Source organism: Nicotiana sylvestris, chromosome 6 (genome assembly GCF_000393655.2).
Source record: "Nicotiana sylvestris chromosome 6, ASM39365v2, whole genome shotgun sequence".
Taxonomy (NCBI): domain Eukaryota; kingdom Viridiplantae; phylum Streptophyta; class Magnoliopsida; order Solanales; family Solanaceae; genus Nicotiana; species Nicotiana sylvestris.
In genome coordinates, this window is record NC_091062.1 from 123,876,179 (window position 1) to 123,948,267 (window position 72,089).

A 72,089-nucleotide genomic window follows, 5' to 3' on the forward strand; every position below is an offset into this window, starting at 1 on the left:
CGTGGTTTTAAATCCCAGACCAAATGTATCCAAGTTTTTAGGAAGAGACACCGGCTATACGATGCCCTATAGAGATGCACCCAAACCCTTACCAGGTACAAAATTATTTTTCAACATCTCAAAAGCCACCATGACTGACACGACAGTTACCTTCGGAATTGGAACGCACTTCCCTTCTGGAATTTTCTCAGCTGACATTGTTTCGAAGACCTGATAGACCCAGGGTGCCTTATCATCCTCAACCACAATGAATGGTATAATGGCATCACTATGGGCACACAGATTGTCCTCGCCGTGCACAACGATTTCCTGTCTATCCCATTCAAATTTAACCATCTGGTGCAGGGTGGATGGGACTGCTTTGGCCGCATGAATCCAAGGTCGACCCAGCAACAGATTGTAGGAAATAGCTACATCCAACACCTGGAACTCCATAGTGAATTCAACTGGGCCTATTGTCAGCTCAAGTACTATGCCACCGACTGAAACTTTACCTCCGCCATCAAATCCCCGACCGTAGATATTGTTCTTGTGAATCATCTCATCCTCCACTTTCAACTTGTTTAGAGTGGAGAGAGGGCAAATGTTTGCGTTGTAACCATTATAGACCAATACCTGGGTAACCACGAAATTTTCACATTTCACTGTAAGGTAGAGGGCTCTATTGTGCTCAGTACCCTCCACGGGCAACTCATCATCAAAAAAAGTGACCCTGTTTACCTCAAATATCTTGTTAGCTATCTTTTCCAAATGGTTTACTAAGATTTTGTCAGGAACGTGGGCCTCATTCAGGATTTTCATCAAGGCCCGACGGTGGTCGTCTGAATGGATTAATAATGACAACAGTGAAATCTAAGTAGGAATCTTCCTCAACTGCTCCATAATGGAGTAGTCTTGCACTTTCATCTTTCTCAAGAACTCTTCTGCCTCTTCTTCGGTCACAGCTTTCTTCACCAGCACTGGGTTATCTTTGGAGGTTTTAGCTTTTCTCAACTCTTTGGGGGCAAAGCACCTCCCCGATCGAGTCAAACCATGGGTCTCACAGACTTCTTCTCTAACCTCTTTCCCCTTGTAAGTCACTATCACTCATTCATAATTCCAAGGGACAGCCTTGTTATCGACTATCGGTAACTGGGTGACCGGCTTGATAATGATGGGATCTGTGCGGGCACCCTCCACAATTACGACAGGTTTGTTCGCCACCCCTGGCACCATCACTTTTATTTTTTCTTGTTTCACTGCAACATCACTTAAGGACCCCTTTTTGACTACCGCAGATGGTTCATTGTTTGCTCCGTTCAACCTGATCACTGATTTCTCACTTATTGACTTTTAAACCGGCCTGACTTCACTGGACCGAATCATCATGACGATCTTTGAAGGCTTCTTAGGCTTCCCTCCCTTATGCACTATCTCGGTCATATTTGTCTCATGATGGGCCGGCAATGGGTTCTGGTTGATATTGGGCGCCTCCGGAGCTTGGACTTCAATCCGATTGGTATCAATGAGCTCTTGAATAGCTATTTTCAACTACTAGCATTTCTCTGTGTCATTCCCCGGAGCACCAAAACAATATTCGTAACTTACAGAATGATCCAGATTCCTCGGGGGATGATTTGGCAGTTTTGGCTCGATCGGACTCAGCATACCCAGTTGTCTCAGCCTGTGGAATAAACTAGTGTAGGACTCTCCCAATGGAGTGAAGGTTTTCTTCCTCTACAACCTCTCGTTCTTAAATGCTTGATTGGGCCAGAAACCTATTCCAGGAGAGTTTCGGTAGGCTCGTGGAGGTGGATAAGCATTTTGTGGAGCTGGGTAGGTATTCTATGGGGTTGGCGCACGCCATTGTGCGTGGGCAGGAGGTTGAGTGTATGTTTAGGCGTGGTGGATAGAAAAATGGGGATCTGGTGATAAGTAGTAATGTTGTCGTGGGTTATATGGCGTGTGGGGGTAGGTTTGGTGGTGGGGTCGAGGCTGGTTATAGTAATGTGATGGGCCCCTGGGTCCGAACCAAGCTCCTGAATCAATCGTTGTGACATCCTCTTTCTTCTTCTTTCCAATTACTTCCCTGGTACCGTTTTGGATGGCCTGGGTGGTTGCCTTAATAGCTGCGTAACTTATGATTTTGTTTGACTTGAGCCCTTCCTCTACCATGCCCCTCATTTTCACCACTTCATTGAAGGACTTGCCTATAGCCGATACCAGATGGCCGAAATAAGTGGGCTCTAAGGCTTGTAGGAAATAATCCACCATTTTACTTTCTTTCATCGGAGGGTCAACCCTCGCTGCTTGCTCTCTCCAACGGAAACTGTACTCTCTAAAACTTTCTCTAGGCTTTATCTCAATCTTCGTCAAAGACAGACGATCCAGAACAATTTCGAGGTTATACTAAAAATGGCAAGCGAATGCTTGGGCTAGATAATCCCATGTGTACCATCTGTCGTGATCTTGCCGGGTGTACCACTCCAGCGCTAAACCACTCAGACTTTGACTGAAATATGCCATTAGTAACTCGTCTCTTCCGCCATCTCCCCTCATTTTGCTACAGAAACCTCTCAAATGCTCCACTGGATCACCGTGCCCATCATACAAATCAAACTTGGGCATCTTAAACCCTGCCGGCAATTGAACGTCCGGGAACAAATATAGATCTTTGTAAGCCTTACTTACCTGACCACCCAACCCCTGCATATTCCTGAATGACTGTTCCAAGCTCTTAACTTTCCTAAACATCTCCTCCTGCTCGGGATTTTTAGGTGGCTTCTCAGTTTCCACAGGGAGGTCAAAATGAGGAGCGTAAGAATAGGGTTCTGGAGCTTTGAAAGTGGGCTCCGGGGGGTAATATTGGTTGTAGTGAGTATGGAATAGAGGCTCACTGGAGGATCAGTGTAGTGCAGCAGATGGGGGCGTCACAAAAATGGGAGTAACTGGTGGAGGAGGGTACGGGACTTGTTTGGGTGGTGGAGCTTGTGATGTATAGGAAGTGGTACCATGGCATTGTTGGTAGATGGGAAAGGCCAGAGATGAGTTCACAGTGGGAGGTTCCTGGGGCTGAGCCAATGGCGGGATATAAGCAGGGTTGGCGGGGTAAGCTGGTGGTGGGTGCCCTTTTGCCCATGCCTGGTACATTTTGGCCATCTACTATTTCAGCTTATACACCTCTTCTTTCAGATTAGCCTCCGATTCTTCTACTTCTTTTGACAGGTCGACAATACTTGCCTCAAGTTCTTGGTTGGCCATGATCAACTTGTTTTTGGACCGGGTGTTGTAGGAGTGAGTTGCCAGAATGTCAACCAAACTAACCACCAGCCTGTACTGGTTATCATCAACAACAAACTTATTAGCGATTAGGGCTTTAACAGATAGGCAACCGCACATTTGGGGAATGTAATGCACCTAAGCAGTTAACCATTTCTATTATGCATTTGATCGGTTGCTTGCATCATTCCGGCTTTTCCTCTTTTCAATCTTGCCTTTCTCTTTTTTTTCTTTTTCGATTTCTCGTTGTTCTTTATTCCCTCATTGTTTTGCCATTATTTTCCTTCCCACAGTTTCTTGTTTTCTCTCTTTTCCTTTTCTTCTCTCTCTTGTTTTTTCCTCATTTTTCTTTTCTCTTTTTTTTCTTTTGGTTTTGATCGAATCCTATGGAGATTGCCTACGTATCACGACCCTGCATGAAGCAGACCAAGCGTAGTTCTGGGAGATAAGTGTAAAAATAAATAATAAAACATTTTGGGATTTTCAAATTTTTCCATAAAATAAAACAATTTTATTACAACGATTCATCCTACCAAATTATAAAACTAACAGACTCGAAAAGGGAAATTAACAGACTCTGACGGACTCAAAACAGACTAACAGACCCTAGCAGAAAGACAGACTCGAAAACAGACTAATAGACTCCAACTGAAAGAAAATACAGACTCAAGTAAAATTCATGAATACACCAATGCCTCAAATGCTCCTAGGGCCCGCGAGACATCATTCGGTCTCGCCATGGGCCTATATGCGAGATCCCTTTAAAGCCTCTCCAAATCACTCATTATCTAGCGGACAAATGTCATTACTGCTGCGAAGAAGGTGGTGCGATTCATATCCTCACACGCTTGGCATATCATAACAATGTAGTCGGCAATGGCTCTGACCCTCTCTCGGATTCTACCCTTTTCTTGAAGCAGACGCCCGACCTGCTAATTCTGGGCTTCTAACACCTGAGTGTAGTGAAGGTGTTGATTTTGCAACTGTTGTATTTCTTCCTCCATCTGAGCCATCAAATCATAACAGTGTTCCCTATCAATTTTAAAATCTTTGGCCTGCTTGGCTGCCCCATTCTCGAGAGTAGTTACTTTTCTCTTCGGGCTGGTGATTGTCCCTTCATATCTTCTTTTCATTTGTTACACAAACTGTGCCCGCCCTTCTGCATTTTTGGCCAATTGAGCCCGGACCTTTTCTAGATTGACCTCGGACTTCTCTAGGTCATTTTGACACTCAAGTGCTTTCTTTCTTAGACTGCTTATAAGCCTTTCATCCGCTCAGCTTCTTTCCGGGTTTCTGGCAGCTATTCTCATTTTTCGGATTTGAGCTTTGAGGGCCTCATTTTCCTGAGTGAGCTTTTTCTTTTCCCCTTCATCTGTGGCGGCTTGCAAACCATTCTCAAACTGAAGATTCCTGACTTGCCTTTCCAACTTACTTATGGTAGCCCTGTACTTGTTTTCTTTGGTCAACCAGTCCCATTGCACCTGTGCTCCATCGGTGAATTGTTGGACATGGGGTCTCTTTGCGGGCCGTTCGGGCTCTTGATGAACTCGAGATCTTTTACCGTACAAGGCGGTGTAACTAGGCTCCAGTTCGCCTCTGGATAGATCTCGTACTTGAGTCTTAGGCTCCAAGAACCTGCATTGATGCCAAATCCAACGCACTTTTTCTTCTGGAAAAGCGGCTTTTGGTTCCAACTCAATGACCTGCCGACTCAAATCCTCTTCATGTGGGATGGTCTGGTATCAGCCTAACTGACGTACTTGGTGCGGAGCATAAGTCTGGATACTTGGAAGACCCATCAACAGCAAAAAACACACCTCAGCCGACATATAAATTACTTCACTGACCGAGAGCCACCCGAACGTCAAGTCGGTCTTGTTTGCAGTCAAGGATCTCAAGTGGGCATGCCATGCTTCTATACCATCCGGGAACTCATAAACCTCTACCCGCTTTTCATGTTTTTCAATACATTTGAGACCAGTCATACCACAATTCAGATATCACGGGCGGTGGCAAAGGTGTTCCTCCATCCATAGTTGTAACAGCATATTGCACCCTTCAAAGAACTTTCCTCCTTCTCGGCAAAGGGTCAGAGCTCGGTAAATTTCTGTCAAGATCAGCGGCACTATGGTCCCATTTTCCTTTTTCATCATAAAGTCAGTTATCCCCACGAGCCCCAACTCTATGTTCCCGTCTTTTTTGGGGCAAATCAAAATACCCAGGAACGCCACTATAAAAGCTAATCCTCTCTGAGCTTCCCACGTGTCTTGGTTTCCTGAGTAAGTAAGGCCGGTGTCTGGTGCCTCGAAGCCACGGGGATTCCCGTAACGTCGGTACAGAAAGTAGAAGGTACATAATCCTTTGACCAAATTTCTGTCTCGGATGTCCCGACTGATGCTTAATAGGTCCAAAACTGTGTGAGGGGTTACTGTTCAAGGTGCCACCGGGTATTGATTTCTAAGATTCCCATCGAAACTGGCGTAGCCTGCTATCTCTTATAATGTAGGAGTTAGCTCGAAATCGGCAAAGTGTAATACATTATGTGTTGGGTCCCAAAATGGTATCAAGGCCTCAATTATGTCCTTTCTCGGCTTAACTTTCAAGAGCCCAACAAGACCGCCCAACGCTTTTGTCATAATTTTTCTGCTATCTTCCCCCAAATCATGCCACCACATATGTAGCTCCAACGGGATCTCTTCACGGACTGAGAAAGGTTCATTTTGAATTGTGCTCATCCTGCACATTTATTAAGGTGATTTTAATTAAGAGAAAAATTATGACTCATTTCGACTCAAGAAAGAGTGATCACTATTTTTTCCAAAATAAAAATATCCGTCTTTGCCAATACGGCCTTTCAGCACTTCGAGGACGAAGATTTTAAGGTTGTGTTGGCTAACCGGCCCAAAATCTTGAAAAATGACCAAAGGCGGTTGTTCTGGCAAAAACAGCCTTCCGGCGCCCTTTTGAGGGACATTCGACTATTTTTGACAAGAATGGCATCACCTTACTTATTTGCAATAAAAATAAAATTTTGCTCTTTTTGGGCTATTTTTGCAAAAAAGAAGTTGGACCCGATGGGGGTTGCCTACGTATCCCACATTTGGTGAGAATCAAACTGGCGTAGTTCGGGCAGATAAAACTATTTTTGAAAACAAGATTTTCTCCTTTTTCTTCCTTTTCTTTTTTTCATTTTTTTTTCAAAAATTCAGCAGAGTTTCAGTACCTTTTGGGCATTGGTTTTTCAAAACAGGAATTACCTCACTTAACCTTCACACTGCTATTTCCCAACTTTCTCCTATTATTCAAAAGCCGATCAGCATGCAAATCCGAAGTAAATAAATGCACAAGTAGCAAGCAAGATGCATCAGGATGGTCTTTTCATTTCTGGTACATCTGTCCTAGACAGATCCAACCCCTGTGTTGAGTCTCCAAAGTCAAATGCACGTGATGCAAGCAAACGTTCCTACTAGGGATCCGGCATGAGGTCTTGTTATACTAGGTTTAAAACCTGGGTTTATTGTTCTAAACCTGGCTTACCCGAGCGGACAGCTCGAGCCGAGGGGGGTAGTGTACCGGGAATACAGAAGCTTCACCGGCTTTGCAACTTGTCCGAACCTCGTTCTAAAATTTGGGATATGACTCTAACAGAAGAGAAGTCACACAAAGTGCACCCTTCTCCATGATTTAGAAGACTCAGAGAGAGGAAGGGTTTCGTAGCAGTTTATATACAGTTCACAGAATATCAAAGCAGTAAAACAATATTTAGCACATTAGGCCCAAACATGTAACAAAATCAGATAATAAATGAAGCCAACTATAACAATTCATCTAAGCTCGAATTCTGAACCCTGAACTAGAGATTCTGGGTTCTGCTCCCCAGCAGAGTCGCCAGAGCTATCACACCTCTTTTTTCTTACCCCCAGAAGGGAGTATAAGGGAGTTTTTTCCAATTTAAGTGACAATCGAAACGGGATTTATTTATTTATTCAGAGTCGCTACTTGGGATAATTTAGGGTGTCCCAAGTCACCGGTTTAAATCCCGAATCGAGGAAAGATTGACTCTGTTTACAGTCCGCGAACACAGAAATCCGGGTAAAGAATTCTATTAACCGGGAGAAGGTGTTAGGCATTCACGGGTTCCGTCGTTCTAGAACGGTCGCTCAACTATTATTATTGGCCTATTATCTGATTTTAATACATTTCAAACCTATGTGCATTTTAACTTTAAAACCGTTTTTATTCATTTTTAAGAAGATTCCAACGTTATACAAAACATGACTTTGGATCACGCCACATGAAATGCACCCACGGTCCGCGACATATTTTATTTAACATTGTTAGGATTTGGATTTGGGTCACATGAAATGCACACCCGAGTTTAGGGAAGTTAATTATTAAAATAACGCGCCTAAAGCAACTACGCGTTTTTAACTTTGCGAGGGCCATGGAAAATTCGCTAAATGGCGCCTCGAATCCTAAAAAAATTTGAAAGAAATAATTAAATGAGGGCCAGACATTTAAGAGTTTTGTTTGGCATGGCATACCTCAAATTCAATTTTTGAAGGACATTAACTAAATTAAACCACATGAAGGATTTCTAATCATAATATGAAAATTTCAAACTCAATGTGAATAATCCCATGCCAACAGAACGTGACACCAAGCTGAACTGATTAAAAGAACCCAAGCATGTTATGGACCCATCGTCCACATAATTATTTTTTGTCAATAAGCAAAAGACCCCACATAGGCTCCCATATGAAGCTCGAAACTGGACTGTACCCAGCGAAGGCGACTTGGCACCATTGGGCCAATGTTACAGCCAGATTCGCAGAACCAAACTTTGCGCACAATCAACTATACATCCCATAAGTTAAAGCTATACGAAACACTAAATTAAATTAACATTTTTGCTTCCGAATCTTTGATCATTTGAGCATAAAGCGACCAAAAGTGAATTTCCAAATGATTTATACACTTTGGGCCCAAGTCTATCGTAGACTCCTATGGCCTCATCATTAAGGGAATAAACGTTGGGCCCACATAAACCCACATGAGGCTCCCTAGGTCAATTACTGGATGATGGTACTCGAGATTGAATCTCCCCAAGGCAAACGACATATGTTGTTGCCTTTCTCATAGCAATAAATCCAAGATTCAGACTATAAAGTTTAAGATCTCATTTCACAAATATTGAAACATTAAACTGACTTGGGTGAAGATTAAAACAAACTAATAGGCAAATCAAACTATCATCAACATGAGTATATGATTGAATCTCACAGGACATTAGACACTTAATTGGTTCCTGCCCAAAAAAACTTTAAACAAGACTAAGGGATGAATTAAACTACTCTTATCATGGGTCTATAAGTCAAACCTTGTCTTCCAACAACACATAACAAACAAACCTTAGATCACATCACAATTCCCTTCAAATAGCAAATTACACTTTGTCATTTTGCAAATTCCATATGAAACTAACACACTGACTTTCAGCAAAATAAAAGAAACAAAACTGGTCGTGTAACTAGAACAAACCAGCTACTGCACTATCTCTAACAGTCCCAAATCAAACTTAAGCATACGAACTTTACTGCCTAAATAAGAAATTAGGTAGAAAACATAGTGAATCCGGCTGTTAAGCCATCATAGAAATAAGGAACACTTAAAGGGCATAGATTCACTTCTTCAGTACAACAATTAGGCTAACATATACAATACAAGGTTTACTACAGAATATTTAAAGAAATGGAAGAAGCAAATGAAGGGAAATCCAAAAAAACAAAAAAACAAAAAAACAAAAGCTTGTATTCAGCCAGGCCTCAACTCAAAGTACATGCTCTTTGATACTTGTTGACAAAGATTTGAAGAAATACCTGGTAGTGAACAAAGAAAACAAAAGGGGTCAGGAGTCAGCAATCAAGCGGCAGGAGTTAGCCCAGATTCAGCACTCAAACAGTGAGATTATCTCAAAAAAAACTCGATGGAACAGTAAATAACAGAAGAGCTTGAACCAACACTTCCAAAAACCACAACTCAATCCATGTCTAACCCCAGAAAGAGAATCAATGATCTTTCAAAAATTGAAACTCCAAAATCACATAAGAAGATCAATAAAATAGTGATTTCTATTGAAAATTTTCAGCCATTTGTTTTCTCTGATTTTTTATCTCTCCATTTCTGACTTGAATAGCAAGTCATGATGCCTTTATAGGCAAGGCATTAGGGCAGCTTGAAAATATCAGTCTTTGCATTTTGCCCCTTTTTGAATTTTGGTTTTAGCTCACATACCCCCAATGTAAATTTCAGAATATCAAAATAGTCCCAAACCCCTTTCCTGGAAGCTTCCTAAGGCTGTTACACCCAGATTCCCGAAGCTAGTTACCTAGACTACCCTTCAAAACCCTGAAAATTACCCTCAGTAAATTACCATTGGCTTAAACCATGTCTGGACTCAAAAATCAATTCAAGTCCCTTGGAGTGAATTCTGAAATGGATTGAGAGACCAAACAACAAAATGAATTGAACCAGATTAAGCAAATTATGGCAAACGGTAAGAAAACAACTAAACGATTTCCCAAAACTAAAACCTAAACTAAAATGCGGAATTAAACTAGGTTATCAAATAAACCTAAATGGCTGAACAAATAGGGTGAGGTCAGAAATTTAGTCATGCTATTAACAGGAAAATTAAACAGACCAAACAACATCAGAGAACAAGACTTGGAAAAGAAAATTAACAAGGAACAAACGGACAGTGTTCCATCTCGGCCAGAAACTTTGGTCAATTTTAATTGAATTATTCAAAGAAAAAGAGAAGAAGAGAAGAGGAAAGAAGGCTGAAAGAACACAAGAATGAACAAAAGGAAAGAAGGAACTCGCCGACCGAGGCTTGAACTCGCGACTGATATTCCGATTTAATCCTCAAATAATGTCAATCGCTTGTTCTTTGTTAAGAACAAGCGAACAACGTTATTTTGTGACAAACCCGACCTTGAATAACTAAGAAAACTTGGAGGAACAACCTTGCATGTCTGAATTTGTCTTTGGGCATTTAGAGCTTGAATCTTTGATTTACGATTTGAGAAGCTCCATGGGGATTCGAGGGAAAAGAATTGGAGATTAGGGAAGAGGAGGGTATAAGGTTTCTGTGGTGTTGATTTGGAGTCATTTGGGACCGGCGCTGCCGGGCAGATGTGGTTGAAAAAGAGGCGGCTCTAGGGTTTTAGGGGTGGTATGTGAGGAAGACAAAGAATGAGATTGTAACGGGGGGAGTGGTTCGGACAGTTAAATACTGTCAATATCCATAGTTCACGACCGTTGGTCAAAGAAAATCAATGGTCTTGATCACATGCTATTGAAACGGGGTCATTTTGACTATTGGGGTTGGACCGGTTTTTTTTGGAGCGGGTTTGGGCTGAGCCAACCGGGTATCTGTGTATAAATCAATTGGGCTTGGAGAAAAATTAAACAAAAGGACCAAAAATCTGATCTTCTTCAACTCTTTTCCTTTTCTTTTTCAATTTATTCAACATTCTTTTTTTCTTTTTCCAAAATTAAAAATTAAAACCTAAATTAAATCTTAAAACCAAATTAGCCTATCAAAAATACTAATTAATTCTAAACTATAATTAATATAACTAATAAAAAAACCAAATTTAAAGAAAACTACCAAAATTCGAAATTAAACAATAAAAATGCAAAATTGGTTATTTTTTGTGATTTTTTCATTTTTTATAAAATAACTAATTTGTTAATTAATCTAAAAAGTGTAAAATTAAATCCTAAATGAAAATGCAACATATTTTTGTATTTTTCATGAATTAAATAAATAAACGTGCACAGACAAATGCAAGCAATTAACAAAAACAAATGCTACAAAAATCTATGAAATTGCAAATAATAGGAAAATTTATTTTGTTTTGAATTTGTGGGAGTAATTCATATAGTGCAAAAATCACGTGCTCACAGTAACCACCTTGTCCACACACAGAACATGAAAACGCCCTCTTAGACTCTTTCTCTGAAGCAAGTTTGAGTCTTTCCTTTCTTGTCCTTCCTGCATTCCTTCTCCATTTAGGTGGTAGAACCACATCTTCCAGCACCTCTATTGGGATTACCCATAAACTCTCATCTGGCATCAGATTCACTGAAAATTCATAAGTTCTAAGTAGGTTATCCTTCTAGTAGTAAAAAGAGCAATACTGGCCAGGTTTCAGCTGCTAGTTCTTCAAAACCGCCCAAGCATGCGGACATGGAAGTTCATTTGAAATTTTCTGCAACTGCATGTTCCCTCTTCAAGGCACACTATGTTTTGCCTTAACCCTTCAAACACAGTATATAACTGCTCCATAGCAATCCTCGCCTGCAAAAGTTTTTTTTTAAAAAAAAATAAAGAATATTATACATTATTATACAGAGTTATACATCCTTATACAAGCAGTAAAATACAAGTCAGCAGTGCCAAGCATCATTATATTTGATTCATTTTACCGTCATTTGCTCCGATGCAATCAGATTTTCCCGAAGGAGTTTGTCGTACTTTTCGCCAAGCTCTGTAGATGTCTTCATTGCACTTTTTCTAGTTTTGTTGTTCCACTGTTGTAGCAAATTTGTCATGTACTCCAGCAATCGCATTACTGTAACTCTCTAGCATCCTTATTTGCTACATTAATTGACTATGCAATATTGGAAGTCATTACCATAGACCTTTTCACTTTGGAGTATGCCCTAGACCACCTTTCGTAGCCAACTTCGAACAAGTAAGGCTACACCCTCGGATCCATTTTGCACATCTCTGTCATATGGTAGTCAAACATCTCTATCGTGTAAGTTCTGGCCAAAGCAAAGAAGATATCCTTCAATTGTTTGTGATGTTTCTTGAATGTGCGCTTTACATTCTTCCACAAGTGAAACATGCAAATACAATATGGTACTTCTGGGTACACAGCTTTTGTGGCATTGAAGATGCTTTTATTTCTATCTGAAACTATACACATCCATTCCCTAACACCAAAAGTACCCCTTATCTAGATAAAGAACCACTCTCAAGATTTGTTATTCTCTGAATCTACAATTGCATATGCAAGTGGAAGGATTTTTCCTGTTTATACAAAATAGATATTAGAATTCAGACAATTATACAAATCATATACACAGTTATACATAATTATACAACTTTATATTAACTGCAAATTTTATAAAAACAACAGCTGTGAAATCCTATACACTTTTATACATGAAATTACAACATTAAACAAACTGCAGAAACAAGGTAGATGCAGGCAACTCACCAGCTCCATCCTGTATGCAAGCAGTCAATATGGTACCCTTATATGCTGCTTTAAGGAAACTTCCATCAACAACCATTATTGGTCGGCAATGCTCCCAACCCTTGATAGATGCATATAGAGAAACATATGCATAAAGAAAGCATCCATCTTCTAATTTGTGCAACTTTGAAACCGTTCCTGGATTTGTATGCTCCAACATATAAAAATACTTCGGCAACTCCTTATATGAATCACTTAGATTCCCTCTTATCATTTCCATTGCTATCTCTTTACCGTCCATGCTTTTATGTAGCTCACTTCAATCCCGTGTTGCTTTTGTATGTCCTCTATTATATCATTTGCGGTGTAAACTTTTTTTGGATTAACATACTTGTCCTTGACTATACTAGCAATTACACCCGAAGTAGCTTGACGTTGTGTTAAGTATCTTTCACCATAGCCGCATGTGTGATTACTATTGTAACTTCTCACCTTGAATATGTTTGCCTTGAAAACGGCAGAAGATTTGAAACTCCAAGCACAATTGTCATCCACACACATAAGGTGATACCTAAGATTAAAGATCATTCAACTTCTAAATACACTTGTATACAAAAACATAACTAAATATATACTAATTTTAATACCTATATACAAATATATACTACTTTATACATATTTATACATATATATAACAGAATATACAACTATTGTCATACTTGTTGCGCTTGATCTCTTCACCTTGAATTGGAACCTCTCGCGTACAACCAAGTTCTTCATCACATTCATAACTATCTCTTTATCTTTATAAACTTGATCCTCCTCAACAAATTCGTTCAACATATTATCTATTATACCCGTGTTTTTACTAAATTTCCTATTTTTAATGTATTCGATATCAGGCATAATATCAGTGCTATCAATTGTGGATATATCTATAGAATTGGAACTTGTAGCAGCCAAACAACTGGAACTTGTAGCAACCAAACAATTATCATAAATCTCGTTCACTATCACAAACAAGGGGTATTTAGTGAAATTCAAGTTTTTCTTCTTTAATTCGATATACACCTTGTAAGCACGTGATTTTTGACCCTCCCCGAGAATTTTCACATTTTTAGCGTGAATATGTGAAATTGGGTCCAGTATAGCTATTTTAACTATTTTTACTTTATTTCGTTGCAAAAAGAAAATCACAAAAAAATATATATATAATTTTAGTTTATGTATTTCTCATAAACTTGAAAAATACAAAAATTGTACTTTATTTTAGTACTTTATATAAATTCGAAAATTACAAAAAAAAATATATAATTCTATTAATGTTTTGAAGTCGTTTTAATACAAAAAATATTATTTCATATTTTTGTCTTTATTAAAAAAAACGAAAATTACAAAAAATAGTTTTATTAATATTTTTTATAGTCATTTTAACTTTGAAAAATACAAAAAAAATATTGCTTCATATTTTATCTTAATATTTAAAAAAAACGAAAATTACAAAAATAGTTTATTAATATTTTGTAGCTATTTTAAATCTTGAAAAAATATTTAAAAAGATATAGTTTTGTTTAAATACTAGTCTTATTTTTGGTAGTTATTTTACTTACATAGGACTAGTTAAGCAACGTGTTCCTATTTCTCGGGTCCGGGCAAAAGAATAATATTCGGGTTCAAACTACCCGGTTTTAGGCCTAATTTTCGGACCTAGCCCATAATAAACCGTATCCAGGACACATGGGGAACCCCACCACGCGTGGGGGACATATGCCTCGAACCCCACCACATGTGGGCTCATTTTTCTGGGCAAAACCCAGTACAAAACACGGAAAGCCAACATAAAGAAGGGGGGATTTTTGAAAAAAAAAAAAAGAAAACAGGGATTGAAAATTTTGGAGGAGGATTACTGTTCACCTTCCTCCTCCTTTGAAAAAACCTAACGAACCCTACTGAAAAACCCACGAAACCAAACCAAGCCCGACCCCAAAACCTGCAGGCACACCACCGCGACCGGCCTTCGACCACCGTGAAGCCACCCTTTAACCCAACTCCTCCAACGCCACCTCCATCAGCTTCGCAAACCCTACAGAAAAAAACCACCGGAAAACCCTCACTGTCCAAACCAACCAGTCCTACACCCTAAAACCAGCGTCCTCGTCGACCACCTGCCCCGACGCCATAACCACCAACCTTCGACGTAAAACCAGTCGCTCCCCGTCAACCAGTCGCACCCCGCCTACTACTAATTCCCTCCACCTCCATCACTGTCCAAACACCACCACCACACGGACCCTCCTCCTCCCAGCTCCACCATCGTCACTACCCAGCCCGACGGGTAGCAGCAGCGTCGCCACCTTCACTGCCTCCTCGCCACCGTCCTCACCTTCCCAGAAACCCCAAAACCAGTCGAAACCATCGTCGTCAACCTCCAGAACTAGTCCGCCATTTTAGTCCAACGTCGTCAACCTCCAAGCAGTCGTAGCTGCGTTTCCGAGCAACGGTGGGTTGCTTCGATCCTGTTTGGCCGAGTTTTCTGTTTTCCGTAGAGGTCGACTTTGGTTCGTCGAGGTCCGGTACGTCGAGGTGCTGTCCGAGGTTCCGTCGTTGTTCTTCGGTCAGAGAGGTCCGCTTGAGTTCCGTCGGAATCGTGTTTGTCGTTCTGAGTTTGTCGAGGTGCAAAGGTTAGTAAACCTCGATGTATTAGATAAATAAACTTTACGTTGAATATTTGAAGTTGCAATATATCAATTGATATGATAATTTTCTGCTTATGTTTCACCGTATGCATTTTAGTTCATTTTTGTGTTATGTTATTAGTGTTTACTTGATGTCATTTGATTTAGTTGTATTAGTAGTCCCAAGATTAGTATTGTTATTATTTACATTCAATGTGTTATGTTATTATTGTCTTAGTTTATTTGGACAAAATTAGTATTAGTACCTGTTGTTGCTACGCCCGAAACACTCATTCTCTTAACTTCTTTTATCAAATCTTGACAAGTTATGAGATTGTAGTTGTGAAAAAGCCGTAAGGTTTAGCATTGTTAAAGGCGTAAAAATGGCATCCTTTTAAAAATATAAAAAAAATAAAAAAAAATAATAAAATAAAATAAAAAACGGGACAAGCTTCGCCAAAAATAAAAAATGTATAGATTGTGGAGCCCTCGCAAAATATATGTATTAAATACTTAGATTCCGGGACGGGCCGCTTAGTAAATTTCACGGCCCCACCCAAAATAATAATGCGCTAGTTGCTTTAGGCGCGCCTTTAATAATGTTAACTCCCTAAACTCGGGTGCACATTTATGTGACCCAAATCCAAATCTCGACGAAATCGAAATGTGTCTTTAATCACGGGTACATTGAATGTGACGTGGTATGAGATGCATTTCCATGACGTTGCAAATTCTTTTTTTAATAATGAATGAGACGAGCCTCGCCAAATAAAAATGCAAATTGCGGGGCCCTCAATAATTAGTCATAATAAATACTTAGAATTTGGGATGTACCGTTTAGTGAATCTCACTGTCTTCCCTAAAGATAATAACGCGTTAGCCTCTTTAGACGCGATTTAATTAAATTACTTTCTTAAACTCGGGTGTGCATTTCATGCGACCCAAATCCAAATCCTAAAACATCAAATAAAATATGTTTCGGATTGTGGGTGCATTTCATGTGACACAGTCCAAAGATATGTTTTGAGCGATGTTCACATTCCTAAAAAATAATGATAATAAAGCGGTAAAAGATAAAATTTGCACATGGTTCATAATTGTATTAAAAATCAGATAAATAAGCCGAATATAACAGTTGAGCGACCATGCTAGAACCACGGAACTCGGGAATGCCTAACACCTTCTCCCGGGTTAACAGAATTCCTTATCCGGATTTCTGGTACGCAGACTGTAAGATAGAGTCATTCTTTTCCTCGATTCGGGATTAAAATTGATGACTTGGGACACCCTAAATCTCCCAAGTGGCGACTCTGAAATAATTAAACAAATCCCATTTCGATTGTCCTTTAATTGGAAAAAACTCCCTTGCGCCCCCTCGGGTGCGGAAAAATGAGGTGTGACAGCTCTGGCGACTCTGCTGGGGACCAGACCCAGAACCACTGGTTCAGGGTTAAGAATTCGAGCTTAAAATAATTGTTATTATTTGGCTTTATCTATTATCTGATTTTTACATGTTTGAGCCTAATGTGTTAAATGTTGCTTTTACCGCTTTGATATTATTTGAACTGTATATAAACTGTGCCGAAACCCATATCCTTTCTGAGTCTTCTGAATCATGAAGAAGGGTGTACTTCGTACGACTTCTTTTCTGTATAGTGTCAAATCCCAATTTAGAACGAGGTTCGGACAAGTTGCTAAGCCGGTGAAGCTTCTGTATTCCCGGTACGCTGCCCCCCCTCGGCTCGAGCTGTCCGCTCGGGTAAGCCAGGTCTAGAACAAACACCCAGGTTCTGAACCTAGTATAACAAAGCCACATGCCGGATCCCTAGTAGGAACGTTTATTTGCATCATGTGCATTTGACTTAGGGGACTCAACACAGGGGTTGGGTCCGTCTAGGACAAGCAACCTGAAAATAATAGACCAGATTTTGGCATCCTATGTGCTACATGTTGTATTTAGTCAAGGGCGAATGGGTCATTTGGTCATTTCCAGCATGGTTTTATTTTAATCAAAGCATGGGGAACATTTGTGGAATCCAAGGAGCCTTGGAATTCCCTATGTCCCCCACGCTTCATTTTTGGGAAAAGCACCTAGGGAACATTTGTGGAATCCAAGGAGCCTTGGAATTCCCTATGTCCCCCACGCTTCATTTTTGGAAAACCGCATAGGGAACATTCGTGGAGTCCAAGACGTCTTGAAAGTCCTTATGTCTCCCATGCCACATTTTTGAAAATAATAATAAATTAAATATGTATATATATATATATATATATATATGTATATATGTATATATATAAATGAAAAAAAAACATGAAAATTCAAAAAGATTTTGTATGTTGTCATCATTTTCCACAAATTAGAAAATCGTGAAAAGATGAGGAAATGGCAGTGTAGAGATATAACTACTTATTTTTAGAAAGAAAAAAAAAACAAATGTCCAAGTAGTGTCGAAACTCTGCCGAAATTTTGAGAATATAAAATAAAAAATATATGTCTTATTAGTTTGTTTTATTAAAAAAAAAGCATTAATAGAAAAGAAAATTGTTTGTCTTGCCATAAAAATGAAAAAAAGAGTCTTGTTTTTAAAATATGTGTTATTTATTTGTTTATGAAAATGACAAAATTAAAATAATCCAAAAATATTTTCTCCATTATTGGCTTCTCTAGGAAGTTTTTCTAATTGTTTTCAAAATATATAAAAAAAAAAAACAAATCCGAAAATATTTTGATTCTGCTTTTTCAAAATTGAAAAGAAGATTCAAAATTCAAAAAAAAACATTTTGAGAAGCATTTCTTTTATTAAAAGCAAAATTCCGAAAAATATTTTCTTCTTCTTCTTTAGAATAAAGAAAAAAAGAGCAAATGAAAATTCAAAAATATATCTTAGAAGTGTTTCTTTTAAAAAGAAAATCAATCAAAAATGCTTCCCTTCTTCTTTTAAAGTAGTTCTTTGACCGAACTACGCGGGTTTGATTCTCACCGGATGTGAGATATGTAGGCAACCCTCATCGGGTCCAACCCCACCTTCTAAAAAAAAAAGAAGGAATATTTTATGTTTTTCATTAATTTGTTTGTTTGTTATGAATGAAAAATAATAGTCTATTTGATTGTTGTGGGAAAAATAATAAAAACAAAAAAAATATAGAAAATGGAAAAGGGTCCTCTCAAAAATAGTTTATTCACCCGAACTACGCGGGTTTGATTCTCACCGGATGTGAGATACGTAGGCAACCCTCATCGGGTCCAACCCCACCGTTTTGCTAAAAAGCCAAAAACAAACAAATAATAATCATAAAAAAATATATATGTCTCAAATTTTAATTTTTGTCATAAAGAAGTCGGGTGACACTGTTTTATCAAGACATAGCCGAATGTTCCCGAAAGGGACGCCGGAAGGCTGACTTTGCATAAACAGCCACCTGTGGGTCATTTTTTAAGATTTGGTTCGATTGACCCACACAGCCTTAAATATCTTCGTCCACGAGACGTTGACAGACCGTGTTTGCAGTATTGGGTTTCCTATTTTCGAAAAACAATAAAAGAGTCATAAATAAGTCAGGTGATGCTGTTTTGTCATAAATAGCCGAATGTTCCCGAATAAACAGCCACCTTTGGGTCATTTTGAGATATGGACCCACACAGCCTTAAAAATATTCGTCCCCGAGGCGCTGAAGGGCCGTGTTTGCAACACCAGGTCTTTATTATAATTTGAAAAAAAAACAAAGAGTCGGCGGTCAGGTGAATACCGTTTGAATTTTGTCATAATAAGCCGAGCCAACTTCGGCCGCGTCTTAAACCGTTCTTGCCGAAATAGCCTTAGAGTATCTTTCAGTTGTCGAAAGGTTATTTTCGTAAAAGAACGGACAAGTTTGTAAAAGTGTCATAAAATAATCCTCCCCGGCCTCAAAATTCATGTGAAATTTGGAAGGGGCCACATTTGCAAAAAATAACCATTTGGTTGCATTTGTCGAACAGAGAAAGGGAGCTGGAATTTTGTTTTTGAGTCTACCAATCTTTTGATTAGAACACGCGGTTTGTTTGATTTTCAAGTTTGCGGGTCATCTTTAAATCCTTGAAACCCAGTTTGTTTCAAATATGAAAATTGAAAAATTGTTTGTTATTGTTTCTCTTATTGGTCACGAACTACGCAAGGTCTGATTCATGCGGGGTCATGATACGTAGGCAATCTCCATAAGATTCGACCACAACAAAAAATAAAAAAAATAAAAAAAAATATTTTGAAAAAAGAGAAAAAGAGAAAAGAAAAAAAAATGAAAAATCTAAAGAAAAAGAAAATACAAAATATAATAAAATACAGGGGTTCCCAAAGTACTTCAAAGGGGCAAATAAGCAAGCCGGGATGACGCATGTTGTTTGAAGCAAAGCATGTTAGGAACCGTTAACTGCCTAGGGGCATTGCATCCTCAATGTGTTGTTATCAAATCTTTTAAACTCTAAACGCTAACAAGTTTGTTGTTTTCCGAATCTCAAACAGTTAGTTGTTAAAGAATTCTGGCAACACACCCTTACCAAACTAGATCCAAAGGACCGATAACAACAAGCATGACTACTTCAGAGAATAGTACCGAGGAAGAAAGGCCGATGAGCCAGTTGTTAAAGGAAGCGATGGGAAAGATAGAAAGGATGGGACTAGAGATGAATGCAATGCAGCTAGCTCTAGCCAAAGCACAAAAGAGCCCTGAGCCATTGGGGCACATGCCGGAATACCCTCACTCCGGCCCTTCAACAAGCCTCCCAAATCCCCGTTACCATCAAGAAAGAAGCCCTCATGATTCCCAGGCTCCACCACCCCATCAACCTCTCCCCACACCCGATATTCCCACTTTTGTGGGACCCACACCAGCCCCCTTGCACAGAACGACCAGTGAGCCATTGTTTCAGGCTCACGATACGCAATACTATCCCCCTGAGCCTACATTCCATGCCCTCGAACCACATGCTTACAATCCACACTTGGAGGTACCGGCAGAGATCGAAAAGCCGGTTAAAGCCCCTGAACAGGATGAGGTGTTGAGAAAATTCAAAAGCCTGGAGCAGTCCTTCAGGAGCCTGCACGGTTTGGGCAACCAGGTCAGCATAGCATACAAAGATCTATGCCCTTTCCCGGACGTCCAACTCCCGGCTGGGTTCAAGATGCCTAAATTTGATTTATATGAAGGGCACGGTGATCCCATGGCGCATTTGCGGGGATTCTGTAGCAAAATGAGAGGGGCAGGTGGCAAAGATAAGCTGCTGATAGCTTATTTCGGCCAAAGCTTGAGTGGTTCGGCACTAGAATGGTACACCAGGCAAGATTCCAGTAGGTGGTATACTTGGGATGATCTGGCGCAGGCTTTCACAGGTCATTTCCAGTACAATCTCGAGATAGTCCCTGACCGTCTCACATTGTTGAGGACCGGGAAAAAGTCCGGGGAAAGTTTTCGTGAGTTCGGGTTCCGCTGGAGAGAGCAAGCAGCCAGAGTTGATCCTCCCATGAAAGAGGGAGAAATGGTGGACTACTTCTTGCAGACACTGGATCCAACTTACTTTGGTCACTTGGTGACGACGGTTGGGAAATCCTTCAATGAAGTGGAAAAGATAGGGGTCATGATAGAGGAGGGTCTGAGGTCTGACAAAATCCTGAATTACTCAGCGCTCAAGGCAATGACCCAGGCTATTCAGAACGACACGGGAGGTGCCCTGGGAAGGAGGAAGAAAGAAGAAATTGCCACGATTGAGGCAAGCAGTTGGTCCAAGTCTGGTAAACCATGCTACAACCAACCCAGACCCCACAAACCAAACTACCCATACAGCCCACCTCAACACCACTATTCACCTCAAGAACCACACTTCCCCGTGCACCAAGCCCAAACATATACTCGGCCTCCGGTTCGCCCGCAATGGCGCGTGTCGGCTCCCCAGAACACACATACACCACCGCAAAACACCTATCCACCGCCAAGAGCCTACAAGAACCCCCCAGGGGCAGGTTTTCGGGGAAATCAGGCTTTCAGAAATGAAAGAATCCAAAGAACATTCACTGAGTTGGGGGAAACCTATACTGTCTTGTTCCACAAATTAAGGCAGTTAGGTTTGTTGAGTCCTGTTGAGCCCAGATTGCCAAATCCCCTTCCCAAAAATATGGACCACTCGGTAAGCTGTGAGTATTGTTCGGGGGCTCCCGGACATGATACCGAGAAGTGTTGGAAGTTGAAACATGCAGTACAGAATCTTATTGACACCAACAAGATTGAGGTTCAGACACTAGAGGCTGAAAGCAAAGATTCCTTATTTTGAAAGCAAAGATCAACAATTGAAAGGCTACTCCTCTTCTTATACGAAGGGAGTCTTGGTAGTGGGCTCTGATTTTCTTTTTTGTTGTCTGGATTATTCCAGGATTGTAATCCAGGGTTGTAATCCAGATCTTTCTTGTGCTCGCCAAAGTGTGAAACCTTGCTATCCCGTATTTTAATAAAGTGAAAGTTTTTTTTCCTCATTCCTTATTTTGTTTTAATTTTTCTTCTTATTTTCTGCAAAGTTCTCTTTATACTGGTTCTAATGACATGGCATGCACGACGGATCTTCAACATAGTCTAAAAAATCAATTTGATTTCGAACTTATAGTACAAGATTGTGATGATAAGTCGGAATACGATAAGGATGAAGCCTTCGAAGAAATTAACAGAGAGTTGAGCCAATTTGAAAAAAGAGCCCAACTGACACGGAAGCTGTCAATCTAGGGGATGCGGATGACATCAGGGAAGCTAAGATAAGCGTCCATATGGAACCAAACATCAGGGAAGAACTAATCAAAGCACTTACTGAATTCAAAACATTTTGCATGGTCAAAAATTGCCCACTGACCCGACGTTTCCCCCCGTCAAGCAAAATTAAGAAAGTCCAAAACCGACGTAAGTGTGAAGATTAAGGAAGAAGTAACTAAACAGCTGAATGATAAGGTTATTCGGGTCGCTCGATATCCTAATCCGGGTGTGTGTTGATTATTGCAATCTAAACAGAGCAAGCCCAATGACGCTTTGTGATCAACAAATATCGAAGGGAAATGCGTCGACATGGTTATCAATTCTGACACAGTTAAGAGATATTATGTATGATTGTAATTGTTGTTTGTTGGTATTTAGCATTTATCAGAGAATGAAATGACGGAGGCAATTCTTTCTTCTATCCAAACACTTTAACCTTTGCTTCCCCTTTTGAGCCTTATTTATTTTTTTTCATACCCCTCTTTTGGAATCAGTAATGAAAATGAAAGAAAAGAAAAGAAAAGAAATTGATAACAAAGAAAAAAAAATCAAATGAAAAGAGGAATTGGGAACTACGTTTGACCTGATTCCTCAAAGAAGGATACGTAGGCGCCTCACGGCTCGGTCATAGTGTAACAAAAAAAAACAAAAATCCCCAAGCAAGAAAAACTGGGGCAGAAGTTGATTCCGAGAGTTGTAATGTTTTACCCATCAAAATCGTTTTGAACCTCTTGTTACCCCTTTTCTTTTAACCATACACGAAAACCCATATTGACGTCCAAAAAGACCTCCCGATCAGTAACTGAGAAGTGCTAAGTCAATGCAAATGGATGTCGGGGATAACACTCTGATCCCCAGCCAAGAAGAATATCACAAGCTGGAAATGAATTGATAGCCGAAAGAATCCCCAACAGAAAGTCATATCGGCATCACTCCGATCCCCAGTTGAAAAATAAAATAAAATGAGAGAGTCTTATCGGTGAAAACCTTCACAGGCACCATAAGGCGACGAGAGTTGAGAGAAACGAGAGAGTCTTATTAGTGAAAACCCCTCGAAGGGCACTATGGGGCGACAAGACAAGATTGGCGGGAAGGATCCGCATTTGGCAAAGAGTTGAGTGCCTGTTTATCCTCAGCAACATGAGGCCGTCCGAAGGGTTGATTGATACAAATCGACTAGGTTGATTAATCCGGAATGCGTGACATGTTCGTTGGGATCGGTTATATCATTCAGATAAGTTCTTTTCTTTCCTTTTCCCCAGCATTTGTTCAGAAAGACTTCTTCTTTTTCTATTTTTGAAATTCTTCACTTTTTCATTTCTTGGTTTAAAGATTTTACCTCCCCAACAGTTTATTTTTGAAAAGGATTTTCAGAGCTTGCTACCAGTTGCCAAAATGATGCAAAGCAAAATGCGAATAGGACATGGCAAAGATAAGACGATAAAGCGAAAAGAAGTTGGTCGCAAGACCAAATGTTGAATGGGTCTAGATCCCAAGAGGACCAAATTTCCAAGGGTAGCTGGAGGAAAACAGGAAAACAACAGTTGAGAAAATAAAAGAAAAATTCATTCCATGCAAAATAACCCCCAGCAAGTTTGATAGTGTAATGAAGCACAAAGCGGGGGAGAGAGAAAGGGAGAAACCATCCCCAGCAGGAGTGGCACGACCACTCGCAATGTGTTAAAACTAACAAATTTTCTTTGATTTGAAGCAGGAAAAGGAAATCTTGTTAATGGCGAAAAAACATGCCGCAAGGAAAAGCACCAAAACTGGGGCAGAAAATTTCCTGCCATTTGTCAAAATTTTCTCGAAGGAAAGAGGAAATCAATTCAAGTTTTAAGAGATAGCAAGACAACACGATTCTAAGAAAGACAGTCGGAGGTAAGACAATTCCAAGCTTTTGAAGATGGGTTCATCCGCCCTCGAATAGGATATTTTGGGTTCATCCGCCCTCGAATAGGATATTTTGGGTTCATCCGCCCTCGAATAGGATATTTTGGGTTCATCCGCCCTCGAATAGGATATTTTGGGTTCATCCGCCCTCGAATAGGATATTTTGGGTTCATCCGCCCTCGAATAGGATATTTTGGGTCCATCCGCCCTCGAATAGGATATTTTGGGTTTATCCGCCCTTGAATAGGATATTTTGGGTTCATCCGCCCTCGAATAGGATATTTTGGGTTCATCCGCCCTCGAATAAGATAAATTCAGTCTTTTTATTTTCAAGTGTCGAAGTTGGGAGCCCGCCCAGATAATAGAGGCATACATTCAGTCTTTTATTTTAAGTGTTGAAATTGGGAGCCCGCCCAGATAATAGAGGCATACATTCAGTCTTTTATTTTAAGTGTTGAAATTGGGAGCCCGCCCAGATAACAGAGGCATACATTCAGTCTTTTTATTTCAAGTGTTGAAATTGGGAGCCCGCCCAGATAATAGAGGCATACATTCCACGTCTTTACCCATAGGAGATGCATTTCCTCCTAAGTTTTAGTTTTACCCATAGGAGATGCATTTCCTCCTAGGTTTGTTTCAGTTTCACCCATAGGAGATGCATTCCCTCCTAAGTTCAGTTTTACCATAGGAGACGCACTTCCTAAGTTCAGTTCTACCAATAGGAGACGCACTTCCTAAAGTTTATATGTTTCACCATAGGAGACGCACTTCCTAAGTTTCAGTTTCACCAATAGGAGACGCACTTCCTAAGATAAGTTTCACCAGTATGAGACGCACTTCCTAAGCAAGTTTCACCAATAGGAAACGCACTTCCTAAGCAAGTTTCACCAATAGGAGACACACTTCCTAAGTTAATTTCATCGATAGGAGACGCACTTCCTAAGTTTATTTCACCAATAGGAGACGCACTTCCTAAGCAAGTTTCACCAGTAGGAGACACACTTCCTAGTCTGGTTCACTCAGGTTATACTTTTGCTTTAGGGGACGCACTCCCGAGTTTGGCTTTTTAGATTATATTTTATTTCAGGAGACGCACTTCCGGAATTGAGATTTCACCCCTAGGAGATGCACTTCCTAGTTTGATTCATTTTAAGTTCGACCATAGGAGACACAATTCCTAGTCCAGTTTTTTGAAGTTTACCCGTAGGAGACGCACTTCCTAATCGAGATTTTATTCATAGGAGACGCACTTCCTAGTTCTAGTCACTGAAGTTTTCACCCTTAGGAGACGCACTTCCTAGTTTAGCTCATTCCGATTCAACCATAGAAGACACACTTTCTAGTTTGAGTCATTGAGGTTTTTATTTTAGCAGACACATTTGCTAGCAAGAGTTTTGGTTTTACTCATAGGAGATGCACATCCTAGCCTAGTCTTTAGTTTACTCTCATCATTGCATCAGTAGTGTAAGTGAGTTACGATTTTGCTAACGACTCACAAACCTTCCCAGTACAAACTGGTTTAGGAAATTTTGTTTGTTTTGTTTGTTTTGATTGTCAGGGACCCGCCTGTAGAACGGAGGTTGTGGTATGTCAAAGATCGAAGAAGTCAGGAGTCCGCCTGTCAAAGATCAAGCAGTGACCCACTGGAAAGCAGAAGGATTACAACAGAAATCCCCAGCATTCAATCCAAGTTAGAAGCTCGCCTCAAGAACGCGAATCAATAGTCTGGGATGATCAACAGAAGCTGGTCACAAAAAACAAAAAAACAAGAAGAAAAAAAAAACCCAAATTACGGAAGTGGAGAACAAATGTGGTCTGCTCAAGAACTAGCACCTACAACTAGCAAGTATCAAGGTTCAGATCCAAAGTCTGTATGAAGCACCATTCAAGACTCAAGACCAAGTTTCAGAAGACTTAAGAGATAGGAATCCTTGTAACTAGTAGCTGATAGGCTTAGTTAGTCTTTTTCAGTTTTCATTTTTGTTGTAATGACAGGACCGCGGACCGGAACCTCAACGGAACGGCACCTCGATCGGCTCTTCACCTCGGTACACTCTACCATCTCTCTCATTCCCGAACTACACGTGGCCTGATTCCTGTATAACCAAGGATATGTAGGCAGCTCAGATACCAGGGCTCGGTCACATTCCCTCCCTTTCCTTAAGTGTAGTCCGTCCAAGTAATGGTCGGGTCAAAAACACGTCTAGTCGTTCTTTGTCGGAAAACTCTTCGTGTTTCCAGTCAAAGAGGGGCAGCTGTAAGCACGTGATTTTTGACCCTCCCCGAGAATTTTCACATTTTTAGCGTGAATATGTGAAATTGGGTCTAGTATAGCTATTTTAACTATTTTACCTTATTTTGTTGCAAAAAGAAAAAATCACAAAATATATATATAAATTTTAGTTTATGTATTTCTCATAAACTTGAAAAATACAAAAATTGTACTTTATTTTAGTACTTTATATAAATTCGAAAATTACAAAAAAAAATATATAATTCTATTAATGTTTTGAAGTCGTTTTAATACAAAAAATATTATTTCATATTTTTGTCGAAAATTACAAAAAAATAAATAAAATATAGTTCTATTAAGGTTTTATAGTCATTTTAACTTTGAAAAATACAAAAATATTACCTCATATTTTATCTTAATATTTAAAACGAAAATTACAAAAAAATAGTTTCATTAATATTTTGTAGCTATTTTAAATCTTGAAAAAATATTTAAAAAGATATAGTTTTGTTTAAATACTAGTCTTATTTTTGGTAGTTATTTTACTTACATAGGACTAGTTAAGCAACGTGTTCCTATTTCTCGGGTCCGGGCAAAAGAATAATATTCGGGTTCAAACTACCCGGTTTTAGGCCTAATTTTTGGACCTAGCCCATAATAAACCGTATCCAGGACACATGGGGAACCCCACCACGCGTGGGGGACATATGCCTCGAACCCCACCACGCATGGGCTCATTTTTCTGGGCAAAACCCAGTACAAAACACGGAAAGCCAACATAAAGAAGGGGGGATTTTTGAAAAAAAAAAAAAAGAAAACAGGGATTGAAAATTTTGGAGGAGGATTACTGTTCACCTTCCTCCTCCTTTGAAAAAACCTAACGACCCCTACTGAAAAACCCACGAAACCAAACCAAGCTCGACCCCAAAACCTGCAGGCACACCACCGCGACCGGCCTTCGACCACCGTGAAGCCACCCTTTAACCCAACTCCTCCAACGCCACCTCCATCAGCTTCGCAAACCCTACAGAAAAAAACCACCGGAAAACCCTCACTGTCCAAACCAACCAGTCCTACACCCTAAAACCAGCGTCCTCGTCGACCACCTGCCCCGACGCCATAACCACCAACCTTCGACGTAAAACCAGTCGCACCCCATCAACCAGTCGCACCCCGCCTACTACTAATTCCCTCCACCTCCATCACTGTCCAAACACCACCACCACACGGACCCTCCTCCTCCCAGCTCCACCATCGTCACTACCCAGCCCGACGGGTAGCAGCAGCGTCGCCACCTTCACTACCTCCTCGCCACCGTCCTCACCTTCCCAGAAACCCCAAAACCAGTCGAAACCATCGTCTTCAACCTCCAGAACCAGTCCGCCATTTTAGTCCAACGTCGTCAACCTCCAAGCAGTCGTAGCTGCGTTTCCGAGCAACGGTGGGTTGCTTCGATCCTGTTTGGCCGAGTTTTCTGTTTTCCGTAGAGGTCGACTTTGGTTCGTCGAGGTTCGGTACGTCGAGGTGCTGTCCGAGGTTCCGTCGTTGTTCTTCGGTCAGAGAGGTCCGCTTGAGTTCCGTCGGAATCGTGTTTGTCGTTCTGAGTTTGTCGAGGTGCAAAGGTTAGTAAACCTCGATGTATTAGATAAATAAACTTTACGTTGAATGTTTAAAGTTGCAATATATCAATTGATATGATAATTTTCTGCTTATGTTTCACCGTATGCATTTTAGTTCATTTTTGTGTTATGTTATTAGTGTTTACTTGATGTCATTTGATTTAGTTGTATTAGTAGTCCCAAGATTAGTATTGTTATTATTTACGTTCAATGTGTTATGTTATTATTGTCTTAGTTTATTTGGACAAAATTAGTATTAGTACCTGTTGTTGCTACGCCCGAAACACTCATTCGCTTAACTTCTTTTATCAAATCTTGACAAGTTATGAGATTGTAGTTGTGAAAAAGCCGTAAGGTTTAGCATTGTTAAAGGCGTAAAAATGGCATCTTTTTAAAAATATAAAAAAAATAATAAATAATAATAAAATAAAAAAACGGGACAAGCTTCGCCAAAAATAAAAAATGTATAGATTGTGGAGCCCTCGCAAAATATATGTATTAAATACTTAGATTCCGGGACGGGCCGCTTAGTAAATTTCACGGCCCCACCCAAAATAATAATGCGCTAGTTGCTTTAGGCGCGCCTTTAATAATGTTAACTCCCTAAACTCGGGTGCACATTTATGTGACCCAAATCCAAATCTCGACGAAATCGAAATGTGTCTTTAATCACGGGTACATTGACTGTGACGTGGTATGAGATGCATTTCCATGACGTTGCAAATTCTTTTTTTTAATAATGAATGAGACGAGCCTCGCCAAATAAAAATGCAAATTGCGGGGCCCTCAATAATTAGTCATAATAAATACTTAGAATTTGGGATGTACCGTTTAGTGAATCTCACTGTCTTCCCTAAAGATAATAACGCGTTAGCCTCTTTAGACGCGATTTAATTAAATTACTTTCTTAAACTCGGGTGTGCATTTCATGCGACCCAAATCCAAATCCTAAAACATCAAATAAAATATGTTTCGGATTGTGGGTGCATTTCATGTGACACAGTCCAAAGATATGTTTTAAGCGATGTTCACATTCCTAAAAAATAATGATAATAAAGCGGTAAAAGATAAAATTTGCACATGGTTCATAATTGTATTAAAAATCAGATAAATAAGCCGAATATAACAGTTGAGCGACCGTGCTAGAACCACGGAACTCGGGAATGCCTAACACCTTCTCCCGGGTTAACAGAATTCCTTATCCGGATTTCTGGTACGCAGACTGTAAGATAGAGTCATTCTTTTCCTCGATTCGGGATTAAAATTGGTGACTTGGGACACCCTAAATCTCCCAAGTGGCGACACTGAAATAATTAAACAAATCCCGTTTCGATTGTCCTTTAATTGGAAAAAACTCCCTTGCGCCCCCTCGGGTGCGGAAAAAGGAGGTGTGACACACCTTAACACCAGTGTTGTTGTAAATCAGGATCGGTGGCAAACCATCATTTGGGAGAAAGTTAATCTCTATTGTGTTTAACTCACTATCGATCCTAATTTGTTCCAAAATAGCTGCAACTAAATTGTTGTAGCTGAATGTCGACTCGATTATTACACAATCGCTGACGAAATTGATAAACTTGTTTTCTTTCCATTCACCACTATGAAGAACGTAAACTGGAAAAAGCTCCATCGAACAAAAAGTTAAAATCAAAATTGCAGCAAAAATGAAAATTGCGTTGATTTGCAGCAAAAAAATTCACTTTTTGTGTTTGATTTGCTGTTAATTCGAGATGAAGAAGAATTTCTAGGGTTTTTGGAGTTGCATTGGCCGCAAGATCGCGTTTTTGTAGATTTGGGGAAGAAGAATGGAAAGAATGAGAGAAAATCCCGCTTCTGAGTCCCAAAAAACGGAAATAACGCCCCTTTTTCCGGATATGGCCTGTTATTTTTGGGCTACTCAATTGTAAATTGAAATATGGGCTATAAATTTGAAAATGAGGCAGCCCAATTGTTTTAATATGAAGTTTTTCCTATTAAATTATGGAATTTTTACCTCCTATAGCAAAAGTTGATACATTATTTATTTTAAATAAATACCCTTTTAAAAAATTATATTCCACAGATACCTTTTGATTTTTATAGCCAAATATCTATTTATGGTCACCTCCTACCCTTAAGCCATAAAATACGCTTTGTATTATTTTTCTTTCATTCTTTCAGATTTTTTCCACCCTCTCTCTCTCAACGTCTGTCTTTTTCCATGAATACAACCATGATTCTCCACTGATTCATCTCCATTGTCGAACAAAATTTTCATTGTCAGTGGTCGGAGGCTCTGAATTAATGTCGAAATCAAGCCCTAGAGACAAAGATAAGGTTCAAAATCTGCTATTGAAAGGTAAATTGGGGATGACAATGAAAATTTAGCAGATTGTGCAATGGGCTTTGGTAAAGGGACCACCGGCGGCAAAGCCGGCCAATTCTATGTCGTCACCGACGACAGCAGCAACCCTAAGCCGGGAACCCTTTGTCACACTGTCATTCAAAAGGAGCCATTGTGGATCATTTTTTCAAAAAGCATGACCATTAGATTACATCAAGGAGTAATCTTTGATGTAATTACTCGAAGATCACACAAATACAGAAAAGGGTTGCTGGAGTAATTACATCAAATACAGGAGTAATTTTTTGCAAAAAGCATGACCATTACTCACTGTCAGATATTTTTGAAAGGATTTTTTAGGGTAAATTGGGGCTGACAATGTAGGTTCGAAATCTGCTATCGATGAGACGACATTAGGGTTATTCTTGAATAAAGACGACGGAGTTTGGGACTGAGCAAGTTGAAGAGTCTGTTACCTTTTTTTCATTGTATTTCAATGTATCTCATTGTATTCTATGCATTTCATTGTATTCATTGTCTTTTTTTCATTGTATTTTAATATATCTCACTTGTATTCCATGTATTTTATTATATTCATTGTCTCGCTATATTCCATGAATGTCTTTATTTGTTTTTTAAATTAATATAATTTATGTATTCAGATGTATTTATGTATTCAGATTTATAATTGAGTTTGTTGAGTTGTATTAGGAGTCTATTATGTTAATTGATTCACTTTCCGTTTTAAAAATAGTGTAATCCCTTATTTCACGCCGTGAATACAGTCGAATACAATAATCTGTCCAGCTGTAATCCCACATTTTACTCCATGAATACAGTCGAATACACACGAATACAACAACTGATTAGTTGGACTTCCCTGATTCACGCCTATTTTTGCTACTGTATTCATGAATACAATAGCTTAAATACACCAAATACATCTTATAACCACAAAAAAGGTATCTATAATCCGTAATATAATATATAGTATCTATAGATGGCTAATTACTACTAAAAGATAGTGTTTTATGAAAAATTCTCTTAAATTATCCTTAATTACTCATATTATGTGAAAATTAAGGAGAAAGTTCGCTTTCTTTGCTTATTAATGCTGCAAATCGGGTCACCAAATGTGTGAAAGGCCCAGGACGCTATTTCAATACTAACAGCCGCATAATATGTCGAACCACTGAAGTATCTCGCACGTGTCACTCCCTAACCGCAACGAACAAACTTTATTCCGCTCCCAACTTCTCCGCGTACATTATAAATTATCGTGGCCTTACCGTTTACAGTTATATCAACAGGTAACCGGTAGTTACCCACGAGCATTTTCGCTGTCAAAAGAAGACTTTGTTGCCTAGGTCGACCGACATTACTCGGTTATAGGTTGACCCAATAATGCCTTATATTCATTTCCCCAAATAAATAGGCCTATTCCTTCTTCCCGCTTATTGATGAGCTGTATTTTTTGCCCTATGTTGCTTTCTTACTTACGATTTTACCACTCTTCTTATGGTCAACGCCACTCGCCGGGAAACTGAGAGCCACCTCTCCATTCCTCCACTCAGCTTCCGCCGTCACATATTTTCCGCCGCCGCCGCTTCATGTAACAACTGATAAATCATCTGTAAACCTATACACATATACATACAAATAGAGAGATACTCTTATACTATGATGCCGTCTCCGAGAAGTCACAGGAGGGTTATCGAGGAGAAGATTCGGAAGGGGAAGTTGCCGGAGAAATCCATGTCCTTGCACGGAGATATCTCAGGGAGCACTTCCGAGATGTCGCGAAGGCCTAGGACTGCTCCGAACTTGTTCTCCGGCAGAGAACCTTCTGCCGGTAACTCAGCGGAGGTGCAGGTTAGGCTGAAATTGACGAAGTTACTGTTGAATGTGACGATTCAGAGGAGTTTAGGTCCCATTCATGTGCTGATATCACCGGAATCAACCGTACATGATCTTATCGCCGCCGTTATACGGCAATACACGAAGGAAGGAAGACGTCCAGCACTTTGCTCCGCGAACTCCTCCGATTACGATCTTCACTTCTCACAGTTCAGCTTAGAAAGTAAGCGCCGTTCGATTATGCTTTCTTGAATATTTACCGTTAAATCGAGCCGTTTAAATTACTACCATTTCATTGGATAGCGAATTGATTAATTATTTTTTGTTATAAATGATTGGTGGGTCCAGGCTTGGACAGAGCGGAGGAGCTAACGGCGTTAGGGTCCAGAAACTTCTTTCTGTGCCCCAGAAAGCAAGGTGCTGAAACTTCGATGGGAGGTGACTTCACGGTATCGTCTTCAAGATGTACAAAACAAGCTGCTACTGATATCAGTATAGCCTTGCCTTGGCCTAAATTCATGGATTTCTTGCTGCGACTATTTTACTATTTCACAGCTTTGGTAATGGGAGCTAGAGTCGGGATTTGAATTTTATGGGTTCTTAATTCTAGGATAGGGACATAAGGTGTTAGTAAGTGAGTTCTGAATTTTATTTTTGTACATATTTTAAGTGAATTTCTTAATACATATAGAATTCGGACAAAAGTTAATGGATTCAGCCGAATCCGTACTTGGACTTCCAGCTCCGTTCCTGTTGGTAATTATTTTTTCAAACTCATATCCCGTTAAATATGTATCCAAATAAGGAAATGAGTCAGTATTCCTTGTTGTGTAAAGGTAAATTGTTTCCAAATAAGGAAATGAGTCATTCTTTTTGGCACGAACAAAAAAAGAAATAAGTTCACATAAATTAAAACGGAGGGAGTATATCTTTTCTGATAGTGTAGAAAAAATATTATTCGTATAAAGGTTAACTCATTATAAGCATGTTCTCTTGCTTGTGTTATTTTAAAGTCGTGTAATACGTTTCTCAGTCCTGCCATGGGCGAAACCTTCGTCGGAAAATAATACTGAGTATATAGGTAAAATATTAGGCTTTATAATTATATGACATATATTAAACATTTTTTGTCGGAGAATATCTTTACTTCTTTTCAGTTTGAACACCCTTAAAAAAATTCCTGATTTCGCCACGAGACCCTCAATAAAAGTCATCATTGCAAGTTTGTTTTACCAAGAGTATGAATGTACACGCAAATGGAGCCTCCAGTCACTTTCCCCATTTATTTGCAAACTTGTTGGCTCACGGCAGGGCGGACCCACGTAGGTTTGAGAAGGTTCAAATATAATGAACCCGCTTTGTTAAAAAAATTTAGGAATTTTTTCCTTCCTATATCATATATGAAACTTTATTATCAAATATGTGCATAGTATCTAAATTACCCGCCTAATCCATATTTTTCCTACAATTTCTGTACCATTCGTTTATTAGGAATTAATAGGGTAGAATCTTCCCCTAATAACGTGCGAAAAATCAGCAAAGAATCTTGGGATTGATTGATTCTACATTAAATTCAAGTTTTGAAACGAAAAGGAGATTTCGCAACAATTGCAGAACATATCTTCGAGATTCAACAAACTGAATTCAAATTGTAGAATATTTTGTTCTTCGTCGTTTTCAGAAATCAAATTGGCAATCGTATATCTGTTCTTCATCTTTTTTTTTTCTCAATCTAGAAATCCAAAAAAAAACGAAAAAATTTAGAATAATACATCAGCAACAACACGCAATCATGTCCAAAATCGCAATCATGCTACAACTGAATGGGAATTGGGATAACTATGGCAGATTTAGAGATTTTGAAGTTGATGCCATTGTGGTAGATGAGAATGCAAGCTACAGTATTCTGATTTCTACAATTGCAGAACAACTACCGATTGATACTTCAGAAAAAATTATAGAAATCAAATACATGGTGAACGACAATTGTCCCCCAATGGAGATTAGGAATGATATGGGGGTTCGTGTGTATATGGAGACCAAAAAGGAGAATAAAAACTTAGGTTCATATTCGTTATGTATAAGTGTACGAGATTTCAATATGGAATTAGCAATCACCAACGATAACACAAGTGCAAGTTTGTATAGTTCGAAATTGCATAGAATTATGGTTTTACGGTATTATCTACAAAATTACTACATTTATCTACAATTAAACTACAAATCAATTTAATGAAAGAATAAAGCAATATTATTTTAAAAATTATCTACAAAGTTACTACATTTATACGACAGAATAAACTACAATATATGATTAGAAATTGTTGATTTCAAAATGTTGTCTTCAAATAAAACTACAATCTATGTTTAGAACAAAATCTAGTCAAATAAAATACAAATCAGTTTAATTATGCACGAAGCAGTATTGTTTTCATAAATTCCTACAAATTGCAACAGTTATAGTACAATTTAACTACAATGTCTGACATCATAAAATGGATGACTACAAAATTTTGACTATATCTACAAATTATCTACAAAGATTCTACAAAATTATAATGATACTGTTTATCTTTATTTTGATGCAAGTTCGTCTGGATCCCTAAAGTTACTTGATATGACATTCTCTCCAGCTATAGAGGAATATCAAAGTGAAATAATAACAGAATCTACGCAAACTGCTATTGAAGAAGGACAGGTGTATCAGGACAAGCAAACCGTAGTTGCTGCAATGATGCACTTTTCTGTGATGCACAAGTTCCAGTTCAGAGTTAAAAGATCTAGTCATAGAAGGTATAGAGATATTTGTGGTGAAAATATCATTAAAAGCAGTGTTTTACTGAAGATATGTGTTTTTTAAACATTGTAGATAAATTGTAGTTACATTGTAGTTAAATTGTAGTTTTATGTTACTTTATGTTAAAACAGTCCTTTTGTTGCATCTACATTTATAATCTGTATTAAATATTGTATGTTTTTTGTAGCTACTGGCTTGTATGCGTTGGTGAAAACTGTAAATGGCACTTCAAGGCAACGTCAATTAATGATTCTGCAATGTTCAAGATAAGGAGTTTCAACCGACAACACACATGCTCCTTAATGGACGAAACATTCATACAGCGCAAACGTACTGTAGTTGTAGTTGGTAGCATGGTCATTCGAAAGTATTGTGATCCTAAGACTGTTTACACACCACAGGACATACAAACTGACATGTTATCCGAACACGGAGTGAATCTAAACTACATGCAAGCATGGAGAGCAAAAGAAAAGGCTTTACAGTTTTTGAGAGGGAATCCGGCTGACTCCTACAGCAAATTACCCAAATAGTTTTATATTCTTGAGGAGACTTATCCTGGTTCGGTTGTTAAATTGAAGAAGACAGCAGATGAATGCTTCTTATACGCATTTGTTGCTCTTTGTACATCAATAAGTGGTTGACATCATTGTAGGCCTGTAGTAGTAGTTGATGAGACATTTTTAAAGTCAGCCTACAGGGGGATTATGCTGACAGCAAGCACCATGGATGCAGCAGGTAAAAAGTGTAAAGCTTTTGTAGTTATTTTGTAGGCAGTCTATAAAATGTAGATACATTGTAGTTATTTTGTAGATGTTACATGAAATGTAGATAAATTGTCTATATTATGAAGATATATTGTAGTTGTTATTTACTTATATTTTTATATACATTTTCAAAGCTGCCAATTAATATTTTATGAATTAATAATGTAGGTACAATATTGTCCTTGGCATATGCTGTGGTTGATTCTGAAAATGACGAATCTTGGAAGTGGTTCTTTGAGCAATTCAAGCAGGCATATGGTGAAAGAACTTCAATGTGTGTTGTTTCAGATAGGAATGAGAGTATACTGAGGGCAACATCAATTGTCTATCCGGGCATGACACACTACTATTGCATGTGGCATATTTGGACAAATATAAGGTCAAAATTCAAGAAGGGTCATCTACAATTACATGAATTGTACTTTGCTACAGCACGGTCATACACTCTGATGAATTTAATGAAAGGATGTCGAAGATTGAAGAGGTAGACCCGCGTGTGAAATCTTACCTATATGATATTGGCTATCATAGATAGTCAAGAGTACATGCAACTATGAATAGAACGTGGACAATGACATCAAATATTGCAGAGTCGTTGAACGCTGTAACAAAAGATGCAAGAGAGCTGCCGATATTTGACCTTTTAGAGTATATGCGGACACTGCTAGAATGTTGGACCAACGAGAAGTTATTGAAGGCAAAAGGTACTTTTACATTTCTTGGGTCCAAATTCAACAAAGAATTAGAGAACAACAGAACATTATCTCAGAAGCTTAGGGTAAGATCTGTTTATTTGGTGCAGAAAAAATAAATTACTTAATATGCAGTGTTTCCAGATTGTAGATAAATTGTAGTAAAATTGTAGATAATTATAGGTTGTAGATAAGGTGTAGAATCTTTGTAGATGATTTGTAGATAGGTTGTATATAATCTATTTTTATGATTGAGATAATATTTTTTCTGTTTGTTCTGCAATTGTAGGTGAGGGCTTCAACAGATCATATACATACTGTGTTAGATGGTGTGAAGGGGTACATTGTGTGTCTAGAAAACAAGAAATGTAGCTGTGGCCAATTCCAACTTGAAGAACTTCCATGTGCGCATGCTTTGGCAGCATTAAGGCACAGGAATGAAACATATGAAAACTATTGCTCTCCATATTACACAAGGGAGAGCCTTTTGCGTACGTATGAAATACCAGTAAATCCTCTTCCTGATGAAAGCAAATGGAATGTGCCGCAACATATTTTGGATGAGGTAGTAAATCCACCGACGGGAGATAAAAGGCAGCCAGGGAGACCTCAAAAGGAAAGATATAAAACATATGATGAAATAAAGTCAAAGAAATACAAGGTCTCATATGGAAATTGTGGAGGTGAAGGGCATAACAAAAGATCTCGCAAGAATGCGCCAAAGAAGAAATGAATATCATGTAGTTAGAATAGTTATTCAAACTAACTGTTAGTGAGTTAAAGTTAGCAGATTTTTTGTGTAATCATTTAAGTTTTTAAAGATCATTTATGAAGTAGACTACAATTTGTTTATGTGTATTTAATATGCTTTTATGTATTGTGTCAGACATCTAAATTTGTCTTTGATATAGTGTAATTAAATTTTAATATTTATTATCTACAATACAACTGATATAAAAAAAGTAACTTTAATGTAAAGTGTTTCCAGATTGTAGGTAAAATATAGGTTAAATGTAGTTAAATTGTAGTCTTGGTAATAATTTGTAGATGATTTGTAGATAAATTGTGGATAATATATTTCTAGGATTGGAGTATTTATTTCTTCTGTTTGTTGTGTAATTTAACTTCAACTGACAGTTATATACAGATATTACCTAGAACTTGAAGGTATTTCGTAAAAATTATGAACATATACAACTACAAAATTATATACCATAACTACATTGAGTGTTTCCAAAATATAGATATTGGCTATATTATTTGTAGGCAAATTGTATTCTAACATCAAAATACTCATATTTAATATAATGAAGATACAGTGCTGTAAACAACCAATTTATATTCAATTGAACAACTAATAATGAAACATAAAATAACAAAACAAAAAGGTATGCTGCAATAAAAAATAAAAATTTTGTTCATAAAGTAGTGTATTCTCCTTCAACTACAAATTGGCATCAACTAAACTAGGAAAACAAGACATTATTTCTTCTTTCTCTGGACTCTAGTCTTCTCATTCAAAGCAGGAGAACCCTTCCTCCTTGCTAGCCTGCCTGTAACCTCACTTTCACTGATTGACCCATCATCTTGCTTCTTTGTAGCATAGTCCCATAGGAGAGCTCCATAGCGTCTACGGTGTTGGTCGATATCCGAAAGGTCTTCTGAAGGGATTGACAAATCTCCAAGGCTAACATACTCCGCAAAAGCAGCCACAAATACACCACAATCGTTGCATAAGACAAAAAAATTTAATTATTTAACAAATGATTATAAAAAAATAATAATTAAACATATAGAAAGAGAGAATAGTTTTTTAACAGTGATCCTTCCTTTTGCTGTGGAATCTCCGCAACCATCCACTGTATGTTGAGAGGGTCTGTAACTGGTTTCTCAATGTATGCCTTTGTGGTCTTGAAGTCAATGTCTTTACGCTTTCCGTAGAAACCAGTGCAAGACAAATACAGAGGGATAATGATTGAAAGCTTATCAATACATGATTCAACAGCATTATGATGGTGTGAAGACACCATGGAATCATACACATAAAGTTGCCTGTCCGCTATGTCGAAAACGACCAACAACCAATGGAAATTCTCTACAATGTTCACAGGCATGATGACATAGTCAACTTCATTCCAGGCAACATTAGCAAGAAGTCTATACCCAAGAATATATTCTGCAACATCATCATCGGGTTTAACAACCGAATATTTTTTTTCTGGCGGAGAACTTATGAACTTCTCATAGATTTGTTCAATCTTTGACTTGAACAAACAATCAGTTGTTATAAACCTAGTGTTGTTGTTGGTGGGGCCATATTTGCCTTTTTTTCTCACGTAATACATAATAACATCAATGTGCTGCAAAATAAAATAAAATCTACTATAAGCTATAGTGTAACTACAATTATCAACAAAGCAGTTGCACTTTAAACTGCAAAGTCAGAATTCAAATAATCTAACAAATAGCTACACTTTAGCTGTTATACACAGAACAAATGGAACACAGCAACTACCATAAGGTCTCAATAATATCTACATTCAAACTACAGTTAATATTATAAGTCTTCGACTTGCTCTATAATTTAACTACAAATTAACTACAATCATGAAGTACAGATATACCAATTCTGTCCAAATTACCAAATATACAATTTTTACATACAATTCATCATAAAATATGATACATAAGGTCCAACCTAAATATAATCACACTATAAATAATAAGAGCAACATTTATAAGAAATGTCTACATTATATCTACAATTTATAATAAAAGGCATGGTCACATATATTTCATATCTACAATATAACTACAATTATACTACAAAACAGAACACAAAATATATCTTGTGAATTTATTCTTTGATACTTACCGAGTCATTGAGGACTTGTCCGGGGTGAGCAAGGGAATAAAACCAGTGCTTCTTATCCACCTTTTCAACTCCAAGGTCTAACCAAGGGTTGATTTGGTTATCCTTTATGAAAAAGGAAGCCTTCCTCCTATAACAACAAATAAATGTCCAATCAAAAAAAATCACAGAATCAATTACATATTTAAACTTTAAAATGCTGAAATGAAAGTGTCAAATTAAGCATTCATACCTCTTAGATACTTTGTGACTACGGTGGTATAACCACTTGTTGAACTTATCTAACACATCAGAATCTACATTTTCACCTATAAGAGTTGTGAAAAGGTGCTTGAGGTAGAAAAATTTAGGTCCAATAGAGCTGCTGCCTCCAGAACTATATAGAGGTATGAAAGGTGATCGTGCATGTTTCCCCGGTTGCCTGGTTCTCCCCGGATGAATAGGGGTTGCTTCATCTGGTATGGGCTCGCCATACTTAACCAATTGTGTTAAGTTGTCTGGCAACTCAAAGTCATCCAATGGCACACCCTTCTTATCAATGCCTGATCCTTCAGAAACAACTTCATCCACATGCTGTGCATTTTCACCTTCATTTAGCTATTTCTCAATGACTTGTTCTGTCTGAGCTGCTACAGTCATTCCGTGAATTGGGGACTGTGCATTGATATCTTCAATATCGGTTACATAAAACATAACTTACTTAACAGGAATGTAAAATTGTATAAACAACAATTATTTATTCTGAATGACAGTATAATATTATACCTGCTTGTTCTACCTCAGCTACTTCTTGAAATTCTGAATATAAGTCAACATGTGCTGGAACATATTCTGGACAAACTGCAGCTTCAATTTATAATGAAAAAAAGGTAAACAATACTAGATAATGCTGCCTTGAAATTTGTAGATATATGTAGGAAGTTGTAGATAAAATGTGAATAATAAAACTATGCTCTATAAAGTTTTATACTAAGTATATATATATTTGTAGGTATTTGTAGATACATGTGTTGCTTGTGCTTGCATGCACTTGCTCACCAATATTGAACTGAAATTGCTTGTTGTTCACTCCTTGTTGTTGGTCATTGTTTTTGGTTGAACTACCAGCAAACTAAAGATTTTATGTTAGTTTGAGTATATTATTTCATATGTCATAATTTGTTTTGGTATATAAATATATGTCAACTCTTACCTTTGCCTCATCCGCATCATATCTCCTGTTTATCAAATTCAAAACACTCTTCACAGAATCATCTATAAACACTCGAAGGTCATGTAGTTCCTCAAATATAGCCTTCCTAAAATCCTCTAACTTTCCATCAACCTAAAAGTTAAAAATATAGTTAGTTGGTAATTTTATTAAAATAAATTACAAATCAGTTTAATTATGTACGAGGCAGTATTATTTTCACAATTGTCTACAAATTGCTACAGTTATACTACAATTTAACTACAATGTGTGCAATCCCAACAGGGATGACTATAGAATTATACTACAATTTAACTATAATGTATACTACATAAATTGTTATGAAATATAGATAAATTGTAACAAATATGTAAATATATTGTAGTTATAATATTACCTGCTCAATTCCCTTTTCTAGCTTCCTGAGCTTCTTAGCCACAGATTCCTTGTCCTCTTGACAATCTGTATGTTTGGGTTCCAATATTGGAGAATCAACATTTGGAACCTCTGATGATTGTGCACCTTGTTCATCTTCATACTCAATCTTGTTTGGCAGAGTAAGCACTCCAATCTCTTCTCCAGATTCAGTCACGCTTGTGAACTGAATGATGGAAAAAAATAGTTAGTTCCACTAAGGTAGAAAATGTAGACTAATTGTAGATATTATGAAGGTAAATGTAGCAACATATAAAACTGAAAAAAATACCTTAATCCACTCAGGCTTGATCATCTTCTCTTCAAAGGCAGTTAACCAAATCTACCCCTTAGTAACTGACCATCTTAATATGCAAGGTATTGAATCAGAACACCTCGTAGCAAACTCCGTGCTGACGGTCGAGCAACACTCATAAAGCCACACTTGCAAGGTTAATGAATATCCCCGTATGAGATAAGAATGTACACGAGAATTTAGACGATGCCTAACAGATTCCATAACCTGATTGAACGATTTAATACCCCATGGGTATGACTCAAACTGACCATACTCTACCAAATAGAACCTAAAGTGGTCTATAAAAGACACATGGTCTTTGTCATAAGGGCAAACAAAAATTCCAAAAGATAAAGAATGCACAACTTGACTGCATCCTCATCGTTTACCCAAGATCTATTTTTACTATGCTTTTCAAATACCACTTCTCTACTCTTTTTTTGTTAGGAAAATAGCTATTCATTAACTTGCTAACATAACTAGAAGTATATCCATAATCTGTAAACTGATTCACACAATTTAAATCAGTAATTAAACCAAACTCTCTCAATGAAAAATTCAATTTTCCCCCTTTCAAATGGACTGAAAAAATGATTCATTAGACTTAGACAGTTCATACTTCATCAAAAGATGATTAACTTGGTTTTGCATGCAAATGGAGAGGAGAGACAGTAAGTAACCAAAACAAGTATTTTTAAAAAGCTTTAAAGCATTTGGAGACAATAACTCTTTTATCTGGCTAGGAATGCTAGGATCACACAAAGTGTGGAATCTAAGCACCCCATAATCCACATTATGTGGAGCAAAATAATGTCCCTTCTGCACAAATTGATAAATTATTTCACATTAGTAAACTGCATAAAATGAAGCATTAATCTACATATTATCTACATATAACTACACAATCACTACACAAATAGCTAAAAACAAATCAGGAAAAGAAAAATACATACAAATCTGCTTCAACAAAATACAGCCTACCCACACATATAACTACAAAACACTACAAGACATCTACAGATATAAACATTATCTACAAAAATGCAGGAAGAAAAAAGTAACTACAGCTCTGTTTCAAAATTTAAAAGCTAACGACAATATAACTACAAAATGACTACAAAATAACTACAATTATAAACTGTAAAAAATTACAACTACAAATAATCTACAAAATTAAGACAACTAATCTACAATTTACCAAAACACTTAAAACAGAGATTTTTACATCCAAAACAAAACTAAAAAACTGGAAACTAAAATAATAAATGTTTACCTTCACTAAATTTTTTTCTGAACCAATTTTGGGAGTTTTTTGGACTGTTTCTTCATTTTTTGTTTTGAGGAAGTAGGGGACAACTTGGGTTTTTTAACTGTTCGAATTTTAGGAACATTTTCAATAAAGTCGTCATCTACACATACCTCTTTCCCCTTTCTTTTGAGTTGTTTGCCGCCAGTTGTAGCACTTCCTCCAGCATCTACATCGTGCATTTGCTTTGTTCTCATCTCGGCACAGATTTGTCTAGGAGATGAACTGTGGGTAGTAGGTTCCATTGCATGTGTAGATTTTACTTGTTTTGTGGTGATTTTGGTGTTAAACACCCAAATCGAAAGAGGGGATATCACCTATTGTAGATTTTTTAGGTATTTTTTTGGGAGATTTGATGTTCTTCATGGTTTAACTTCAACTTTGACAAAAGATGGGAACAAATTTTGTAGAATGATAACTTCAATATTTGGTGAATTTAAATGGAGAATAATGAAGAACGTGGGTAGCTTTTGTTCTGTAAAGAAGAAAACAAGCGCTAACACATGGGGGAGTGAAGGGAAAAGGTAAAACGTTGGGGGGAGGGGGAGAGTTAAGGGTAAAGGTAAAACGTGGGGAGGGGGGTTGAACTGAAAGGAAAGAGAAATGTGGGAATATACGGTCCTATAATTATGCCTAATATAAATGTCCCATTAATTATATTCCTGATTTAAATTATGGTATATAAATGATAATTTAATATACTAAATGTAATTATCTTTAACATTAAATATTGAAGATAATAAGGTTTCATATGTGACATAGGAAGGTAAAAATTCCAAAAATTTAATATTTATACAGATTAACTTCTATATATATTGAATCCGCTTGACCAAAGGTGATCCTGCAGAAAGATGATCAAGCGGGTTCAAACTGTTGTGCAGATCGGGAGTTTGAAACCGATTGCAGCAAGGAATGTTCGAAAAATTATTGGGATGCAGCTAGTTTATTCCTTTTTCCCTCCCTTTTTTCCTTTTTCTTTTGAAATTATGAAAACCTAGCCTTGCTAGCTAATTAGCTTATTCCCCTTAGTATGTTTTATTTTTATCTCTATTTTCTTATTTTTCTACTATTATGTTTTCTATTTTATTTTCTATTTAGGTAAAAATTATACAGGGCGCCCTATTTGGTCGCCCCCATTTAACCTATATCTATTTTTTTTAAAAGCTTTAACTTGTACCCACTTTTTAAACAATTTCAGCCCCATTTCTCTTCCTCCTTCGTTTTCTTCTTCTTCTTTCTTCTAGTGCTGTTGGTGCTGCTATGAAACTTCAGTTCATGGGATGATTGCCATAAATATGTTTATCAGATTATTTAAAAACAAATTATAAATAATTACGTAAGTTAGTAGACAATAATTTGTGAATATTTTCACGTACGTAAATTAGTAGACAATGATAATTCTGTTCTTTTCACATTTATTGTTTCAAAATTTATGATTTAGATACTGTTGGCAATCTGATTATTTATCTAGTATGTTAGAAAGCTTTTTCAAAAACTTCAGCTTATATAGTCTGAAGTTTTTACAAATGAACTAAATAACTTCAGCATCTTCTGCTCAAGTTTTTGAAAAAAGCTTTATGACAAAACTAATGAATCCAAGACAAAAAAAAATCAGCTTTTAGTGCTGAAGTTTTTACAAATGAACTAAATAATTTCAGCATCTTCTGCTGAAGTTTTTGAAAAAGCTTATCCAAGACAAAAAAACTTCAGCTTATTTAGTGCTGAAGTTTTTATAAATGAACTAAATAACTTCAACATCTTCTGCTGAAGTATTTGAAAAATCTTAATGACAAAACTAATGAATCCATGACAAAAACACTTTAGCTTATTTAGTGCAATTGCAAACAAAAACTTCAGCAAATAGAGAATAAAACTTCAGCAAATAGAAAACAAAACTTCAGCTACTATGCTTAAGTTCAGCAACTACAAACAAAAACTTCAGCAAATAGAGAACAAAACTTTAGCTACTATGCTTAAGTTCAGCAATTACAAACAAAAACTTCAGAACACTTGCTACTTCAGGCCCGTCTACTAGAATGCTGAAGTTTTGCGTGATTGCTTTTGCTACTTCATCCCCGTATGCTGAAGTTATGCGAAAAAGTGGGTACGCTTGTAATTTTTTTTGCAAAGCATGCACAAATTAAAATGTGACAAAAAAAACGGGTATAGATACAAATCCCCCTGTATCTTTTTACTCAAGCCCAACAAGAGTTATTGTACCGTCTATTTTACTTCAAAAGATAAAAAAATTGCAACAAAATGAAATCTTACATTAGTTTTGCTAAAATACCAAGGGCAGTCATTAAAATTATTTATAATTTGTTAGTTCCTCTTAAATTAGTTATGCTAAATTATTTATTTACGTTACATTAAAATTATTTGTTTACTCTATATGCTCTCTTCTCTACAGTTTGTATTAGTTTATTTTAAGTTATACTGACTCTTTAATTTTGTTGTCTTTTGTTTGTGAATTAACAACTTTGTTCTTTATCAATAAGAAAAAGATTTTTGATTTGTCAAAATTTTATTACAATCTAATGAATAAATTGGGAAAATAAAATTCTTAATGTATTTCTTGCCCAACTTTTTAAGAAAAAAATAGCAAAATAAATGATGATCTGATCTCAATTTTTTAAAATTGTTTATTTTGTGGTAGCATTATGATCTCCCCTCCTCCCCCCTCTCCCCCTCCCAAAAAAAAAGCAACACAAATCTCACTTGTCGGAACCATCCTTATAGCCGGTTAACGTCTATTTTTACTGAAACCGTTTGCGTAAAATTTTGGGTCCGCCACTGGCTCACCGAACACAACGAAATACTTATCTAGGAATTGTTATGGATAAGTTGAAAACATAAGCCCAAGAGTTGAGAAAAGGATATGATTTTTAATTGTATTCAACTTTCAGATTTCAATTTATTTTACTTTCGACAATGACCTCACCTTTTACTTATGCATATAATTTTCAATGATTATTTGTTCTCATATCTAATTAGATGGATATATTATAGTTCCTTAAAAAAAATTGAGCATTTATTAAAACCAAATCAAAATAAAAAAAAAAAAAAAAAGCCCCCATCTAGGCGTCGATTCAATTCCCCAATTAAGTACTAATAGTGTTTCTTTTCTTATTCCAACTTGATATTGGCATACTATTCTTAGTTCGCTTAGAATACTCAGTCACTGCATATGCAATAAGATTATAGGACAGAAGCATGTTGTTTATTTAGTACTGCAGCTGGAAACGGTCCTAACAAGTTATCCCCAACTTCTCCAAATTAAACCATTATAGCATGTCTTACCAAAGCGCGTTAAATTGGAAGCCCCCTCAAGACTCTTCTTGGGGCAAAAGAGTCTCCAAGGGCCAAAACGAATATAGTATTTATTTGTTCTATAGGAGGAAAAACGTACAAAAATTGTACGTCTGCCCGTAGTCGAACCCGGGTCTACTGCTTGGAAGGCAATTATCCTAACCGTTGGACTACAAACGTTGCTGTTGGCAGGCGGTCTTAAAATCACTCAAATTGTTCAATTGTTGCATTTGATTCTGTGCAGTTGATAGTTTTTCTAGTTTTCATTTTCATGAAATATTCCTCTCAAATAACCAAAAATTAATCCAAAAGAGCTGTTTTACAGATTCATGTATACTAGAAAGAACAATTTGTACCTTTTGTCTGTCTTTTTCAAGAACAGTTTAACAAGAATAATGACTATACCCGTTTAAAGCCTTTTTTATGAAAAGCATCAGTTCCGTAGCTAAACATATATGCATATATAGAAACCCTCAATAATGCAACTATTAATGGGGCTTTAATCAATTCCCACACTAACACAATTTTCCCTGCTATATCTGCTGATGTCCCCTGAAATTTCTCCGGTAACAATGCATTTGTAGAAACCTCTGCCATTCTACTTTCATTAGCTCAAAACAGTAGTAATAATGTAGTCTTTTTATATTTTGTAAGTTGTAACTACTATAAATATTGGTGTGTACTATCGCAAGAAATCATTACAATTCACAAGGAAGCCGCACTAGTTTGGGAGTAATTTAAGCATGGAGCGTTGTTCATGTGCGTAATTTAGAAACTTGTAACATATTCCATATCTTTATCCAATAATTCTAATATAGAAAAATTACCAGCATAGAAAATTTCTCTTTTTTTCCCGATCCGTTGCAGCATAGAATGTTTCAACTAAAAATTTTAGTGCATTTGCGGCTAGCTACCTCTCTAAACTGAATATAAGCAATTCCCGCATGCATAAACGCACAGGTTTTACACAAACACTACAAAAATTCAGATGTTTACCGACGCAGCAGTACCGGCAGACTCTCTCGGTACATTTGAAATTTTAATTTTTAATTTTTTAAATTAGTTTCCGATAGATATCTCTCGGTAAATAATAGCGGTCAAAAGTCAACTGGTTGTACCGATGGATTCAGTCGGTAGATAACTGACGGACTCTCTATCGCTAATTATAATAAAATTAGTTTTGAATTATTTTTTTAAAGTACTGATGGACTCTTTCGGCGTAACTAAAAAAAATGAAAAACAAAATATAATATACCGGCGGATGCAATCGCTATCGTATTTATAATTATTTTGAATCTTTTTTTTGTTAGTAATCTGTGTTCAAAAATAGTTTCTGCAAAAGTAAAACAAAAACAATAGAAAACTGTGTTTCCTTAAGGAATTTAGTCCTCTCATTGTTGCCCAAGATTATTGGATTAATTCCTCTCAGGATAGAACATAACAACTATTTTATAATACCAGCAATAAAATTACAGAACTTGGTCGAACTCAACAAATGGAGCAAATAACAATTGACACTTACAGTTATATTTATTTGGAAAATAATGCAACAATGTAGAAAAGAGCGAAGTTTTTAGATTTTTCATGTATGAAAAGTGAGACGATCCAAGAGGTGCCTATTCCATTTCCATTCACACCCTTTAAAGAAAAACCCAACAATCCCTCACATGAATGGGGAATGGCTATAAGATGAAAACATGTATAAAAAATTATGTGATTCACAGGTAAGGATTAATCGCATCTGGATAAGTAGGTTTTCCTTTAAACTTTTTGTAGTGAACTTATGTCGAATATACTCGGTCAATCGGTAGATTTAATATCTTTGAACCACCGAGCTTTGGTGTATACCTAGACAACCATAAGTCATACAATCAATCTTTAACCTTCTTTGGTTCTCACTGTTGTATTCGTTTCAGCCATGAACACTGCCTGGTTCATAAGTGCATAGGGAACTGGCCTAACTGAATTCTCCTTGAAGTATCTTACATTTCGCACTTACGTAGGTGATTCCTAAATATGTAATTTTGTAGATACACTATTTGATATACCATGTATCAAACTTAGAAATCATTAAAAAGCCTTAATGTTTATCCTTGATGCAGAACATTGTCTCGTCAAGAGAATGGACCAAAATTTTATTTGACAATATTGAACCGTCACTAATAACTTTGTTTGATATCCCTGAACCTAGATCTTGGGATCTCAGTCTTCTAGGTAGAGTTACCGCCACAGTGACTTGTCCTCGGCCATAGTCCCATTCCCTTCAATGATCTCTCCACTACCTCTCTAGTTAGGCCTTTTATAAGCATATCCGACACATTATCCTTTGATTTTACATAGTCAATTGTGATAATTCCACTAGAGAGTTAACGTGTAACGATATTATGTCTTTATCGTATGTGACAAAAATTTTCCCTATACATAATGCTCCCATCCCTTCCTATTGTTGCTTGACTATCGCAATGTATGAATATAGGTGCCAAAGGTTTGAGCCAAAATGTAATATCTTTCAAACAATTCCGAAGCCATTCAGCTTCTTCACCGGCCTTATCTAAAGTTATAAACTCAGACTTCATTGTTAAGCAGGGGATGCATGTCTGTTTGGACGACTTCCAAGATACTGCTTCTCCACCAATGGTAAAAACATATTCACTTGTGAATTTTATTTCTGTTGATCCACTGATCCAATTCATATCACTATATCCCTTAATAACTGCGAGATAATTGTTAATGCAATACATAGTCTTGGGTATATTTTAAATACCCCAAAATTTGTTTCATTACTATCTAATGAGCTTGGCCGGGATTACTTGTGTATCGACTAAGGTTACTTATCACACAAGCTATAGTAGGTCGTATACAATTCATGATGTATATCAAACTTCCCAACACTCTAGCATATTCCAATTGAGACTTGTTTTGACCTTTGTAACGACCCGACTAGTCGTTTTACTTTCTAGAACCCCTCCATAAATAAGACTTTTCGTACTTGCTTTAACTAATTTATGACTTGCGGGGATGGTTGGTTCAGGATTTGGAAGGGTTTGGATTGAAATCGGAACACTTGGTTCCTTAAGGTTGGCTTAAAAGGCCAAGTTTGACTTTGGTCAATATTTTTAGTAAACAGACCCGGACTTGTATTTTGACGGTCTCGGAGGGTCCTTCGTAAAATATGGGACTTGGGCATATACCTGGAATTCGAATTCCGAGGTCCCTACCCCGAGTAATGAATTTTTGTTAAAAATTGTTAAATTGAAAATCTAAGGATTTAAAGAAATGGAATAATGTTCGATCATGTTGGTATCAGGACCGTATGTTGGTTCCGGAGCCTGGTACAGGTCCAATATAACATTTAAGTCATGTCTGTAAAATTTGGTGAGAAAAGGGATTGATTTGACGTTATTCGGACGTCCGGTTGAAAAATAGGAACTTCAAATGTTCTTAAGGATTTCATGCGTTTTGGTGCTAAATTCGTAGTTTTAGACGTTATTTTGGCTATTTGATCTCACGAGCAAGTTGGTATGATTTTGTTAGACCTGTGGGAGAATTTGGTGTGGAGCTACGAAGGCTCGGGTGAGTTTCGGACGCTGGGATGAGTAGAAAACACACTAGATTTCTGGTGTTTTTGGTTGTTGCAGCAGATCTCGCAATTGCGAGAGATTTGTTCGCAAATGCGAACCTCGCATTTGCATGGAGGGCTTTGTAATTGCGAAGGAGCCCGACCCAGGCAGAGTTCGCATTTGCGATAACTCTGCCGCATTTGCGATCCCATCAGAAGTCGCAATTGCGACTCTTGCGGTCGCATTTGCGACCACAATAGCATAAGCCCGGGCTTCGCATTTGCGAGGCTTTTGTCGCATTTGCAACCATCGCATTTGGGAACCTGGTGTCGCAAATGCGACATTAGAGGGCTGTGTCCAACTTTTAAAAACGGGACATAGGCCATTTATTTCATTTCACTTCTACACTTGGGCGATTTGGGAGCTTTTAAAGAGGGGATTTCAACCTAGCATTGTGAGGTAAGTTATTTCTACTCAATGTGAGTTTAATACTTGGGTTTTGGGTAGATTAACACACAAAAGTTAGTAAAAATTATGGGATTAGAGTAAAACCTAGGATTTTGATAAAAACAAGATTTAACTACGAAATTTGTTATGGAATAAAGTAAAAATCATATATTATTGATCTTTAGGTTATGGGTAACAACTTCCCTAAACAATTTCCAAAATCCAGGCACGTGGGCCCTGTGATAGATTTTAGAAAACTTGCACTTAGGGTTGGGGAATTACTTTAATAGTTGGGATATGAACTCTTGAGCTTGTATTGACTAGTTCCTACCCTGTTTAACTAGTTTTGGATCGTTTGGCTCCAAATTGAGGGTTCGAGCACGTTCTTGATATTGGAAGTAAGCTTTGGTGCGAGGTGAGTTTCCTTTCTAACCTTGTAAGAGGGAATTGTCCCCATAGATGAAATAATTGAATAACTTGCCTGACAACTGTGTTGGGCGCCATCATGACCTGTAATGAAATTGGGTCGTGACAACATGGTATCAGAGCACTAGGTTCACGTAGGTCTCACAAGTCATGGGCAAACCTAATAGAGTCTTGCAGATCGGTACGGAGACGTCTGTATTTATCTTCGGTAGTCTATAGGGTGTTAGGAAACTATTCTTTATTCATTTCCTATCGTGCAGTGGTTGGTATACTAAATTTCCCTCTTCTTCTCTCTCACAAATGGTGAGGACGCGCACGGCAGATGTTCCAGACCCGGGAGGAGCTTCTCCCTCCGTTGCTAGAGGCCGAGGTAGAGGCCAGGGGAGGGCACCGACCCGAGATAGGGGATGAAGGTGTTCCAGAGCTGCTCCAATAGCACCACCGGCAGATCCTGCGGAAGATCCTATCATTGAGGAGCCGGGCGAGGTGCCCACATCTGAGCCTACCCCGGCAGACTTCATGACAACATCGGGTTTCTAGTAGGTCATGGGTCGTATGTTGTGGTTCATGGACACCATGACTCAGGCTGGTTTATTTCCAGTGGATCCGGCTACATTACAGGCATGGAGGGGGAGCACAGACTCCTACTGCTTAGGCTCCTGATCATACAACTGTAGTGTATCAGATTCCAGGTACACTACCTGCGAATGGGGTTCAGCCAGTTGCTACAGTGGTACTCGAGCCCAGACCAACTACGGATGGGTACCCACAGAAGTTATTGGACAGATGGACTAGGCTACACCCTCCTATCTTCGGGGGTGAGCGTCATGAGGATGCCCAGGATTTCATTGATAGGTGTAGGGACAGACTGCACAACATGAGGATATTGGAGTCTCATAGGGTTGACTTCACTACTTTACAGCTGGAGGGCAGGGCCGGTAGGTGGTGGCAGTCTTATGTTCTTGGAAGGCTAACAGGTTCTTCTCTCATCACTTCGGGTCAGTTCACGCAGTTGTTCCTGGACAGGTATATCCCACCCTCTGAGAGGGGAAGAGTTGCGGTATCAGTTTGAGCAGGGTCAGATTTCCGTGACCAACAATGAGGCGAGGTTTTCTGAGTTATCCCGCCATGCATTGATGATACTTTCTACTGAAGCTGAGAGAGTGCAGAGGTTCATTACAGGGTTGCATTCTAGCATTAGGGCCGACATGGCCCGAGAGATGAAGATGGGGACTCCTTATCAGCTAGTAGTGGAGATTGCTCGGATGATTGAGGGCTACCGTCTGAGAGGTAGAGAGCAGGCACAGCAGGACAAGAGGGCCCGATTCTCCGGAGAGTTCAGAGGTGCCCCAGCTAGGGGCAGAGGTTAGTTTGGGAGGGGTCAACCTAGCAAGCCCCCATATTCAGCAGCACCACCTCCTTGAGGCACTCCAGTGCGCCCCTATTTCAGCGCCATCCCAGAGAGTTCCTACCGTCCGTCAACTTTTCAGGATTCCTCTAGTGGGTATTCAGGTCCCCAGGGTTCTTCTGATTCCTATTTTAGTGCTATGCCAGAGAGTTCATACCGTCCACCAGCTATTCAGAGTTCTTTCGGTGGGTATTCAGGCCATCAGGGCCAGGCTTCCGGACAATAGTCTATGGTGCCAAGAGGTTGTTACGAGTGTAGAGATCCGGGACATGAAGAGGACCTACCCCAAACTTTGGGGCAAGGCAGTATAGTAGGATTAGCAGCCCATGATCGCAGCATTGGTTGCCCAGCCTCCCAAAGGCGGGGGACAGACAGGTAGGGGCCATCCTAGAGGTGGAGGTTAGGAAGGGAGGGGTCAGCCAGCTACTACTTAGTCAGGTGGAGGCTAGCCAGCCGACGCTCCAGCCAGATTCTATGCCCTTCTGTCCAGACAAGATGCATTGGCCTCAGATGCCGTTATCATAGGTATTATTTCCATCTGCGGTAGGGATGATTTAGTTCTATTTGATCCAGGGTCTACCTATTCATATGTGTCATATCTGTTTGCTCATTTCCTAGATATTCCTCGTGAGCCTTTAGCACTCCCGTTCATGTGTCCACTCATATGGGCGATTCTGTAGTTGTGGATCATATCTATCGATCTTGTGTGGTCACATTTTGCGGTTTTGAGACTAGAGTAGGTCTCATGCTGCTTGACATGACCGACTTTGAGGTCATCCTGGGCATGAATTGGTAATCTCCATATCACGTCGTCCTAGATTGCCATGCTAAGACTGCTACATTAGCAATGCCAGGTTTGCCAAGGTTGGAGTGGAAGGGTTCCTTAGTTAATACATCTAGTCGGGTCATCTCTTTTCTGAAGGCTCTACATATGGTCGAGAAAGGTTTTTTGGCTTATCTAGCTTATGTTTGGGACACCACCGCAGAGTCTCCGATGATTGATTCAGTTCCACTAGTCCGGGAGTTCGCCGATGTGTCTCCTTCTGACCTTCCTAGCAAGCCACTGGATCGTGATATTGATTTCTGTATTGATTTGGCTCTAGGTACCCATCCTATATCTATTCCATCATACCATATGGCTTCAAAAGAGTTGAATGAGTTGAAGGAGCAGCTTGAGGAGTTGTTGGCAAAGGGTTTGTTAGACCGAGTGTGTCACCTTGGGGTGCACCAGTGTTGTTTGTGAAGAAGAAGTATGGGACCATGCAGATGTGCATGGATTACCGCCAGTTGAATAAGGCTACCATCAAGAACAAGTACCCGTTGCCGTGCATTGATGATTTGTTTGAGCAGTTGTAGGGTGCTAGAGTGTTCTCTAAGATCAACTTGAGATGAAGGTACCATCAATTGAAGATTCGGGACTCAGATTGTTCGAAGACTACCTTTCATACTAGATATGGTCATTATGAGTTTCTGATGATGTCATTTGGCTTGACTAATGCCCCAGTATTGTTTACGGACTTGATGAACAAGGTGTTCAAACCTTATATTGATTCCTTTGTTATCGTCTTCATTGATGACATCTTGATATACTCACGTAGCTTGGGGGAGCACGAGCAGTATTTGAGAGTAGTGCTTTAGACCTTGCGAGCATAGAAGCTATATGCTAAGTTCTCCAAGTGTGAGTTTTGGCTAGAGTCAGTGGCATTCTTGGGGCATATTATGTCAGGAGAGAGTATTAAGTGGATCCCAAGAAGATTGAGGTAGTTCAGAGTTGGCCACGTCCTACTTCAGTGGACGAGATCAGGAGTTTCCTAGGATTGACAGGTTATTACCGTCGATTCGTGCAGGGCTTTTCATCTATTGCATCACCTCTGACTAGATTGACCCAGAAAGGTGCTCCTTTCCGTTAGTCTGATGATTCTAAGGCGAGCTTTCAGAAGCTTAAGACAACTTTGATAACAACACCAGTCCTAGTGTTACCTTCTAGTTCGGGGATGTATACTGTGTATTGTGACGCTTCACGCGTTGGCTTGGGTTCTGTATTGATGTAGGAGGGGCGAGTTATTGCATATGCTTCGCGTCAGCTGAAGATTCATGAGAATAATTATCCTGTGCACGATTTAGAGTTGGCCGCGATTGTTCATGCTCTTAAGATATAGAGACATTATTTGTATGGGGTATCATGTGAGGTTTATACTGATCATCACAGCTTACAACATTTGTTCAAGTAGAGGGATCTCAATTTGAGGCAGCATAGATGGCTTGAGTTACTGAAGTATTATGACATCACCATTCTTTATCATCCGGGCAAGGCAAATGTGGTCGTTAATGCCTTAAGTAGGAGATCATAGAGTATGGGTAGCTTGGCATTCATTCCAGTAGAGGAGAGGCCACTAGCTTTGGACATTCAGTCCTTGTGAGGTTGGATATTTCAGAGCCCAGCCGAGTCTTTGCGTGTGTTGTTGCTCAGTCTTCATTACTGGGGCGGATCAAGGCCCGACAGTTCGTTGATCCACATTTGGCAGTTCTCAGAGAGACGGTGCTACAGGGTAGTGCCAAGGAGATTTCTATTGGCGAAGATGGTGTTTTGCGTCTCCAGGGTTGCCTATGTGTTCCTAATATTGATGGACTGAGGGAGAGGATTCTAGAGGAGGCACACAGTTCACGGTATTCCATTCATCTGGGTGCTACGAAGATATATCGTGATTTGAGGCAGCATTATTAGTGGCAGCGAAAGAAGAAAGACATAGTGAAGTATGTGGCTAGGTGTTTGAATTGCCAAGAGGTTAAGTATGAGCACCAGAGGCCAGGTGGCCTACTTCAGCAGATGCCTATACCTGAGTGGAAGTGAGAGCACATTACTATGGACTTCGTAGTTAGGTTGCCCCGAACCTTACGGAAGTTTGATGCAGTGTGGGTCATTTTTGCTAGGTTGACCAAGTCGCAACACTTTATTCCGGTTGTGACTACTTATACTTCAGAGAGGTTGGCTCAGATTTACATTCGGGAGATAGTCCACTTGCACGGTGTTCCTATTTCTATCATATCCGATAGAGGCCCTCAATTCACTTCCCATTTTTGGAGAGCCGTTCAGAGTGAGTTGGAGACCCGTGTGGAGCTCAGTACAACATTTCATCCTCAGACCGACGGACAGTCGGAGCGGACAGTCCAAATTTTGGAGGACATGCTTAGAGCATATGTGATTGACTTTGGAGGGTAGTGGGATCAATTCTTGCCCTTAGCATAGTTTGCTTACAACAACAACTATCAGTCCAACATCGAGATGGCTCTATTTGAGGCTTTATACGGTCAGCGATGTCGTTCTCCTATCGGGTGGTTTGATCCCGGAGAGGCTAAGCTGTATGGTACATATTTCGCGAGAGATGCCTTGGAGAAGGTGAAGTTGATTCAGGAAAGACATCGCACAGCTCAGTAAAGACAGAAGAGTTACGCGGATCAGAAGGCGCGTGATGTATCATTCATGGTCCGCGAGAAGGTTCTCTTGAAAGTTTCGCAGGTAAAGGGTATCATGAGATTCGGGAAGAAGGGCAAGTTGAGCCCAGGGTTTATTGGCCTATTTGAGGTGTTGAGACGAGTTGGGGAGGTTGCTTATGTGCTTGATTTACCTCCCAGCTTATTGGGAGTTCATCTAGTTTTTCACGTGTCTATGCTTCGGAGGTATCACGTCGACTTGTCTCAAGTGTTAAACTTCAATACTATTCAGCTGGATGAGAGTTTGGGTTATGAGGAGGAGCCAATTGTCATTATTGATAGGCATGATTGCCAGTTGAGATCCAAGAGGATTTCCGCAGTAAAGGTTCAGTGAGGGGCCAACCAGTCGAGGAGGCAACCTGGGAGTTCGAGGAGGACATGCAAAGTAGATATCCCCATCTTTTCCCTAGCTCAGGTACTTTTCTGTCCGTTTGAGGATGATCATTTGTTTAAGAGGTGGAGAATGTAACGACCCGACTGGTCGTTTTGCTTTCTAGAACCCCATTCCTCTAAATAAGACATTCCGTACTTGTTTTTAACTGATTTACGACTTGCGGGGATAGTTGGTTGGGGATTTGGAAGGGTTTGGATTGAAATCAGAACACTTAGTTCCTTAAGGTTGGCTTAAAAGACCAAGTTTGACTTTGGTCAACATTTTTAGTAAACGGACCCAGACTTGTATTTTGACGGTCTCGAAAGATCCGTAGTAAAATATGGGACTTGGGCATATATCCAGAATCGAATTCCGAGGTCCCTAGCCCGAGTAATGAAATTTTTGTTAAAAAATATTAAACTGAAAATCTAAGGATTAAGGAAATGGAATAATGTTTGATCATGTTAGTATCGGGCCCATATATTGGTTCCGGAACCCTTACAGGTCCAATATAACATTTAAGTCATGTCTATGAAATTTAGTGAGAAAGGGGACTGATTTGACGTGATTCGGATGTCCGGTTAAAAAATAGGAACTTCAAATATTCTTAAGGATTTCATGCGTTTTGGTGCTAAATCCGTAGTTTTAGATGTTATTTTGGAGATTTGATCGCACGAGCAAGTTGGTATGATGTTGTTAGACCTATGGGAGTATTTGGTGTGGAGCCTCAAGGGCTCGGGTGAGTTTCGGACGCGGGGGAGGAGTAGAAAACACACCAGATTTCTGGTGTTTTTGGTTGCTACAGCAGATCTCGCAATTGCAAACCTCGCATTTGCGAGGAGGGCTTCGCAATTGCAAAGGAGCCCAACCCAGGCAGAGTTTGCATTTGCAATAACTCTGCTGCATTTGCGATCCCATCAGAAGTCGCAATTGCGACTCTTGGGTCGCATTTGCGACCACAACACCATATGCCCGGGTTTCGCATTTGCGACCCTCACAGTTGCGAACCTGGTGTTGCAAATGCGACATGCTGTGTCCAGCTTTTAAAAACGGGACTTAGTCCATTTATTTCATTACACTTCTATACTTTGGCGATTTGGAAGCTTTCAAAGAGGGAATTTCAACCTAGCATTGTGAGGTAAGTTATTTCTACTCAATGTGAGTTTAATACTTGGGTTTTGGGTGGATTAACACACAAAAATAAGTAAAAATCATGGGATTAGAGTAAAACCTAGGGTTTTGATAAAAACAAGATTTAACCACAAAATTTGTTATGGAATAAAGTAAAAATCATATATTATTGATCCTTAGGTTATGGGTAACAACTTCCCTAAAAAAATTACAGAATCCGGGCACATGGGCCCGAGGATGGATTTTAGGAAACTTGTACTTAGGATTGGGGAATTACTTTAATAGTTGGGATATGAACTCTTGATCTTATATTGACTAGTTCTTACCATGTTTAACTAGTTTTGGATTGTTCATCTCTAAATTAAGGGTTTGAGCACGTTCTTGATATTGGAAGTAAGCTTTGGAGGGAGGTGAGTCTCCTTTCTAACTTTGTAAGAGGGAATTGTCCCCATAGGTGAAATAATTGAATAACTTGCGTGACAACGATGTTGGGCACCATCATGACCTGTAATGAAATTGGATCGCGACAACCTTTATTTTTAAAAGTTTATGGTTTAAATCAATTGGCGTTCTTGCAACTTTAAAGTCCAAATATTTGAACTTTTCAAGTACCGTTTTAATATAAAGAGATTGAGATAATGCTAGCCTTAAGGAGTCTTAAGGATCTTAATTCCCAAAATTAGTTCGGCAACTCTTAAGTCTTTCATATCAAACTTACTAGTAAGCATGCGTTAATAGCATTTATGTTAGCAATGTCGTTTTTCATTATCAACATATCTTCAATATATAAGCAAACAATGATTATTTGATTCGATAATGTAAGCACATTTATCACACTCATTGATCTAAAAACCATTTGACAATATTATTTGGTCATATTTCGCAGGCTATCATTTTGGGTGCTTGTTTCAATCCATAAAATGACTTAACAAGTCGGCCCACCTTCTTCTCTTTTTCGGGAACCACGAACCTTTCAGGTTGTTCATATAAATTTCTTCCTCCAAATCTCCATTTAAGAAGGTTGTCTTCACATCTATCTGATGGATTTCAAGGCTATATACGGTGGCTAATGCTATTAACACTCGAATAGATGTAATCTTAGTTACCAGCGAGTATGTGTCAAAGTAATCAAGTACTTATCGTTGTCTAAACCCTTTGGCAACTAACCTTGCCATATATTTATCAATAATACCATTAGCTTTCACTTTCCTTTGAAAAGACACTTAAAATTCAAAGGTTTATGCCACGTCCCAAACCTGGGAAAGCGTGGCCGGCACCCGGTGCCGTACTAGCCCGAGCGAATTACTCTATAACTCATTTTTTCTTTTGTAACTATTATGGGCCAACATAGCCACAACTCATAATGTATAAATATAAGTGGTCCACAACTCGTAATATATAACTATAAGTGGACCAAAACTCGTAATGTATAACTGTAAGTGGGAAAACACTGTATCAATGAACCATCTTTCTTAAAACATGAATACATATGGGCTGTCAAAGCCTCTGACATACTGTACAAAATGAACTTCTATCTACAAAGCCTCTAAGAGTATTTGACATCAAATGGGATAGCGTACCGGTCTACCCATAAGCCTGTAGCAAAACTCTGACACGATGACTTATAGACTTGGCTGCAATCTGAATGAGGTGGAGTCTTACCGATCCTTCACTGAATGCTGACCTCATTTACTATGAGGTCTTGTCAAACTGATTGTCTATACCTGCAGGCATGAATGTAGCTCCCCAACAAAAGTACGTCAGTACGAATAATGTACCGAGTATGTAAGGCTGAACTGAAACATAATAATAAGTCAACATTAATTAAAGACATATAAGAGTCAACCTGAATCTCTGGAGTATCACCGTATATGCATACTTATTATACTCATTTATATACAATTCTTCTCTTTGAGATTATTATACATATCTTATGATGCATGACTGTCCAAGTGATCAGTGGTAACTGCCCGACTGGCAGTGGCACAGTGGTAAATGCATGACTTCCCGACCAGCCGTAGCTCAATGGTAAATATGTAACTGCCCAACCGGCCGTAGCTCAGTGGTAAATGTATAACTTCCCAACCGGCTGTAACTTGGTGGTAAATGCATGACTGCCCAACTGGTCATAGCATGGTGGTAAATGAATATGCGTGACTGCCTAACCGATAGTAAATAATGATACATAACTGCCCAACCGGTTGTAACTACCCGACCGGCCGTAGCTCGGTGGTAAATTCATGAAGATGCATGTATCACTATATTAAAAACATTAACATCTCTATCACATACCTCAATAGGTACTTAGGAACATACTTAGACATACTTGAATATCACTTTACAGGAATGAATAACATAGACATCCTTAACTGCTAAGAGTAGAACCACTTATGGAATCGCATTACGTTTACGTATCGTTACTTGGATCATGCGAAAAGAAGGAAAGATTAACCTTAACATACCTGAGCCGATTCTCTTGACAATCCCTTTAACATATGTCCTTGCGAAAAATACGTAACGACAGATCGAAGTAAGGAAAAATACGTATGATATTCTTGAGAAAGATTATACCGTACTCTCTTAGAACCGCAAATTCCACGCTACTATAGTATTAAGCAATTTCATAAGAATTGTTGAAGCAAATCACGTTTGCAAAATTTGTATGATGTAATGAATAATGTTGCTTCAAATCACTCTCAATGAATAATGAATATTATAATGAAAATTTGTAAGCAAATCATTTTTAATGAATAATATTACTAATTAGGGATGGGACTTTGCCTACTATAAGAAAAGGAATCCACCGTACAATTTGTTTGCCTTCTTGATAACGTTCCTCAATCAAATAAGATAAATGTGCACATATATCTTTAAATGTTGCCACCACCTTCTCAAGGTCATGAATAGATGAAATTTGCTGCCAAAATTCCATAAACCCACGTGGAGGTTCTCTCATAGTACTTATCCAAAATTCTCACTTAATTATTTATTAATTTTTAATTAATTTGTTAACTTCCTACTCAAATCAATAATTAATTAATTATCTATATAATTAAGAATTATCTCAAATTGCTTAAAATACTACTCACTTTTAACATACTTTATACACTTTACTATCATGGTCATTTGGTACCATATCAAAATAATACATACAATATTATGTCATTAAAACATCCATGTAAAAATACATATATTTTCTCAACTTATAATTTTTCTAATCTCATATAAAGAGTATAAATTTTTGTACGCTTAATTCTTCAAATGGTAAAGAGATAACCTTCTTTTCTGCTGAGAAAATAATTTCTATCTTTACAAAAAGAAAATCTCATAAACTTTTTCATATTATGTGGATAATTTAAAGCATATTCGAAAGTAGTAATATTAATAACTATATAAAATCATAGTTTTCAATTTTTTTTTAATAAAAATATTCTACTCAAAATACCATATCAAATGTATATAACGATATCAAGGTTGTTAAACTTACGGGGTCTTATAATAATATAGTCACAATTTTTCTATAACCTCATGAATGGTCTTAATCCTTTCAAGCTCATATGGATTACAACGACTCATCCTAATATTAAAGTACGAAATATAACAGTTTATTTTCTGGAGGAAGATCAACTAATTCCCAAGTATGATTAGTTATATGGGTTCTATCTCATCACTATTGGCTTCCTCTTTTTCAATATTATATTTCTGAGGAAGACATTGCTACTTTAAATATTTGAGGCTCATTTTTCAATAAGAATATCAGAAAATCTGGTCCAAAGTGTCACGACCCAATTCTATTATAGGCCGTGATGGCGCCCAGCGCCGCTGCTAGGCGAGCCAACAGTGAACTAACCACGCGATTTTTATTTTAAAAGATTTTCCAAGTAATTAAACTTTTCTTAATTTAAAAGATTTAAAAAATAACATATTTAAAATAAATAACACGAAATCAACTAAGTGCAATCAAAATCATAGAATAAAACCAAAAACATACGTCTACTAGTGCATGCCAAGACCTGGTGTCACAAGTGTATGAGTATTCTAGTAGAATATACAAAAAAGAATACTAGTCTACTGTTTAAAGTAAAATAGACAGAAAAATAAAAGCAAAAGAAAGACTCCGACTGCTGCAGAACGGCTCGGAAGGTAGCTCACCGTGAAGTCTCGAAGTGGTAATCAAGTGTTCGTGCCAGACTGATATCCAGATGCACCTGCCTAAGATCCTGCACATTAAGTGCAGAAGTGTAGCATCAACACATAAACAATATGTACCCACTAAATATCTAGTCTAACCTCGAAGAAGTAGTGACGAGAGGTCGACTTTGACACTTACTATGAGCCAACAATATAATAACATGAAATTCTAATTAAACATGATAAATATAAATGACAATAGAACTCAAAGCAAGGAATAAATAAACAATCCTTTCACCATTAGTAAAATGCAAATCATTTCCCTCATTTAACCATTTAATCTCTCAAACAAATGAAACAATATCAAATATAATAGGGCTTTCGGTATTATCACACACGAATTATGCCGAGGATGTACAGCCCGATCCAATATATATATATATATATATATATATATACATAAACTGTGTGCACGGCCGAGGGTCGAACGACACAAACCATAGATGCTTCTATTAACCTGCCGAGGCGAACGGCCCGCTCCCATGAGAGTAGTGGAAATTTATCCCACTCGTGGAATATACTTGCGACACGGTTGAACATAGATTTCTCAAGTTATCATAGTATCCCTCAATTCTTTCAAAAATAAGAAATTCAAACTAGAAACTTTAAAAATCATGAAATCCTCAACCTCAGCTCTATTCAAGGAAATTAATAAGCATAATCAAATAACGGTATCAACAAAGCATGGTGTAGACCTAAAACTACCCGGACATAAGCATGAATAGTAGCTATGTATGGATGCTCGTAACCTAGTGGGTACGTAGCCCTCACAAATAGAAGCACATATTAATTAAGTTCACCCATGGGGTTAATTTCCTCTTACAAGGTTAGAAAGAGACTTACCTTGTCTCAAAGCCTACTTTCCGGTCTAAGATTGTGCTCAAACCCTCAATTTGGTGCCAAATGACTCGAAAATATTCAAATATTATATAAAATAGTCAATACATGGTCAAAAGTTCATATACTAACTATCAAAGTGATTTTTCAGTCCTATTTGAAGAATCCCTAAAATTCACCCCGGGCCCACGTGCCCGGATTCTGAAATTTTTTGAAGAAAGTTGTTACCCATAACCTCATGAACTCAAATATATGATTTTTACTAAGTTTCATAACAAAATTCGTGGTTAAATCCTATTTATATCAAAACCCTAGGTTTTCACCTAAACCCATAATTTTTTACTAATTTACATGTTATAATCTACCCATAAACTATGTATTTAACTCAAAATGGGTAGAAATTACTTACCTCAAAATGTTAGACAAAATCCACTCTCTATGAGCTCCAAGAATCTCCCAACATTGGAATAAATCCAAAAATGACTAAGTCTTGTATTAAATGTACGGTCTGCCTTCTGCGATTTTTGCACCTGCAAAAGTTTGGCCACTTCTGCGGCTCCGCATCTGTGGAAAAATCATCGCAAATGTGGCCCTTGCCCAAATGGCCCATTCCTTGTTTTGCGCCCAGCTAGCCGCTTCCGCGAGGCCTCTTCTGCGGCTTTCCCAGCGCACCTGCGACCTTTCCCCGCTCCTGCGGAAATCTCCTTCGCACCTGCGAAGTGGCTTGCGCTTCTACGATGGCTGGGCAGCCCCTGATGGGTCGCTTCTGCGAGCGCCCACTTGCGGCTGTTTAAGCAGGTGCGATTACACCAGAAGCCTGAAGCTTCAGCTGCTATCCAAGTTTAAACTTGGTCCGAGCCTCGTCCGATTGACACTCGGGCCCCCCTCGAATGTACCAACAAGTTTGAAATCATAAACGGACTCGATCGAAATCTGAGAACGCCCAAAACAACATCAAAAATAAGAATCACACCCCAAACCAATTGAATCAAAATATAAACTTTAAGTTCTTCATTTTACTCCCAATGCGCCGAAACGTACTTAAACTACTCGGAATGACACCAAATTTTTTGTGCAAGTCTTAAATGATGTTACACAGCTATTCCCAATCTCGGAATTACATTTGGGCCTCGATATCACCAAAACCTACTTCAAACCAAATTTAAAGAACTTCAAAATCTTCAAAGAACCAACTTCACTATTAGGCGCCAAAACGCTCCCGGGTCATCCAAAACCCGATTCGAACATACGCCCAAGTCCAAAATCATCATACGAACATATTGGAACCATCAAATCTTGATTCCGAGGTCGTTTGCTCAAAATGTTGGCCGAAGTCAAACTCAGCCTTTTTAGCCAACCTTAAAGAACCAATTGTTCCGATTTCAATCTGAACTCTTCTAAATCTTGAACTAACCATCCTTGGAAGTCATAAAACAGTAAAAGCATCTATGGGAAGTCTTATTTAAGGGAACGGGCTTCTAGAAATAAAAATGACCGGCCGGGTCGTTACATTCTCCACCTCTTAAATAAATGTTAGTCCTCAAACGAGTTTAGAATCATACCTAGAGTGCTGAATAAGTGTGGATATCTGCTCTGCATGTCCTCCTTGGACTTCCAGGTCGCCTCCTTGACTGGTTGGACCCTCCATTGAACCTTTACCACAAAAATCCTCTTGGATCTCAACTGGCGAACCTACTTATCAACAATGGCCACTGGCTCCTCCTGATAACCCAGGCTCTCATCTAACTGCATCGTGCTGAAGTCTAACATATGTGAAAGTTTGGCATGATACCTCCGGAGCATAGACATGTGAAAAACCAGATGAAACCCCAATAGACTAGGAGGTAAAGCAAGCTCATAAGAAACCTCTCCAACTCGTCTCAACACCTCAAATGGGACTATAAACCTTGGGCTCAACTTGCCTTTCTTCCCGAAACTCATGATACCCTTTATCGGCGAGACTTTCAAGAGAACCTTCTCGCTCACCATAAATGCTAAGTCACGCGCCTTCTGATCCGAGTAACTCTTCTATCTGGACTATGCGATGCGAAGCCGCTCCTAAATCAACTTTACCTTTTCCAAGGCATCCTTTACCAAATCAGTACCATATAACTTAGACTCGCTGGGCTCAAACCACCTGATGGGAGAATGGCATCGCCGACCATATAAAGCCTCAAATGGAGCATCTAGATGCTGGACTGATAACTGTTGTTGTAAGAAAACTCATCCAGTGGCAAGAATCGATACCACTGCCCTCCAAAGTCAATCACACATGCTCTGAGTATGTACTTTAAGATATGAACTGTCCACTCCGACTGCCCATCGGTCTATGGATGAAATGATGTGCTAGGCTCTACACGGGTCCCCAACTCACTCTATATTGCTCTTCAGAAATGCGAAGTAAACTGAGGGCCTCTATCTAATATGATGGAAATAGGCACACCATGCAACTGAACTATCTCATGAATATAAATCTGGGCCAACCTCTCTGAAGTATACGTAGTCACAACCAGAATAAAGTGTTCCAACTTGATCAATCTATCGATAATGATCCAAACTGCATCAAACTTCCGCAAGGTCCACGGCAACCCAACTATGAAGTCCATAGTAATTCGTTCCCACTTCTACTCTGGTATAGTCATCTGTTGGTGTAGGCCACCTGGCCTCTTGTGCTCATACGTAACTTGCTGGAAATTTAGGCATCTAGCTACATACTCAACTATGTCTTTCTTCATCCCCGCTACCAATAGTGCTGCCTCAGGTCACGATACATTTTCGTAGCACTTGGATGAATGGAATACCGAGAACTGTGTGCCTCTTCTCGAATCCTCTTCCTCAAGCCATCGACATTAGGAACACATAGACAATCTTGGAGTCATTGAACACCATCCTTACTAATAGAAACCTCCTTGGCACCCCCCTGTAGCACCGTCTCTTCGAGAACCATCAAGTGCGGATTATCAAACTGTCGACCCTTGATCTACTCCAATAGTAAAGACTGGGCAACGACGCATGCCAGAACTCTGCTGGGCTCTGAAATGTCCAACCTCACAAGTCTGTTAGACAAGGACTGAATGTCCAAAGTTAGTGGAATCTTCTCTACTGAAATGAATGCCAAGCTACCCATGCTCTCTGCCTTTCTGCTCAAGGCATCCGTGACCACATTCGCCTTGCCTAGATTATTAAGAATGGTAATATCATAATCTTTCAGTAACTCAATCCATTTGCGCTTCCTCAAATTGAGATCCCTTTGCTTGAACAAATGCTACAAGCTGCGATGATCAGTGTAAACCTCACAGGACACCCCGTAAAGATAATGCCTCAAGATCTTAAAAGTATGAACAATCAAAGCTAACTCTAAATCGTGCACATGGTAATTCTTCTCATGGATATTCTACTAACGTGATGCATATGCAATAACTCGCCCCTCCTAAATCAATACGCAACTCAAGCCAACGCGTGAAACGTCGCAATACACCGTATATATCCCCAAACTAGAAGGCAACACTAGAACTGGTGTTGTAGTCAAAGATGTCTTGATCTTCTGAAAGCTCGCCTCACAATGATCGGACCAACGGAATGGAGCACCCTTCTGGGTCAATCTAGTCAAAAGTGCTGTAACAGATGAGAAGCCCTCCACAAACCGGCGATAATAACCTACTAACCCCAAGAATCTCCTGATCTCAGTTGCCGAAGTGGGACGAGGCCAACTCTGAACTGCCTCAATCTTCTCGGGATCCACCTTAATACCCTCGCCTGATATGACATGCTCCAAAAATGATACAGAGTCTAGCCAAAACTCACACTTGGAGAACTTATCATATAGCTTCTAGTCCTGCAAGGTTTGAAGCACCACTCTCAAATGCTGCTCGTGCTCCTCCATGCTACGTGAGTAGATTAAAATATCATCAATAAAGACAATGACAAATAAATCGATGTGTGGCCTGAACACCCTACACATCAAATTCATAAATGCTGCTGGGGCGTTAGTCAAGCCAAAGGACATCATTAGAAATTCATAATGGCCATATCTAGTATAGAAGGCAGTCTTCAGAACATCCGAGTCCCGAATCTTCAAGTGATGGTACCCTAATCTCAAGTTGATCTTAGAGAACACCCTGGCACCCTGTAACTGGTCAAACAAATCATCAATACGCAGTAACAGGTGCTTGTCCTTAATGGTAACTTTGTTCAACTGATGGTAATCAATGCACATTCGCATAGTCCCATCTTTCTTCTTCACAAATAACACTGGTGCACCCCAAGGTGATACACTCGGCCTGACGAACCCCTTTGCTAGCAAATCCTCAAATTGTTCCTTCAACTCTTTTAGGGCCATACGGTATGGTGTGATAGATATAGTCTGGGTACCTAGAGCCAAATAAATGTAGAAATCGATATCACGATCTGGTGGCATGCCTGGAAGATCAGAAGGAAACACATCGAAGAACTCCCAGACTATGGGCACTGAATCAGTCGTTGGAGTCTCTACGGTGGTATCCCGAACATAAGCTAGATAAGCCAAACAACCCTTCTTGACCATATGTCGAGCCTTTAGAAAAGACATAACCCGACTAGATGTACTGACAGATGAACCCTTCCACTCCAATCTAGGCTACTCTGGCATCACTAAGGTAACAATCTTGGCATGGAAATCAAGGATGGCGTGATATGGGGATAACCAGTCCATGCCCAGGATGACCTCAAAGTCGGTCATATCAAGCAACAGAAGATCCACTCTAGTCTCGTAGCCACAGAATGTGACCACATAGGACCAGTAGATCTGATCCACAACACATAATCGCCCACATGAGTGGATACATAAATAGGAGTACCCAAGGACTACGAGGAATATCTAGGAAATGAACAAACAGAGATGACACATATGAATAGGTAGACCCTGGATCAAATAATACTAAAGCATCCCTACTACAGACGGAAATAATACTTGTGATCACGGCATTTGAGGCCTCTGCATCTGGTCTGGGCGGAAAAGCAGAGAACCTAGCTGGAGAGCCGACTGGTTGGCCTCCGCCCGACTGAACAGTAGATAGCTGACCTCCCCTTGCCTGGCCTCCACCTCTAGGATAGCCCCTACCCGCCTGCCCTCCGCCTCTGGGCGGTCGGACGGTCGGACAGTTGGTGCTGCAATCATGAGCTGATGGCCCTACTGTACTGCCTTGCCCCAAATTATGGGACAAAACCTCTTCATGTGACTTGGATCTCTACACTCGTAACAACCTCTCGGTACTATAGACTGCTTCCCCGAAGTCTGACCCTGATGGCCCGAATACCCGCTGGAAGAATCCTGAATAGCTGGTGGGCGGTATGAACTCTCTGGCATGGCACTGAAATAGGTGCTGGAAGAACCCTGGATAGCTGGTGGGTAATAAGAACTCTCTGGCATGGCACTAAAACAAGGTTGCGCTGGAGCCCCCCCTCCCGAGGAAGTGGTGGTGCTGAATATACGGGCCTGCTAGGCTGACCCCTCCCATACTGACCTTTGCCCCCAGTCAGAACTCCTCTAAACTCTCCAGAAAAATGCAACCGCTTGTCCCACTACATTTTTTCTCTACCTTACTGACGGTAGACCTCAATCCTCCGGGATATCTTCACAACCAGCTAATAAAAAGTACCCATCTCGAGCTTTTAGGCCATAGTGGCCTGAATACCATAGTGCAATCCTGCAACAAACCTCTGCACTCTCTTAGCATCAGTAGGAAGTATCATAAGTGCATGGCGAGACAACTTAGAGAATCTTGCCTCATAATTGGGCACTGACATCTGACCCTGTTGGAGCTACTCAAACTGACACCGCAACTCTCCTTTTGAGATGGTGGAATATACCTATCCTAGAAAAAACGTGTAAGCTGATCCCAAGTCATGGGAGGAGAACCTGCTGGTCTGCCGAGAAAGTATGACTGCCACCACCTACGAGCCCTGCCCTCCAACTGGAAAGTAGTGAAATCCACCCTATGGGACTCTAATATACTCATGTTGTGCAGTCTGTCCCTGCACCTATCAATGAAGTCTTGGGGATTCTCATGTCGCTCACCCCCCAAGACAGGAGGGTGAAGCCTGGTCCATCTATCCAATAACTTATGCGGCTCGTTGGTCGCAGCGGGTCTAAGCTCAAGTATAACTGCTACAACTGGCTGGGCTCCGCCCACGGGTAGAGTACTCTGGGTCTGATATACGGAAATTCATGCCCAGGAGCCTGAGCAGTATGGGTCTGTGCTTCCCCTCCCGCCTGAGATGTGGCAGGGTCTACTGGAAATAAACCAGCCTGGATCATAGAATCCATGAACCATAGCATACAACCCATAACCTCCTAGAAGCCCGGTGCTGACATGAAATCTACCGGGGCTGGCCCTACTGCAGGCACCTCACCCTGCTCCTCGATAACGGGATCCTCTACTAGATCCGCTGGTGGTACAACTGGGATATCTCTGGGACATCCTCATCCACGACCTCGGGCTGGTGCCCTCCCCCGGCCTCTACCTCGGCCTCTAGCAACAGGGGGAGCAGCTCTTCCCGGGTCCGAACATCTTCCATACGCGTTCTCACCATGTGTGAAAGAATAAGAGAAGGACACTTAGTATAACATCAATTGCACGATACAAGATTAAGAAAGAGTAGTTTCCTCATACCCTATAGCCTCTTGAAGATAAGTACGAACGTCTCCACATCGATCTGAAAGACTCTATTAGGCTTGCTCATAACTTGTGAGACCTACGTGAACCTAGTGCTCTGATACCATGTTGTCATGACCCAATTCTATTATAGGCTGTGATGGCGCCCAACACCGCCGCTAGATGAGCCAACAATGAACTAACCACGCGATTTCTCTTTTTAAAACTTTTTCCAAGTAATTAAACTTTCCTTAATTTAAAAGATTTAAGAAATAACATATCTAAAATAAATAACACGAAATCAACTAAGTGCAATTAAAATCATAGAATAAAACCAAAACCATGCGTCTACTAGTGTGTGTGCCAAGACCTGGTGTCACAAGTGTATGGGCATTCTAGTAGAATATACAAAAAAGAATACTAGTCTACTGTTTGAAAAAAAATAAATAGAAAAATATAAGCAAAAGAAAGACTTCGGCTACTGCAGAACGGCTCGGAAGGCAGCTCACTGTAAAGTCTTGAAGTGGTAACCAAGTGTGCGCGCCATACTGATATCCAGATGCACGTGCCTCAGATCCTGCACATTAAGTGCAGAAGTATAGCGTGAGTACATAAACAACATGTACCTAGTAAGTATCTAGTCTAACCTCGAAGAAGTAGTGACGAGGGGTCAACTTCGGCGCTTACTATGGGCCAACAATATAATAACATGAAATTCTAATTAAACATGATAAATATAAATGACAATAGAACTCAAAGAAAGGAATAAATAAACAATCCTTTCACCGTTAGTAAGAACCAAATCATTTCCCTCATTTAACCATTTAATCTCTCAAGCAAATGAAACAATATCAAATATAATAGGGCTTTCAGTATTATCACGCACAAATTATGCCGAGGACATACGACCTAATCAAAATATACATATATATAAACCATGTGTACTGCCGAGGGCCAAACGACACAAATCATAGATGCATCTATTAACTTGCTGAGGCGAACGGCCCGCTCCCATGAGAGTAGTGGAAATTTACCCCGCTCGCGGAATATACTTACGACGCGGTTGAACATAGATTTCTCAAGTTATCATAATATCCCTCAATTCTTTCCAAAATAAGAAATTTAACTAGAAACTTTTAAAATCTTGAAATCCTCAACCTCATCTCTATTCAAGACAACTAATAAGCATAATCAAATAACGGTGTCAACAAAGTATGGTGTAGACCTAAAACTATCCGGACATAAGCATGAATAGTAGCTACGTATGGACTTTCATTACCTCGTGCGTACGTAGCCCCCAAAAATAGAAGCACATATTAATTAAGTTCACCTATGAGGTTAATTTCGTCTTACAAGGTTAGAAAAGAGACTTACCTCGTCTCAAAGCCTACTTTTCGGTCAAAAATTGTCACGACCCAATTTCACCTTAGATCGTGATGGCATCCAACACCGTAGTCAGGCAAGCCAGCGCGGAAATATTAGTGAATTCTTATTTTACTTACCAAAAGCAGTTACACCACTTTTCTTAATTTGCAATTAAAACAAGTGATAATAAGCAATATTCAATAATAGTTATGCAACCCAAAAGAACTGTCTACTAATGTGTGTGCCAAGACCTGGAGTCACAAGCTATGGGCAACTAGTAGAATATACAAAGTAATAGAGCTATCCTACTTTCAGAAACAAAATAGACAGTCAAAAGTAAGAGAGACACCATCAAGCTACTGATCGGCATAAGAAGGGAAGCAGCTCATCGTGGAAGTCTCGGACTATGATCAGGGACGTGCACCGGTCTGATAGCCAGATGTACCTACTTCAGAACCTGTACAATTAAGTACAGAAGCATAGTATGAGTACATAAACAATATGTACCCAGTAAGTATCCCGTCTAATCTCGAAGAAGTATAGACGAGAGGTCGACTTGATACCTACTAGGGTCAAATAATATAATATGATGTTATACCAGGCATGATGGTCACAATTATATAACCGTTGAAATAAGGATTTCTATGTCATGTCATTTTAATATCACAGTTAATCCTTTACATTTCAAACCATGTATCAGGCAAGTCATCAATAATAATTCACATAAATATCATGCGCACATTATACCGAGGTTGACGGCCCGATCCAACATAAAAGAAACTGTGCACTTCTAGAGGGTCGAATGGCGCAAACCATAGATGCATCTATTTCTACCGAGGCGATCAGCTCGATCCACAAATATCAATTATCAACAGAAAAATACAAGAAGACACATTTATATTCAAATAAACTCAAACAAGTGCTCAACACAACATATGTTCACTTATGTTCATTTCCAATTCTCTAGCATATCCTAAATGATCACATTAGCAAGAAGACATATAACATTTGCAAATATAGCATGATACGGGTCCTAAACTACCCGGACAATTAACATGATAGTAGCTACGCACAGACTCTCGTCACCTAGTGCGTACGTAGCCCTCGCACTTAGTGGCAAATTATACAATTATTACTCCTATGGGGACAATTCCCTCTTACAAGGTTAGAAAGGAGACTTATCTCTCTCCAAAGTGCACTTCCAATACCAAGAACGAGCCTGAACTCTCAATTTGGAGCCGAACGATCCAAAACTAGTTAAATGGGGTAAGAACTAGTCAATACAAGCTCACAAGATCACATTCTAACTATTAAAGCAATTTCCCAACCTTAAACACAAGTTTCCTAAAAACCGACCTCAGGCCCACTTGCCCGGATTTCAAAATTTTTCGAAGAAAGTTGTTCTTTGTAACCTAAGGATCAATAATATATGATTTCTACTTCGCTTCATAACCAATTTCGTGGAAAAATCTAAATTTTATCAAAACCCTATGTTTTGCTCTAACCCCATGATTTTACCTTAATCTTAGTGTTTAATCTTCTTAAGACACAAGTATTAAACTAGGAATAGGTGGGATAAAGTTACCTCAAGATGCTAGGTGGAAGTCTTCTCTCAAAATCTCCAAAATCGCCCAATGGAGGAGTGAAAAATGGCAAAACTAACTTAGAACCCGTGTTAAATGAAGCTCACTGCTTTAGCGATTTCCGCATCTACGAAAGGGAGCCCGCTTCAACAGAATTTCACCTGGGCCGCTAGGACGCATCTGCAAGTTGCCAGCCGCTTTTGAGGCTTCGGTTCTGCAGAGGAATAGCCGCTTCTGCGACTCTAGGCCTGGCCTGGCTTGGCCGTATCTGCGTGAGGTTGACCGCTTCTACGGTCTCGCACATGTGACTGGCCAACCGCAGGTGCGGTTATGACAGCTACTGAAGCTTCAGCCCTTCTCCAATTTTTCCAACTTCACTCGAGCCTCGTTCGATTGACGCTCAGGGCTTCTAGGCCCCGTCCAAACATACTGACAAGTCTGAAATCATAAAACGGACCTGCTCGAATCTTCGAAATGCTTGAAACAATGCTAAATCTAAGAATCACCCCCTAAAACGAATTGAATCAAATTTATGACCTTCAAGTTCTTAATTCTCCTTTAACGAGCCAAAACGCACTTAAACTACTCAGATTGACACCAAATATTGCGGGCAAGTCTTAAATGTTATATTGGACATGTACCGGGTTCTGGAACCAACATACGAGCCTGATACCCATGAGATCAATCATTATTTAGTTTCTTTAAATCCTTACAACAATAGCTACCAGTCCAGAATCGAGATGGCTCTATTTGAGACTTTATATGGGCGGCGATGTCGTTCTCCTATCGGGTGGTTTGATCCTGGTGAGGCTAAGTTATACGGAACAGGCTTGGTGAAAGATGCCTTGGATAAGGTGAAGTTGATTCAGGAAAGGCTTCGCACGGCTCAGTCCAGACAAAAATGTTATGCGGATCAGAAGCCGCGTGATGTATCATTCATGGTTGGCGAGAAGGTCCTCTTGAAAGTCTCGCCAATGAAGGGTATTATGAGGTTCAAGAAGAAGGACAAGTTGAGACCAAGATTCATTGGCCCATTTGAGGTGTTAAGGCGATTTGGGGAGGTTGCCTATGAGCTTGCTCTACCCCCAGCTTATTAGGAGTT

General features: G+C 39.0%; 3 protein-coding genes across 3 annotated transcripts; 2 read left to right on the top strand and 1 right to left on the bottom strand.

Moving 5' to 3' along the window:
• Positions 1 to 12,308: 12,308 nt before the first annotated feature.
• Positions 12,309 to 12,834, bottom strand: LOC138871224 (uncharacterized). Its single transcript, XM_070149093.1, has 2 exons — positions 12,555 to 12,834; positions 12,309 to 12,364 (listed from the first exon to the last, which is right to left on the bottom strand). The coding sequence occupies exons 1-2, from the start codon at positions 12,832 to 12,834 to the stop codon at positions 12,309 to 12,311; spliced, it is 336 nt and encodes a 111-aa protein (XP_070005194.1).
• An 18,663-nt stretch (positions 12,835 to 31,497) lies between these two features.
• LOC104232056 (uncharacterized protein At4g22758-like) lies at positions 31,498 to 32,675 on the top strand. Its single transcript, XM_009785151.2, has 2 exons — positions 31,498 to 32,121; positions 32,247 to 32,675. The coding sequence occupies exons 1-2, from the start codon at positions 31,722 to 31,724 to the stop codon at positions 32,483 to 32,485; spliced, it is 639 nt and encodes a 212-aa protein (XP_009783453.1). The 5' UTR covers positions 31,498 to 31,721; the 3' UTR covers positions 32,486 to 32,675.
• A 1,015-nt stretch (positions 32,676 to 33,690) lies between these two features.
• LOC138871225 (uncharacterized) lies at positions 33,691 to 36,887 on the top strand. Its single transcript, XM_070149094.1, has 7 exons — positions 33,691 to 34,036; positions 34,532 to 34,691; positions 34,883 to 35,179; positions 35,351 to 35,433; positions 35,631 to 35,762; positions 36,053 to 36,240; positions 36,444 to 36,887. Exons 1-7 carry the CDS (start codon positions 33,691 to 33,693, stop codon positions 36,885 to 36,887), a joined length of 1,650 nt encoding a protein of 549 aa, XP_070005195.1.
• The last annotated feature ends 35,202 nt before the right edge of the window (positions 36,888 to 72,089 follow it).

Excerpts from the sequence above, each read along its gene's own strand:
- LOC138871224 (XM_070149093.1), bottom strand. The coding sequence starts at position 12,834 with ATGGACGGTAAAGAGATAGCAATGGAAATGATAAGAGGGAATCTAAGT. Across the intron at positions 12,365-12,554 it reads TTGCATACAGGATGGAGCTG|GAAAAATCCTTCCACTTGCA; the intron begins GTGAGTTGCCTG and ends TTGTATAAACAG.
- LOC138871225 (XM_070149094.1), top strand. The coding sequence starts at position 33,691 with ATGTCCAAAATCGCAATCATGCTACAACTGAATGGGAATTGGGATAAC. Across the intron at positions 34,037-34,531 it reads CAACGATAACACAAGTGCAA|CTATAGAGGAATATCAAAGT; the intron begins GTTTGTATAGTT and ends CATTCTCTCCAG. Across the intron at positions 34,692-34,882 it reads AAAAGATCTAGTCATAGAAG|CTACTGGCTTGTATGCGTTG; the intron begins GTATAGAGATAT and ends TGTTTTTTGTAG.
- LOC104232056 (XM_009785151.2), top strand. The coding sequence starts at position 31,722 with ATGATGCCGTCTCCGAGAAGTCACAGGAGGGTTATCGAGGAGAAGATT. Across the intron at positions 32,122-32,246 it reads CTCACAGTTCAGCTTAGAAA|GCTTGGACAGAGCGGAGGAG; the intron begins GTAAGCGCCGTT and ends TGGTGGGTCCAG.